Genomic DNA, 72,089 nt, shown 5'->3' with positions numbered 1-72,089 from the left:
AAGTCAACGTGTCCACATTCCCGGCCGGTTCTTAAGGCCAGACAATGGGGACTAAGTAACTAAAACACCGCGGTGAGTTCCCTCCTCGACAAACACCAGGCCTGAAGGTCACTGCTTTGTCTGAACCAACGCTCGCTCAATCCCTCAGCAAGAGTTCAAGTGCTGACGCTCGTCCTCCTCCTCTTCCTCGTTCCTCCCCCGGTCCTCGGAGACCGGCCCCGACGCCGGGTTGTCAGACGAACAACGGAGGAAAGAAGGAGATAAAAACACAAACGATCAAGATTTATTGCTTATTGTGTACCACAGAGAGGAGAAAAAAAAAAAAAACACAGAACGAAATCCATTGCAAATTGAATTGTCTTTGTTTGAGCCCGGCCCGCCTTAGAGCAACAACAACAAAAAAAATTCTATGACACAGGCCATAAATGACAATGGCACAATAATGCACAGCAACCTGTCCAAGAGGTTGATAAGCTGATCGATACTAACTATTCATTTCTGAAAATTATCTCCACATTGATTCGGGAACAAGTGGCATTGAGGCGGGAGCACGCTGGCCATAATGCAATAATTATATAAAGGGTCACATGCACCAATAAAGCCTGTCAGCGGCACCCGGCGAGGTAAATCCCCATAATCCATCAGCACATTGACCCCTGACCTCTGGGCTTGGAGGCTTCTTTGAAGCCTCCGTAAAAGTTGCTTACAAAAGGACACAATTGCTGAATACACCTCAATGGTCAGAGGTGGGAAACTAGACGTGTGGAGCTGATGCAGCGATGGTGGAGTCGCTCGACCTGTTGTTTGGCCCGTTTATTGCATCGGCCTCTGCTCTCAACACCCAGACAACGGAAAATCCCCTTTTCCTCTCCCACGTCTCCTTCGCCCAGCAACGCAGCACTTTGTATCAGCAGTCTTAATACACATTTAAATAATAATTAGCGGCAAAATGCAGCTTTGTGTTCAAGTACCAAATGGCATTGATCACACAAACAATATGAATAAAATGGTGCACACTGAGGAAATCTTGAGGGTCACTCCTCTCAGTTCCTAACCCCTACGTCGTGATTTAGGCTGATAAGAAAGTATTTGTACGTATAAATCTTGCCGGGAGAAGCTCCAAGATTGCTTGGAGTAATCTGTGGAATTATCAAAATGAAATGAATATTTCAGCCACCTGGCGTGGCTCAAGATGAATCACAAAATAACAAGAGCCCCGCCATCTGTCTGTATCACAAAGCATTGACGCACAATGAGATGCGTACAGTACATACCGAGTGAAAAGGTAGAACCAGATCCTTAATCCTGGATAATACCAAATTTCATCTTGATAATACCTCTTTTACAGATGTGCAGTACATGGAGATCTGTATTTAAGACTCATAATTAGAATATTTTCATATATATGCAGATATATCTTACAGGTCAAATATGACAAAACCGGGTGGGGGGGGGGGTTTAAGTACAATACTATGGTCCCTTTTCAAGGAGGAGCCGGGGTACAGGACCTCTGTCCCTGCTTATCTTTAAAGACTAATTGATCTGCTATTGAAGAGGCACGTTCCTCTGAGCATCACCGAGACATCCCGGCTCCAATCAGACAGGCATGTGTTATCAAACGGGGAAGTCAATTAAGAGAGAGGGGAAGAGAGAGAGGGGGGGGAGCTCAATCTCTCCCTCCCTTCTCTAAGAGAGAGAGAGAGAGAGAGAGAGAGGGGGGACAGGGGGACTGGCTCCAAGCTCTCAGCAGACTGCTTCTCACAGAGTTAGTAAAGGGGCTGCAGACATCCAGGAGTCACTCTTTCGGTGCTGTATGAGGGAACATGCGCCGCAATGTCACCTTGCCTCTGTCATGCAGTCTGCTAGCTGGCTCAAAGTCGCAGTCGCCAGGATATCGACGTCTTCTTTTTGCTAACTTCCCTTCCCACCTCTATGTGGGCGGCGGCCACTTTGTGAGAGTTGTTGGAAATATGTTATTGAAACGTGTGTATATACACACACAAAAAATTCTACATGTCTATTTGTTTTAAATACTCGGGTTTTTTTTAGTAGAAGCTAGAAGCCTTCATATAAGTAACGCCTCGGGATAAAACTATTCTCAACAGTTGAGAGAATGAGAATATTCGGTGCTTACATACAAACAAGCTTTCGTTCCTTTACCCTCCGACCACGCTGCCGTGTTGACGTTTCTGTGTAAAAAGACTCACAGGAGCCGCTTCCCTTCGACTCTCTCGTGTTTCCACGTCTTCTGTGTTCTCCAGCTTTATGGAAAAGTTGAACCCGTAAAATCTCATTTTTCATTTTTCCCCTCAATCACAGCGCAAATCTACAGTATGGGTTTTAATGAAGTATTTTGTGGCCACTATAGTTAACAACACATGTTGCGACCCAGCGGCTTGATGTTGACAAGAGCACTTCCCCCCGTTTGAATCACCGCTTCTATTTCGAGCTGCGCTTTCATGGGGCTTACTTAAAGGTTTTAAACCTCTCAAACTCTTTACTATCTCATCACACGAGCTGACTTCCTGACTGACGACCCGCCACGCATTTTACGACTACGTTTTTTTTTTTTTGTTTGGAGATTTCTATGCAACGCAAAAAGGAAAAAGAGCGGGAGAGTCTGACTGGGAAAGATGAGGCCTCACGCAGAGACACACATGGTCCAATGAAACCAACACTGCTCCTGCTGTCTGATGGACAAGTGATGGGCAGAAGTGAGCCGCTTCATGTAAAATGTGTAAAGTAATAGAGGAATCCTCCGTTGTACAGTTTCACACTTACAATAGCCGTGACAGGAAACGGTGGTCTGACCAGGTCTTAACATGCATTTGCCTTAAATGGTGGATGTAGTTGATGTGTTCTTTGTTACTGACGGACACGTAACCGCCTTTATAAACTTCCAGCTGTTACCTCCTCTTGTTCGAGCGTCGGGGGCCGTCTCTGAGGGGTGAAGATGGCCCTTAATGTGCGCTCTAAATGCACTCGTAATTGCGTTACTGAGAATTTTAGATACAGCGACTAAATAGCTCTTTTCTCAAAGAGGATGTAATAAATATTGAAAGGCCGCGCTCAGGCTTTATCCACCATTTTACTTAATTGCCTCAGACTGTGTGACAATGGCGAGTTACTGGACTGTGGCGGACGAGCGTTTCACCACAAGACAAACAGGGGATGTATCTATTATCCGAGCCGCACGGAGGTCGTCGACCTACGACGGGCGCAGCGGCGGAGACATTGGAGATCATGTGCAATTTAATCTTCGAAACAAAATAAAAAGGGAGGCGATTGACAGCGAGTCGGCGCCGACAAAAGGGGCCAGTGAGAATGGACGGCCGCGACTTGGACAAGGCCCGTCCCCAAAGGTTTCCTGGGCATTTTCTTCTCAAGCCACTCAAAGCCGTCGCGCTGCGCCTTGATTCCACTCACTCCTCTGACACTTGTATTAATGGCATTTCGGCTCCGGACTGTAGATGCCGAAAAGCGATTGTGCAGAAGCAGCTGTGTCTCTCTCTCTCTCTCTCTCTCATACTTTACTAGTGTCTCTTTTACTGACTCCTCTATGCTTTCTTAGCCTTTCTCTGTCCGTGCCCCCTTCCCCCCTCCACACACACACACACACACACCTTCTCTATTCTCTATCCATTCGTCCAGTCATTACTGGTCAGTGTCAGCACTTGAAAACTGTGCTTGCCGAGGCGGTGTCATCACAAGTGGAATTAACCGTTTTCCCTCTGCCTGATTGCAAGAAGGCCGACTCATTCCAGCGCTCCTATACACTCCATCAACATCCACTGACAGACAGAAAGCCCACCGGCTTCTGCTAGAAGCATGATATAACAGTAAATGTTTGCCGATCCGCGTGGGAGGGCTCTGCAGCAAAAAACGGAATATAACTATTTACCATTGCGCCCTTCGAGGATCAAAATATGGATATATGTGAGAAAAATACAATTTGGAGCCACTCACGGGCCCACTGAGTATCACTGCAATCGTTCCTTTTTGACAAATTATGCCATGGGAGTAAAGCTTTAATGTTAATCCCAATGGGGATTGGGAACAGCTAAACAACATCAACAATCATTTATCCTCAGGTACCAGCGAGTGCAGGTCAGATACAGAGAGGTGTGAGTCCAACGAGAGCAGCTTGATCTGGAAGGGATCACATGCAAAACTATCCACGGGCCACGTATCATGAACACAGCTTGCTGCGTAAGATGACGAATGTAAATCCCTCTGGTAAAAGGGAAAAATCATAATCACAGGGGGATTATAATCTTAATATGTTGTATCTAGGACTTCCGTGGGAGTAATCTGTTGTCTGATCTGCTTGTTACGTTTCTTGAGACGTTGGTAGTAGATCATGGCGTTGCGCGAGTAATACAATACAAATCTGCTTTATGTTTTTTTTTATTAATTTCCTACCGGAAGATTACAAGATTTCCAGAGATTTGCACGCGTAGATGAACGCTTATACAGTCCGACGCAGGAGAGAGAGAGAGAGAGAGAGACAGGAACACAAGGGTCTCAGTTAATGTATCATCATCTGAGTGGGTTTGGATTGGAGTTATTAGAGTATTTCACTTCATTGCATGACCTCCTGTTCCTCCTCAGATCATGAATCCTATTCATTACCCAGTCCTTCTGGAGTGCCCGCCTTTATAATATTACTCAATTTATATTCTGAAGCGGGCTCCTGGGAGAGCGATCAGCGCTCCGAAACAGCGACCCCCCCTATAACCCAATCACAATATTTAAAGGGCAGCAAAGAGCTTTTTAATGCGCGTCGTAGATAACCATTTAAAGTGGATTGCTTTGGTTTAATATGACCTTAACAGGCTGGCAGTCACATGTGAAGAATGAATAAGCTAATAGGAGAGACGACAGCGAAAAAGAATGAAATCAAAAGGCAGAATATGAGAGATTTGTTTCAATGCGAGCCGGCCTCTTGACGGCTGCTGAGAGGAGCATGATAGAGAATCACAAGCGTGTGAATGAAACAGGACAGGCGATGAATGAAGCTACTGCGCGCGTTTCTCTTTTCCCTTTTCCCAGAGTATGAACTGCTTTATCATGATAAAAGACAAGACAGGTGTAAATGACACATTTACATTCTCCACTCAAAGAGAAACTTGACTCAATCTCGATGAAAGCAGCTGTGGATCCGAGGTTCCCCCCATGTTATCTGCAGGGGAGGGGTTAAAGGATGACGGAGCGGTAACATGCAATGGTTTTTCTGCATATGTCTGGTAACTGCAATTGCATGTTAAGGCCTTAATCGGATGTGACGACATTGAAACGAATGAGTATATCATAAATCACATTCTGTTTGGGTGAAAAGGACAGAAAAGCCCGTAATTTGCTCAATTTTAGTTACGATATTGACTTTTTGACGTGTTTTTACCACATTAAAAATCTTTTTTTTGGGGGTGCACAGAAAAGTCTCAGCAACTGTGTTTGGGTAGTAGAGACAAAACCAGGGAAACAATCAGCGTCTCTGCAGCCTTTCACTCATGAGGAATTTACTCAGCTTGATGTTGTTACTTGATCATTAAGTTCCATATTAAAGTGTATTTTAATTTTATTAAACACTCGCATTAGTAGCATTGATGGTGAAAGCTGTCAAAGAAACACGTTTCTTCTTCCATTTAGTGGTTAAATATGTCCCTAAAAGGAATAATATCAAGGTTTCACAACTTATATAATATGTAAATCTATACAAATTGGCTAAGAGACAAACTGCCCGTTTTCCTCCTCTTCACTGCTCAGTGTTAAACGAGTGGCTCTTATCATTCGCTATCAAGCCACATACTCATAAGTCTGTGTTATTGTTGGCGCTGGGATGATATTTATCTGTGCGTGATCTCTGCATGGTGCGGACTCAGCATCGCTGCAGGCAGATGCAGATCATCTACATTTGGATGAACTCTGATGTCCTTGACATTAATCACGGTCCATAACCAAAGGCATCATTTCATCTTAAATCTGGCTGAACAGAGCATTTTCAACCAAATGAAAGAGTGCTGTGTCCTCCGCCTCTTTCATTAGAATAAAGCACATGGACCCTTCGGAACTGTCAGGCATCAACGTTGACAAGCAAAGGAAAATTAAGCATGCATGTAATTTATTGATATCCACTCAGATGTGAACTTTTTTTATTCGTCTGATGTGCTTCGTCATCAAGGTAAGAAGAGACACAGAGAGCCACCCGCCCAACAAGACCATCTGAATGATTGAATACAGTGCGCTAAGACGGGAATTAAAGGCAAAATAAATAACCTTGGTGATCTGACGGGGAAAAAAAGGCTGGTCCATAAAAGCAGTTTGCATGAGCCTGATTGATATCTCGCCCTAGATTGTGTTGTCAGCTGCTGGTCAAAACTTGTGATTAAGAATTTACGGCTCAGTCAATTTTGTTGTCCTTTTTTGAAGATTTTAATTAGCAAATGAACCTCTCTTATGGACGATTGATTGGTGCCCCGAATAACCATTTCCCTTCAGTGTGAGTGAATGAGTGCGCAAGCACTGTGTGTATGTAAGCATGTGCATGATGCAGATGATGTATAACGATCATCTGAGGGAGACCGGCCAAATGAGAAACAACCATTACATTAGTGTTGCAGAATGTGATCTAGAGGAAAGGGTCACTGTGTCTAACCAGTATTACATTCTATTATGTACTTGTAGCTTGTCAAAACACAGGCATTTGATTTAAGCGGTTGTAGAACTGCCTGTAGACTGTCAAATGTGTTTCTTTAGCACTGACTTGTGCATGATTTACATTTTACAAACAGAAAGATAAATTACAGATTCGAACAAACAATATGTTTAATTCATGTTATATTTATAATATGAAAAGTAGGTTTTAAATAGTTGTGGCAGTATCGTGTTTCTCATGAAAGAGTTTATTTTTCCCCCCGTTTGGGAACCTTGAGTGTGCAACCCAGCTCTCCGAGATGCTGATTGTACGTTGGATGAGTGCTTATAGGGATTGATACCCTCATAGTGCCGTCCCCTCGGTTGCAGAAGAGCCCGCATAAATCATCCACTGATATACAAACTACAAGATAAATGCAAAGTGATCTGATGATAAAAACAATTATTTGGGCATTTAACTTTTTTTTTGTTTATCTCCGTGCAAAATGGAACCATTTTGGAGACAGAAATGGTGACAAATAACAGTCAGAGGCTGTGAAACGCTGCCGTTCACACTTTCCAAGATTAACGTCATTTGTATCAGTTTAGCGCCTCGGGGGCCAAACTGCGTGATGAAGGAGATCTGAACCGGCCTTCGCTAAAGCTGAGGGGGAGAGTAAGTGTGAATAAAGCATGAGGGAAGTGTGTAGTGGATATAAGGATGTGTTTGTCATGTGGGCCGGGGACGGAGGGACAATTCCAGGGTCAAAGGTGGATCCAAAGCAACAGAAACAGGGGAGCGTTACATTTCCTGTGGCCACCCTTAAATAATGTCCGCGGGCCCAAGTTATTAACCTCCTTAAAGCCCACAGAGCGGAGTCGAGCCAGCCTCCAGTCAGGCCTGGTCGCGGTCAGGGGACAGATAGCAGAGATAATAGAAGTGCACACGGAGGAACAATGCCCCGGTGGATCGAGGGATGAGGGGGGGGGGGGGGGAGAAGCACAACTGAGGGAACATGACCAAATAATAATCCCAGGCACAGATAATCAATGAGGAGACAGAAGGGAGCAGAATGAGAAACGCACTTGAATTTTCCGCCTGACTTTTGGGATTTTGTTTGCTGTGGGGTTTATGACGTGTTATTCCTGGCCGGCGTGAGACTGTGTGCTACTCCGAGGGGTGTTGCGGAGGCAAAGGATGCTGGTTCACGGAGGGTTCACCCATTACCCGGGCCCTGCAGCCAGCTGGGGGGCTAACCAGGATGATCAGCGCAAGCCACAGCCTGCACAGGCCCCAATGATTTTCACATCAAGTCGCCTGATGTACAGCTCCACCGTCTACCAATCGCTCTCCTATATCGATCCCCCCTTAAATGAGCCTTCCCAGCTTTGTACCATGAGCAATAATTAAAAAAGCAGCACATTGATTTTAACTAATATTATGAGAGATCAGGATGTGCACATGCTTACAAAACAGCTAAGGCGCTCCAGCTACCATCAGCAGCAGAAAATCAAAGCAGTGCAGAAAGAGAGAAGTGTGTGGGGGGGGGTTGATTAAATCCATGGCAACAAAAGGATGCAAACATACAAAAATCACTGCAAAAGTGTTTAGTTTGTGTTGTAGAATACATATATAGCTGGCAAAGGCAACGTGTATTTTGGAGCTGATAAAGCCGGGTTACTTCGTCCTCGATGCAGCACGTGTCGCATTGTGTCTGTTATTTAAGAGACATCAAACCCCCCCCATGGGTATTTAGGATAATGAGAAATTAAATGCAGACTTTGAAACTGAACGTGGTTAATTAAAATTAGAAAGCAAAACTGAAAAATTTGTCAACGTGAAAAGCATGTTTGTCGGAAATATCAACTTTTATAAAAACTAAGGAAAGCAGCCCTGTGTTCAGTCATAAACTATTCATTTTACACATTCCTTTCTTTTCTTGTACTTTTGTTCTTATTTCTCTTTTGATACCTTTTTCACTGGTGAATCATTCTTGAGACAAACAGGAATAATTAATTGGAATTTTGTACTTCAACATCACATGAATTACAGGCATTCACAAACTGTGTGGCAACTGAAAACTGCGTTGTACGATCTGACATCCTCGACTTTGAAAGAAACTAAACAGACGTGAAATGTCCTCAGCAGAACACTCCGCGCCCTCCGTCTCACCGCGTATACCCCTGAAAACGTAAACGAGCGTCTTATGACATAAAAGCCTCAAGTACGGAGCCGCGACATATGCTGTGACACTTGCAGAATATGACCCCGTAGTGTGGCGCGCGGGAGGGGCGGCGCTCCCTGACTGCTCCCTAGCTGTGGTTGCTGGTAGCCCCCAGTGGACGCTCTGCTGCACGTGGCCATTGTGGCTCTAACATAAGCAGTGAGGGCCATTAAAGGCTCCTATAAAGTGACCGTGGCCAAGGGGGGGCCCTCGGCACTGTGGCACCTTGCACTTTTGCGGCAAGCAGGCATCCCATAATCCTTAGCATATGGCCCGTGAGTGTCGACAGGCATGAAATTACATCAAGGGCATTTTTTGATAACTGTCGATACGCTCACAAAGACGGTCAGCCTTATTGACGCCAAAGTCAAGGGCTGCTTTGTGTGTGTTTGTGTGTGTGTGTGTGTGTGTGTGTGTGTGTGTGTGTGTGTGTGTGTGTGTGTGTGTGTGGGGAGGGGGAGTTGTCTTTGCGTGATGACGGCCTGCAATGTCAGGCAGATGCAAGTGAGAACTGATCCAAAGGGAGCCTGATCTTTATTGATATGAGTAAATTGATATTGATAAAGATTTGGATTGCTATGGATTGTGTTAAGCAGCAGTTTAATAGAGAGGTCCTCAAAGAAGGATTGCGGTCAGAGTCACTTTATTAGACAAGTTTAATGACTCCATTACTTTGAATTTCATTTATACCAAACCAATGCATAATAAGGATTTCTTCCTCTTTTTTATTTATTTTTTGTCCAAAATAAATCAGGACGAACCGCCCACGCATGAAAGAATACATCAGTGCCACTTAAGTTTGCATGGAACAACAATACTGTACACAGTAGTTGTAGAGAATATTATTAAAGACACCCGGGGGAGCAGTGCCAGTGAAATGTTTGTGGCTGCAGGAGTCAATACTTCCAAACTGTCTGATGTGTGAATGTATTTTCCGGCTTAATGACCAACAATGAAATCATTTTGTTTTCAACAAACATCAGGCTACCAGTCCCAGCTGTGGAGACATTGGTACAGCTGTCTCCCTGTAAGGCTCTGTGCAGGGTTTTGTTTTGTTCTGTATGGTGATTTTTCTTTGTATTGTCTTGTCTCATCTGACCCTGTGTCTGAAATGAAGTCTGATTGATTGATTGATTGATTGACATCCACCCTGTGAAAGACATAAATCTACAAAGAAACTTTGTTTTCAGGGTCGATAATTGGTTAACTGATTTGGGAAACTGAACAAATAAAGAAAAAGCTTAATTTTTCAGTCCTAATTAAATATAAACTCAACAATAACTTGGAGATAGATGAATTTAAATGAATGATGACAAAAACTGAACGGTAACATTTCAAAAACATTCAAATTAGTGTTTCTAAATTTCTTTTGAGCAAAAACAATAACTGTCATTACAATCTCATGATTTGCCAATGCTAACACTAAATTTATTATTTGCACCTGTGTAATGATTGTTGTGGGAAAACTATTATTTTAGTCAATGATCATCAACATGTCGGGCTCACATCCCAGCAAAGACTTGTCTGTGACTAAAGGACAAGCGTTTGAGTGGACCTGCACTGAGGAATATGCATATATGCAATTATAGTATACTATACTGCCACCTAGTGATCACTGAATATGGAACTATTACCTTCTGTTTCGTGCATATTATTCTGCAATAGAACCCAAATATGTCTAACTTTTCATCATGCACCCTTTGTGAATTACATGGAAATTAACTTGTTCTTGTAATTGTTACACTGCTCACATTAAAAAGACTACAAACTACTACAACTCATTAGGAATTTAATTTACAAAATACATTTACGAATGATTTGAGAATATCTGGTGTACATTTCTTTGTATTTGTGGCCATGCTATTCATCATAGACAAAATAATCAATACTTATGACGCCACAGACATTATGTAAATGAGGGCCAGCGTAATTGTCCTCAAAGCAGCAGACTCCCACAGGAAAGATGTATTTGAATGGGAGACATTTATAACGATTCCTATAATGGCTAAAGAGAATGGCAACATTTCAGCAAAAAATAATCTCATTATTGGCACTAAAAGTAAGAACAGACTTCAATTCACATTTTGAGAGACATGCAGCTCATGTCGCTTTTACCCTTAATTTCTCTCATAAAATTGTCTGGGCTGAAAAGCAGACTGAATGCTTTGCCAATTGTTTGGCTCAGACAGACACCATCAGTGTGTCTTTGACAAACAAAAGAGTGACTGAATTGTATACTTCTAAATTACAGAAGGTTTTTTTTTCACCATATCTTATGTTTCATATATATATTTACATAGTTTGTAAAAAAGCTAAAAATCAAATGTACATGTAGATCAAAGGAGAGAATACTGTATTTCTTTAAAATATTTCACCCCATTTGTCAACTGTTGCACGTTGTATTTTTACCAGATACTGTATAAAAGCAAAGTAACCCGGCGCTGTCTAATCGCCTTCTCTTGATCTAGAGCATTATTAATTGTAGGTCCATCTAAAAAAATAAAAATGTTTTAGAGAACTTACCTCATTTCAGATGTATGTGTGAAAGTGTCTTTATTAAGCAATAAAGTACTTCTATTCTATGTAACCGTAGGTTTTTCCTTTTGAATTCAAGGAAGTAGAAATGCATGAACAAATTAACTTTTCTTTGTAATTTACAACAACAAATACAAAACAGCAGTCAGGTCACTGGGAAAGGACGGCTCATTATTTGTGACTGAGGCGCTTCCTGTCCTGCCATCCTGAACGACACCAACTAAGGAAACTAAATAAGAAACCTTCCCATAAAGCTGCTTTCTCCTTTAATAAAACTTTCTATAATAAATCTAAAGTGCACCTCAATTCGTTTTTTTTTTTTAAACTTGTTTTCCATCAACACAAGCTGTACTGATGGAAAATGTAAAGCGAACCCTAAATGGGTGTTGATATCCAGATCAACGTACGCACTCAGACAACGTGACGCACTTAGCGGCGCGGCTACCTCCAACTGCTCCCTGGTCCAATTAGCTTCCATTACCGGCTGGTAGCGTCCCGGTGACACGTTGACACACATTTCTACACCCTCACTCTCTGTCCCACACACACACACACACACACACACATGCGCGCGCACGCACAGCCTGTACTTTACAGATATCAGCTGTTATCCCCGTCTAGCATCAGTCCCCAGGCACTATGCTAACAGCCTCCTCTACAAGCCAATTTACAAGGATTCTGGTCATGTTTACATTAGCCCTCTCTCAGTGCATGAAAAGAGCAGCGCCGGGTGCAGAATAGAAATGAGCAAATATGAATAATTCAACCCTCCTCCTGGCCATTAACATGTTTCCCTTGAACAAAGTGATAATAGGTTATCATCTGTGAAATGGAAATTTCATAACAGAGACGGTGAGGAGAGCGTCTCCGGTTACACCAGAGGAAATTAATTTCACAGCACATCTGCTCCACAAAGCCCCTTAAACGCTAAGTATGAGAAAATGTAGTCGTTCGGCTCTGCTAGCTTTCTAATTAGATTAGCGCGCTTATTTGAAGGCGGGAATTTTTAGTCTAGTCAAAGGAATTAGTGTTCCCCATTACAGATACCTAATATTTATAATAATGAAATGACTTAGCCAATTAGGGAGGGTTAAAAATGCATTACTTTACCGTATTATATTAGCCAGATGGTAGACTGAATGGTGCGTGTTGTGCTTTGCTTTTTGGGAGCGTGGTGGCCAATCCTACATAGCAGGAGGTAGTTAGAGCAGTGGAAGGGCAGTTTAGTCTCCACCTTTCTGTCTCGCTGCCTTCCTGAAGGCAAGCAGCTTTAGCTTGAGGAGCAATCAAAGGTTTAATGAAAAAAGCCGCCGCTTTTCTCCCTTCCTTCTTTGTCGAAAAGATAAACGCCCCTGAAACAAATCAATCTGGAAATTGAAAACTTCTGGCGTGAGGATAAGGAAGTGACAGCAGTGTAAGCAGTTATGATTTTGATGGCTATCGTCATAAGGGGGGGACAACAATGGTGTCGGGGGAGTGAAACCTTGGACTTTGTCCCTTTTTTATTTTTCTCCCATCTTTTATCTATTTCTATCATTTTTTTGTTTTGTTTTGTTTTGTTGTTTACTGGTGGACAGCTGTAAACGATAAGAGATTGAGTGCCGTAATCTGAAATGGGGATCAGCAATCCCTCTGGTGCGTAGCTATGACACTGAAAGCAGGAGACTTCACAGCCTTCTGAGAGTGGAAGAAGAGGAAAAGGAGGAGGTAGGACTTGAGGACCACTGCTTTTTGGCTTCCAGCTATCGAGCACCTACTGGCATCCCGCCCCAGATCAAGCAGGCCAGTGTCCCACAAAGTTTCTCCACTTCACAATTTACTTCCAAAGAAGGAAGGAGAGTGGCCTTATGTAACGAGGCTATAAATAAGGGCGATGAGGTCTGTGTGGGTGTACGGAGACTGCAGCTAATACCCCTTAAAAGGAAGGCCACTGTTGAACATTTTTTTAGAGAGGTCAGATATTTATCAATGGAAACTCAAATCTCCAATCAACGTGAAAGGTACTGTTGTCTTCATTTGTAGCACAAATGTTCTCTTCCTCATATTTTGCCAATTTGCTTTTAATGTGCAGCAGCGGTAGCGTGTATGTTTGATCGTCAACAGCACTAACTTCCAACTCTCACCACAGCGGGTAAATGAACAGCAGACTCAATGAGATAGAATTTCTTGTAAATCCCTCGAATGTAGATATGAATCTGAAGTAGTAATTACTCGGAAATGTGATATTAGCAGCGGAATGCAGCAACAAACAACTATTAGCTCTGTAAAGGTAAAGTGGAGCGTTTGCTATATTTAAATATTAGGTACCTGAGGTTAGTTATCCCACCGGCTAGTTCACGGCCACCTCTCTGCACTGCGCACAGGCCACAGGTACAGCTTCTTGTTGCCCCTCAGGCACTCACCTTTAGCTCGGTCGGCACGGTTGCAGATGTTCGCACTGGTGATGCAGTCATTACAGTGAACTCCACCCCCTTGTTGAGGTGGTGGAAATGCTCTGAATCCAGTGGATTATAACCTGGCCTAACCATATAAATAACCATACTATATACATATATTGTACAAAGAAAATATTTTCAATGTTTTGTCATTGGACGTAAAAGAACATGCACAATCGGCAGGATAGTCCAACATTGACGTTCTTTCGATATGGTTGGATCAGGACCCTCGATCTGTCAGTTCTTTAAACACATGCAGATGTGTAGGCATTGTTTTTTTTTTTTTATAATTTATTTGGTCATCTAAACATGGGTTGTGTTTAATACCTGCACTTTTGCCGTTTCCCATGCTTCACTGCCGCTGCACAGACCTTGTGAAGGTTAAACTCCAGCAGTTGACACATCGTTTTTCATTGCAATTCCCAGCTACTCTTCCATCTTGCTCCAGTCTTTTACAGATTAAGGCAGTTGTATTATAAGACAGAATTAAGCCCACAGTGTCCTAAAGATATTGCCCAATTCGCTGCTCTTAATTTTGCAATTCCATCACCCCGGTGTGGCAAAGCCCTGCTTCTCCATCAAAACCATTAAGGGCATTGAAGCCTGGAGTATCATCAACAATGACAGGTAAATATTTAGGCTGTCTCACTGGAGCAAATAAGCCACCCAAGGTCAAATGGGCTGCGTTAGTCCATTCTGGTTTAGCTGCTTTGGTCTTAAGGTCTCAGCAGAAACAATGTACTCAAATCCAAAGCAGAGGAGAGGCGAAGACCGCTTCTGCATCAACTCGCCACGGGAAAATGTCAAATCCTCAAAGACCAGACTGCACGATGAACGTGAGATAATGTAACATTTAGAATATTAAGATAAAGAAACTACCTGGAGTGTACTTCTTTGCGCCATCGCGTGGTATCATTTCCTGCATCGAAAAACAGACACAAGGGACCAAACAATTGCATCTGAGGAAAAAAAAAAAGGTCAAGTTTGCTTATTTGCTGCTCGAGAAATCAACAACAACTGACTTCCAAATGTGTCATTTATCATACAATCTGTCATAGTGAAGCAATGCTTTGCCTGGGAAAAAAAGGGAAAAAAAAATCATAATTGGAGTTTTTATCTTTTTTCATTATGTCCTCCCGCAACCTCTGTCAACAAAATCAAAATGCCTTTTTGAGACAAGCAAGGAAGTGCATCTCTGGGCCGAGGCGCGGTGGCCTCAGAGATTGGCTGCGCCGGATAACAAGTGAGTGAGTCCTTTGCTTTTGTGTCAACAAGAGACTTTATGGCTTTGAAGTAATAAATCATAAGAAAACTACTCTGTTCCTAAACATTTATAGATAAGCCAGTTAGGAATCAAATCAATTTAAGTTTCTGTACACAAGGCCCCAGTGTGGCCCACAAACGGTTAGAGTATCAAAACCATCTCAACGTGAAGCAACTGGAAATGGATTTGTTGGGGAGAGATGAGAGGACATCATCCTGCCGAGCTGACTGAGCTCGTACAAGATCCAAACGTCCCTTGAGACTAAATAATAATTAAAAGGAATGCAGTACCGTCACAGACGTCTTAAATCCCCTTCAGCGTGGCATTTTGTCGGGTTTTTGGATATAATGCCAAGCACTTCAGGATTTCAGGGCACATTTCAAAAAATGATTCAGTGTTTTCACCATCACGTTTTCTTTTATCAAAATCACGAGCGCACCGAGCTGTAAATACACAGCGAAAAAGTGCGAAATGTGCAAAATGAATGGGTTTGGAGCATTACAAAAACACTTATTTATGTATAATGACAACGGGAGAGAAGGGAAACTGAATTTGTTATCCGTTACTCAAACATTATTATGGTAATATCTGGCATTGGCATATGGCAGATATTCCTTCCCAAATCATAAAATGGCATTTTTTACGAGAAAAGAAAGAACACTCCAGCGATTGTTATCTCCAGCCGCCTGTTTTTCTTTTATTATTTTCCCTGAAGGGCGTCGTAAGACTGTAAATTGTCTCTTGAATGCTGTAGTTCAAACTTTTCTTGATCATTTGAATTCCTTTTATGTGATACAGTAATTGAAACTATTCAAAGAAAAACACATTTAAAACCATTAAAAATGATTTATTTTTTTAGAGAAGAAAGTGCTCTTAGCCAAGTAACAGTGAAAACAGGGTTGAAATGTTACTTATAGCTCCTCTATGTTACTGTTTGATATGGATTTCTAGGAATCTAGAAATTTTAGGTTCAAATTTTGCAACATATTTTTCCTCCGACAAGCTGTGCGTGTGAAACCCATTCAGACAGTTTTCAAGGCCGATATTACCGTTGTAGCCCTGCCTGTGGCAACCGGTAAACCTGCACTCACCCATCAGAATTAGGAAACTGGCTATCATTGGATGACAGGATGAACTGTGCACTCGCCAGCTTGTGACGTTGTGTTATTTTGTTACTTACTTGCTAGATACTTCCAGTGAGTACCTCAAAAACGTCCTGAAAAATGTCTATAGCCTAACTTGTCTAGAGCGTTTTTTGAGGCTTTCGTTACTGAAATATCCAAAACCCAAAGAAAACAACTACAGAGTCCGTCTCCACCCCTGATTGGCTCGGCTGATCGTTCCCGACTTTCCCTAATGGCCGTTCCACCACGCGGTCTCCGAATCCGGAATTAAATTAATATTTCAAAAACTTGTGATGGGGCCACTTTACTCGAACCCCGCGTCGGCGACGGTCCATCCATCACGAGGTTGAGTGTCAGCATGGAACTACCCCCCGCTGTTATGACAGCAGCATTACTCATCAGGATCGGGGCCGGCACAAACAGAGCCTCCTCAGCCGCCGCCGCCGCCATCTGCAGCTCACCATCGATCGCCGTTCCCTCCATTACCAACACAGAGGCTATCTGCATGACACCAGCGCAGCGCGCATGTTGATGATGCTCTTGTCTGCTTCCAGGATGCTTGTATCATGAGGTAGAAAGAGGAAGGGGGGGAGGGAGCAAAAGACGGGAGAAAAGAGGAGATAAAGAGAGACTGTACGCAGAGACTCTCCAGAGAGTGAAGGTATAATGAAGTGCTGGATGGGTTTAATGCGAACAACAGAAGGGGCCACTGCCGTAGTCGAGTGCTGTTAATATCTCCACCATTCCTTAAGCAAATCAAGTTATCTGGCGCTGCCCGCGTTTTCGATAAGGAGTGGATGAGGTCTGCGAGGGGAACGGCGTGATTTAGATGTTTGAAGTGAATATCCAGATAGCTCAAACGCGTGCTTTGTACGATCTGAATCTACTTGTAAGGCTGCTTGTTGGGTTTTTTTCGCTCAGTGGAGCGTGCACTCAGACTGAAGAAGAGAGATAAAATTGCAGAGGCTTCTACAAAAATCCCTCATTTCGATGCCCTTGCCGGCGATGCCTCAAACGTGCCACAAGACATTACTTAAATAATGCCTTGAGGTGCAAACGCCACCGACGGTGTCCCCCTCCGTTCAATTTGAAACGCATCAAATCCTCTCTAATTCCACATTTCAGGCTGTTAAATTGCCCTGTGCTCTGAAACGTAACCAAAGGCTTCAACTTTGTTACAAGACTTCTTTTTTTTCTTCCTTTTTTATTTTCTATTAATGTCAACTTTGTGTTAGTCTGAGAGGACGAGATAAGGGAGGGAATAAAGCTATTTTCTTTTTGATGTAAATGTCCTCTGCACGGTCGCACTGGAGCATCCAAGCAGATAGCGGACCTGGGGATTTTAAACGCAGGCCAATTTTAGGAAGTGAAAGCTGACCTCTTGGGGGACTTGGCCATGGCAGATGTCTCTCAGACAGGAGGATCTCCCTGGACATTGTTCTTTAGGAGGGACAACTTTAGACAACATTGACAGTCCAGCAAACTAACTTTAGAAAACCTCACTCAAGCAGACCGCCACCGACTTTCACAACAGGATAACTTAAAAAATGTCACTGGGATATTTTGTTACACATCACATCAAGTGTTTTTTTCTTCTGTTTGGGTTGTTAAAATATGGTGTTTCTACTGCAAGCAAATCAATTCATCACATCTATGAGAATTTTTCAGTAGTGTCCGTAAGTATTGAGGAGCAATGCCGCAATGTTAAAATGTTCTATGACAGGAAAAATAGGTTTGAAGAAACTGCAGATATCTGTTAAAAAATGGGTGGGTAGCTTTTTTTAGTTGTGATTGGTCGAGGTAGAGCTCATTTTACGATTAAAATCTGGTTTATCTTTTTGCAAAGTAATGCTTAATCCAAAGCCGCAAGAATAAAACGCATTGTTCATTTTACAAAGATTTATGGATGGATTTTTCTACAATACAAAGATCGAACATGCAGTCTATTTGAAGCCTTTCTGAACAGATAGCAGCCAACAGTGGGACGTCGTCTAGCCTGAATGGGTCAACGTACAGAACCAGTGGTCACAGGAGATCAGATACGTTTCAATCAGCTCAACGCTCTAAGCTCCTTTGAAAAGATGAAAACAGAAAGTGAAGTTATGACTGGGTGACGAGCCAAATCTTTGAATGTGTCATTACCTCACTGAATTATTAACTAATCATTATTGGTGACTCCGTTGGACATTGATTTTCTTTTACTGGGCCCATTTAAAACGAAATGTAATCCAAAACAGAAGCCCAAAGTAGTTGAAAATACACTCACTTTTCCCAACGAAGACTGTTATCAAGGAAGTCAAGGAACGCATAGAACCCTCATTCTATGTTTCCTTACCTCTTGCTCATCGTACGCTCTAATGCCCCCCCACCCCAAGCACCCTCGCTTGGACCACCGTCATTTTTCTCCCATGTAGCTATCAAATGACCCTGCCCCCCCTGTGTATTGACCACCTTCCTCCTGGAGATCAATGCCGGGCAAAGGAAAACTATAATTACTCACAAAGCTACAAATTCCTTGTTGATAACAGCTTACTTCATTCAGGATTGCCAGCAAGTGAATAATACACATATCTGCACATACGCCACAGAAAGTAGCATGTCATCTTTAACAGGTGCTTATTTTCTTATTTCATGTCATTAGGTTGTTTTTGGTTTGCTTTTCGGGGGGTGGTGGAAGGAATCGTTATTCATGTTCAATATAATGTGTCAGCAACATTTATAAAAGGATAACTTAAGCGGCACGTGCAGTGACGCTTTGTTGAATTTGTGCACCTCGATTCCCGTTATCTTTACCATCCGTAGGACCCCCACCCACCCCCCACAGAAAAAAATCAATTTTGAACCACAACTGGAAAACATGAATTATTTTCCACCATGAGAAATAAGGTGAGTAATAAAAACCCCTCATGATACAGAAGGTTGAGAAAGGATAACAAACAAGTGGGCGAGATTTGCTGCCTTTCAGCAACCCTCTTAGGTGGTAATGGGATAACCCCGGACACGTCAAGAGCCTATCAAACTGCCCCTCACATTCGACCCCTGGGTGAGACAGGAAGGGCCTGCTTTGTTTGTAGCAATTGGGTCCTGTGTGCAGGGCCGTAATGAAGTGACCTGAAATAATGGAAAGCCCTGGGCCCGGCGCAGATGATTTTTGCTGGGATAAGAGCAGGGATCCCGATTCAGAGTCACAGTTCATTTCATTTTTTCGCCTCTGATGAGATCTCCTCCGTTATCTGATAAAATTGAACAGCCATTACCGGCAGGGGCTCGGGCCGGCCAAGCGGTAAAGCGCCGCCGACTGCTCCTAACAGAAATCCTATACACTCCACTTTGTCAGCAGTTTTGAATTCATCGTTTGCTGGAGGTTCAGCCAGATGATAGGAATACTCTCGGCCCGCGCAAGATTGACACTTCATTTCAGAAATCAATATTTACAATTTACTTCTTTCAAAGTTCATTCTGGGAAAAGATCCCGTATTATCCTTTCTAAACAAGCTGATCATATCTCTCTCTGGTGCTGGAATGGCTTTTCACCAAATGTGAATTTTTTTGGTTTAGAAAAAAAAATAAAAATCAATGCCGCCATTGTGCGCTTTAATCTGCCCGTTGATGACAGTAAATCTTTTTCTTTTTATAAGCGAAAGGCTGTGGGCAGCTGACACCATTTCCTCCCAGAACAAAGCCCCTCGCCCCGCGCGGACGCTGGTAGATACATGGAGACCTAATGTGGCTGGACACGCCACCGACGGGTCATTAATCAGACACCGTGACAGCCACTTCTTCCCAATCCGGCCCCCGACTTCAGCCCCTAGACAAGCCCACTCAACTCCTCACCCACAGGAGGCCACGCACGGAGCGAGGAGACAGAGGGAGAAGTGGATTGAATGGGCATTGGGAAGACAGGATGGAAAGGGATAAGGAGGGATGCTACAAAGCCGCAGTATAAAGGGACTCACTTCCTGATAAAAAAAAAAAAAAGACGTGAGAACCAGTTGTCGTTTGAGATGAACTGTAGTGTGATACCTGTGAGGAAGGGGGATTGTTTTTGAGGGAAGATCATTGATTATACACTGATGTGTAACTCATGTATGCCCTGAAGCGTGACCCATATCTTGATTCTGGACCATTCTTTTAGCGGGCAGGCGCTGATCCAACCTTTTCAGTCCCAATGCCTACGGCTTAGTACCAATTTTTCAGGCTTTACTTTACCTTTATTGGGCAAAGTGTAACACATAAATAGATATGAATGTACTTTATTTATATTGATAAAAAGAATGGCATCTTATAGCAGCTGAGCCGGTTGTCACTGATAAATGATCAACCTATTTGAGCTGATACGAGGCCAATATTCAATGTTGGCTGAGGCATATCTCTATTTTTAGCAACGATTCAGACCCATGGCAGCAATTATGCACCAGGAAACTTTATATTTTGGAATAGTGTCTGGAAGCGGAACCAACCCCTCTTAAAATCAGGTGAGTTTAGGCTGTTTTGTAGTGTAGGGAGGAGAATAGTGGAGGGAGGGTACGTGCATCTACTCCACCAGGGGAATTGGGATCAGGTGTGCCATGAGACACACCTGGACCTCATCTCCTCACCAGGGGGCGGGTACAAAAAGGCAAGGAGGAAAGCTGCCGGGGAAGAGACGGGTTGGGAGAGGAGCAGTGTGGGTGCTCCTTTAGAGCGCCAGGGTGGAGAAAGAAATCCCTGTAAGTCAGATAGCGGGCCGGATGGATTTCTTACTAAATTAGTTTGGCGAATGCTGGAAGTGAACTTGGTTATCCGTTTGTTTTATTAAAACTTAAAAACACGATAACATCCACCTCTGTCTCTTGACTACTGTGCTACTACTGTGCTGCCATTTTTTATGAATCCTCAGTGCAATTCTGTTAAAACACTACCTGCTGCAGTAGTGGATCAGCAAATATACCGTAATTGCCATCTGAATTGATTAAAATCTGTGTTTCGAACATATATTTTTTTAGGACACGCTTTGTAATGCTGAACTTCTAAAATCCAATTTCAGAGTTACACAGCAGTAGTCAGCAAAGAGAAGAAAAGTCCCCAAACCAATGAGACATTCAGAAGTTTTATGTGCTTCTTCCCAAAACGTGTCTTTGAAATCTCTCTCTATTTGTCTCTGCCTCTTTCTCTGTCTCTGCATTCTGAATATAGTTCCTCTGTCAGAAACAAGTCAAACTATCAATGTACTAAGTGAAAATGCTTCATTTTGGAGCCCATTTGAAGAAACAAACCAATGATCCAAATCATTTATTTTTAATTTTGTTGCAACTCCTCCGTCTGTGCGTTTGTTTTCAGACCTTGTGTGTCTGTGAGCCATAGAAAAGCGATAAGAACACCCATTAACACAGATCATCACAAGTAAACCCTCAGAGGTACAACTTGATGCAGTTAAAGGAGAAATAACCAATCACAACTTTGGCTGAAAACCATAACATGATTTGCAGCTAAGTTAGAGCCCGGTGAGCATGTGTGTTATCCAATTTTCATTGTTCTTTGGGATTGAAGTGATGTTCCAAATCATCTTATAGGCACAGCTAATGTGGTTTCCATTGATCACAGGTTTGAGGGAGAACCGTTTTCACATTGTCTGCCGGGTGCCCGAGGATACCAAGGTGCAAATGTATACTTCTTCCAGAAAACTGAATATGTTAACAGGAATATATATACATCCGCTTCCAGGTAAAATCCCTGTTGCTCCCATTCACAGCAAGCCCCCTCTTCCCGAGCCAAGTGTGCTCCATTAAAACCCCACTTCACCATAAGCCCCAGTGGAAGACATAAAATACTGCACTTCTCCGTATTGACTGAGTAAAATGAAATAATCTATGATGCATGAACAAGCTCTGAATGAAATAATAATGTCCTTAGCGGTGAAAAACGGATTGATGGTACAGTAATTGAGCAGATTTATTTCCACCCGCTGTAAAATGGTATGAGAGGGAGGCGGCGGTAGTCGGCTGAAAACTGCCCTGCTATTTTATTTAATCTCATATTGGAGGAATTATTGGCTGGTAATCTATTGTTAAACATCATTTAGGGTGATGGATTGAGAGCGTCAAGCTTTTCCCCACGTAATCAATTCATATCTCATTAGCACGTATTATTTATGATTCCCACAATGTCCCCGCGGGGACGGAGCTGGGGAGGGCTGGCCCCACCGGAGGTCTCAGCTGTTGCTCAGATGAAGTGTGACGTACTGTAGCTTATGACCTAATAACTGCATACATATAAAAAGGCTTTTGTTTGCACTATTGATTTGTTTTTGGCATCGCTAGAAACATATCGAAAAGACTAAGGCTCATAGTTCACTTTAGCACAGTCAAGAAAATGGACAAGAAAACACCTCTGGAAGGTGTGCAATATGTGTCACAATACAGAAGCCTTAGATATCTATTTAATTTGGGTAACACACAGGGTGTGAACTCATAACTATAACTTCCAATGTCAATCTATGCATGGAAATATCAGCTACACAGCGGTCATGCTTTCCCAAAAGCACAGTAAATTATTTCTCCCAAAAAAGCAAAGACTGTCATTTTTAGGTATGTTTTACTGGGGTTGTACACTTTTGACCTTACATTGAAAGATTACCATCTAGAAGAAATTGGTTTGGGAGAGTGTACCAAAGAGAGAAAGAGGAGAAGAATTTGGGATATTTTGAGACACAGACAACTCTTTTGGGTTATCGTGGAATTTGAGGACAATTTAAAGCCGTTACTTACTGGTGCAACGTGGTAAGACGAAAAAATCAGCATGCAAATCCTACTACATGCCCATCTGTTCTGGCACAAATATGCTTTATTGATGGTGTCCACACCACACATTTTCCAGATAACCACACGGTACATTTTGTGTATGTTAATGAACGTTACCTTGTGCAGCTAGCCGTGTTTTACATGATCTTTTTAAGCGTCTATCTGCTTCATTACCATCTTTATCGTATTCAAGCTGCTTGGTGATCTCAAGCCATACATTGAACTTAATTTGTTCCAAGACACCAATAGTCTAAAATATGTCCGGTTTTAGTACCAAAAAGGCCCATTTGTCCAGCAGCACGAAAACCAGGCTCATTGCCCCATAAAATACTCATCATTTATGCAAAAGAAGGGAGTTATTACCGAGCAATATCCTTTTATCAAATCAGATGGAACAAAGAATTCCATTGGTAAGACAAACACAAATATTCCATACTGGTGTCCAAGAGGTCACTATAACACACCAAATCAATTTGAGTGACTGACTCTATATCAAAAAGATTTGCCATGCTGTCGGCACACACGCTCCACCACTATACTGATAATATGACAAAGTCCCTGATTAAAAACGTCTTTTAAGCCGGTGATGCATTGTTAAAGTGTACTGAGTGAGAGACACTAGATACAAAACCCTTTCTTCCAAAATCGGTAGAGAGTCAATTATCATTAGTGAAATCTGTGCCTCCCCAAATGAGAATTAGTGTGAAATTCTGACAATGAAAAACACAAAATGATTTTTTTTTCCCCTAACAGGCTTGAGAGGTCTTACGTCTGGGATCTGTGATCAATATCCTGGACAGGGGCATGCTGAGCTGCAGGAGCTTTCCTTCTGTTCACTGAGCCAGCACAGAAAAGGAAAAGTGTCATATTGTGATCTTTATCCAGTAATCGTCCTGACACAGAGTCAAGTGATATATATGTCCGCTCGCTTGCTTCGGGGCTGCAGGACTGTCCGCAGTGTGCGGCGCGGCTTTAACATCCCTGCAGAGCCCCGCTACCACCCGGCGACACACAAGTTATGTTCAATGGGACACAGTGCAACAAAACAGTCCACGGAAGGACGGACAATGGTACTGAGTTTGTGAATCAGACAATGTTTGTTTTCAGCAGCCAGGCAAAACCATCTGTTGGGCTAAGTAGATGCACCACCTGTTCCAACGGGAGTTGGGAGAAGAGTCTCAGCCAGCGGTCAAATGACTGCTCTTGACTGTGCACAAGCCTTCAGTTAGGCGTCATCGGGTAGCCTGGGAGGACTGCAGGTCATAATACTTTGTATTGTATGTCTGGGCTGCATGGTGCACTGGGCAGACGGCTGGGAAACTCCCACGTGGACACGTTTCACATTCTGCCCAGACCACCTTTTGGGTTTTATTAACTAAACTGTGCACCAACGCCACGAGGGTGTGCGTCATTGGCGTTGCATCCAAAGAAGGGCATCGACTAATCTGTATTGTAAGGTGTTGGACTTTTCTCCTCCAGTATAACCTCACTATAGATTATCTATGCTGTGGTAGCTAAGGAAAAATTCGAAAACCACAGCGTATTCATGACATTTGTCTCCACATGGCATTAACGTGCTCGCCGTTATGCTTACTCACCCAAGGACTATAGGTTGAGTCACTTGAGCTAACATGTTTACTTGGCAGAACGGCTACGTGAATAAAGCGGAGAGGCTCGGACATCAACACACGCGGAGGAAGAGTCACTTCGTTCTCTGCTCAGGATGACTTTCCTCCACTAGTTCTGTTTAACAGCAAAAAGGTGTTTGCGCTTCAAATCCAGCCCCTTTTATTAAGAAACTCGCTTCCCTATCAAATGTAGGTTACAATCCTAATTTTCTACTTACGATATAACAACATAGTCTGTTTACGGAGGAATTACCCGTTTTATGAAGATTATCCTTGTTTATTATCATATTCTGGATATGGTAATTACATGAGTACAGAGAAATTGGGTTATCTATACCCCCCCCCCCCCCCCCCATTTGAAAAAGCAGAATAGAGTGAGTGGGGATGTTAAACTGAACACACTCTCTACCACCTGACAACTTAATTTTCACCACGGCGCTTACAATAACATCTCATTGTCATTGTAAGCTCTCTGGATCGCCAACACCTGTCCTCTCTGAGCGCACCGACAGGTCTGAGTGAACTCATCATACGCTCTGTTTAAAAAGATTGGGGGGAAAAAAACAAAAAGACGAGAGTCATCAGGCCGAGCCCTCAAGTCAAGGTGCCGCACTGATGCCTTTTCAAAAAAAGAAAAACGTGAAGGGACATGTGTGCGTGACAGCTGAACGTTCTGAAAATAAAGGGATCCCTGTCAAAAGAACATGTTCGTCAAACGGCTTTTAAGGGGTGTGAAAAAAATTGGTTCCTACTTAAAATGGGTTTATTTTACACGAACAATAGAACGAGGACCAACCCCGTTCACATATCGTAGCCACATTGAAGCCACATGTGCACCTAACATGTTCACACTGTGCACAACAAAGCAGCAAAGTAACAAGTCATTATCAATGGGAGCCGATGAGGTGAAGCTAAGGCTGAAGCCCTGGAGATCAAAGCTCGACTGCAGCGCTCCAACAATGCGGCAGTACGGGTTTTTGTTTCACCATTTGCGTCATTTCTGTAGACAAAATTCTTCTTGTTGTTCCCTATTGATATTCAACGACAGAACCACGTCACCAAAGTCCTTCAAAAGAGACTGGGGCAACGTGCCCGGCCACGACAATGTGTCGCTTTGCCGCTCGCTCTGTCAACACTATAAGTCCTCAGAGTTTAGCATCTGTACAACTAAAAAGATGTAGTTTACTTTTTAGGCAAGGATTTGTCTTTTGACATTTGACATAAACCTGTAAGCTCCTCCGTGCACATCATGTAAAAGTTAGGCAGGAGGTCACTGGGCCAAAGAGCAGCTTGGTGACTCAATGAATCAATGGTGTCCAGTAGGTGTGCTCTGATTCTTATTAGAGTAACTATTCTATATTTACTCTTTCCAACAAAAGGAATCACGACTAATGTCAAAAAGCTGCTCACTGACAGTCAGGCCATTTCTAGTTGCAGTTTCAGGTGTCTGCCGTCATACATTTGTATCCAGCAGTGGGTTGTGCTGGTTTTAGTTGCAGGTAGAGTTAAAATAGGTTTATGTATCATTTTCATAATCTACTTTGATGAAAGATCAGTTTAGTTTGTATATGTGCAGTGAAAACCCAGGTCTGCCGGGCTGGCAGACCTGGTGTGTCTGGTGTGCTGTGTCTGGTGTGCTGTGTGCTTGAAGAGCCAAAGGGAAGATATTGCTCAGTCAGGTACACATATGTGTCACTACGGCCTCCTGTTATACAAACCTGACATCTACTGGGCAACTACAGTACACATGGATTAATAATCGGCAAGCATGAACATTAAGCTGAACAATTAAATAAAAGCAGTACAGCAAATTGACTTCAAACTGAACTATACTTTTATTTATTTTGAATATGATGGAACGTTTTGTAAACCATTCCATGCTGCATACATTAAGACTGTATTACAATTATAATCTGTTTTGTTTTGTTTGGGAGGAACTTTTTTAATGTTGCATTGCTTGTGTCCTATTGAAGCCTCCACATTTAGAACTTTGTCTGCACTTTTCCATGTTACATGTTGAGTAGAAAAAAACTGTCATATTGTTTAAGTCTGCTTTTCCGATTGCTCCAGCACTTGAGAGCCATCCACTAAGTTATTCATAAACCCCCATTACTCCTTATGCATTTTTAATTGGCCAGACATAGCCTTTATTTCATGATATGGAGGCTTGTAATGAATATTTACTGTCCAATTATTAATGGCCGGGACCATTAATAACAACCTGAAAGGCTGGCACATTAAATTCGGCCACACTATTCATTCTCCGGATAAAGGTTGCATTATAAATTGATAGATACATTTAATTATCATAATGTTGAGTAGCATTTTAATCATTGAGCTTGATCTTTATTCCCCGACCTTTGATTAAGTCATGTAATATTCTCTTGCTGTTACCAGTCAAACCAGTCTGGTCTTCTTCTGCGCAAAAAAGTGACTCTGCAGAAGGTCCATTTGTCCCTCAACGGTTGCGGAGGAGAATATCATGGATTTATTTTTTCTTTTCCTGACCGTATGTCCTTACCTTGAATGTCAGAGATGATCATCGGCCTTTTTCCAATATTTGGTCACCATGGTGCCGTCCCATCATTCACACAGACTTCAACTGTATTTATAAAATGCAGCTTTTAGCAACCTTTTGCACCTTTTGAGCTTCCAGGGCTGCAAGCTTTTACTTTGGAGAAAGAAGGGGGGGGGGACTGGTATGCATTTGGAAAGTTAGAATTTAAAGTACCAAAACCCATGCTCGTCTATTTTGTAATTCACGTAATTCTGCAATATTGAGCAATGTTAAAAACAAAAAATAAAGTCAGTTGTCTCTGCCAGATCACTTGCAATAACATAAATACACACAAAGTTACAGCTCACAAGAGCTGTCCTGTCTGCATCTAGCATTTCTTTAATCACATTTACGGCTGTAATACCCGTCTGCAGCCGCGTCGTGTTGCACAGCACAACACCCGCACACACACTCCCGCTTCCAACATCTCGTATTAACTGTGTTTGGAAAATCTATGAAATGTTAAACAGAGTTGGTGTCAACTTGAGTAAAAACTGGTAACAAAAAGAGATAAATCTTTTAGTGGAGATGTGTCAGCACCTAAGTTTGCAATTCTGATCTCCTTAATTGTAGTAAGGTATTGATATCAATCCCTTCATTTGATGGAAACCATTTTTGACTGAGCTTTGGCGATTGAATTCCTAGATGGATGTCCTCTGTTGTACAAGACACCTGTCTCTTATCTCCCGCTTATCTGAGGATCGAAGCATGCAGACTCTTGAATTACCGTTCCATACAATGTCATCTGTTTGTCCCCCAAGTTGGTGTAACCCGACCTTGAAATCAGAGCCACCTAAAATGAATAAATGAAACCCTAATCAAAAATGCTACTCTCCTTTGGACGGCTGTCAGAGAGGAAGGATGATCCGTCCTGATTTGAATTTGTTTCCAAACCACATGATGCATTCGGACAATTAAAATTTCAGCAAGCCCTTCGCTGATAGCCCTGCGAGTGAGTGCCGCTGCGCCCGTTCTGGGGTTTTGGATTTCTTTGCGGTTCTGACGACACTCTGAGGCCAGGTTATTTATTTTGGCCCGCTGCCATGTCTGAGAAAACCGTGTTTCCCTGAGTGTGTGTCTGGAGTCACAGAGCAAGGTCAAAAGTGCTCAAAAAGACAAGTGAGGAGACCCAGTTGACTTCAGCAGAACCGGCTGCTGTTCAGCTCTACACTGTGGACTGGTGGACACGTACCGGGTACTGAATTTCTCATCTGATCGTTCATTACCATTGCAGGTAAAGTGCAAAAAAATAAATACACTTTACACTATTGTGGGTGGAACTGAGAACTCATCATTTGCTGAAAGGCGCTATATAGGACATTATTATGTTTTCTGTTTGTTTGTTTGGGATTGTTGTTTGTTTTGGATTGTGATTGCTTAAGTCATTAGTTATTGTAAGTCAAAAGTTGTGCCAACCATGTGGCATTAGGGAATGAAAGTTTTCATTCAAATCGCACAAACGCAGACTCATGCGCTGCGTGTATCCCGTGTGTGAACGCACATGCTCTAAGAGGCTTGTGTGCAGCCACTTGTAGAATGTTTAGAACGCAGCATGGCGCTGAGGAGATAAAAGAAAATTAAAGTGAATGTGATTAAGATGAAGCCATCAAGTACAATCTGCGGGGACTTGTGAACGGGGATACTTCCGCTTTGGGCAACGGACGAGCGGATATGGGTGCGCAGCAGCCCGTGACACCCTTTTTACCCAGGGGGGGGGTCCGTCCACAATGAGATTGAAAGCGGTGATGATGTCATCAAAATGGGCTCTGGTGCGGTGTGCTTGAGAACGGTGCCCTGCTATGGGGGAGTTGTCAATTCAGTGAGCAGCGAAGCGTGGCAACTGCACTACAGGCAGTGCATAATTCCCAGCAACGTGGGGAAAAGACACGGAGGAAAAAAGTGTGCGGGTTCACCATAAATAATGAAACACAAATGGCGTTTCATACCTCCTGGCTGGCGAAGCGGGGCTATTTGTGTTTTTCTTATTACACGCCATTGGTTTTTTTCCTCATTGCATTTTAATCTCAGCGAGACAAAGACCTCTCTTCAAAAACAAGTCAAAGGGAAAAGACTAAACGAGCACTCCTGCAGGATTAAAAGTCCAGGTCCAGGATCTTTATTTATTGGTTTTGCATTGTTGTCTGATTACTAAAGCAGGGCAGTGTTTCACTGGGGGAACTCTCTCATGTGAAAAGTTAATCGAAATTACACAATTCATTAACAGACTTCTTCCCCAAAAAACAAATCCATGCACAAAACATATTCAGGAAGAAGATCAAACAAGAACTAAAAGACCAGTGGACAAATCAAGCAGATATACAGGAAGACAATTTAACCAACAGAGAACCATAAAGAAGATAAATCACTGCATGACCAGAAAAATGTTAAAGAAGATAATAATTATGGTTGTAAACAACTATACAATATATTTTCAGCATCACCCAAACAACACAGAATAATGTCCTGGTTGCATCAGTGTTGCAGTTTATGCTCTCGTCTGCACACACGCGTTCCATCGAGTCACAATGCTGACATCAAGTGGGGAACTCTGAGTGGTACAGTCGCTCCTTGACTTAATTAGCAGGTCTGAAGGCTCAATTACTGTATTTTGTATGTACAAAATAATAATATATGTATAAAAACATTAGACAAATCTACTTTTGTTATTTGTTTAATTCAATCTTGTTTTTTTGTCAAAGGTTAGTTCTATAGTGCTAATTAACGCTTAGATTGAAGAGTAAGATGAAGTGAACTGTAAACATGAAGATTAATAAGATAAACCTTTCACAGCATGAAACCAATTTTTTAATGAAAGGAATCCCCTTTTTGACTCAGCAGCTAAAACAACGATTACATCAGATATGAATGTAAGTCCTGTTTGAATTCACTGCAATTTAAAAAGTCCGATCTTTCAACGGGAACCTGCGTGTCCTGATTTACTCCTTTGACTTAAAAGTGGTGCGTTTAGCTTGTTTATTGTGCTTGTCAGATGTAGCTCATCCAGTACATTTAACGTGGGGAAAGAAATGTGTTTTAACCTGCAGAGGTCACCGTAGCACTGTGTCTAAGAAGTCCAGCGCTTCGTCCTTCCAGCTTCCTAAAGTGAAAGAAAGCCAACGCATAGTCACCATGGAAACGAAAACACGGTTACTGCTCCATATGATGAGATACCGTTTAAATTACCAGTGATCTCAAGAGGAAGCACTTCAGTCATGACAGTTTGTCTAACTAGGTATTAGACATTATAGATATTTCAGTCTCATATTTTGAAATACCACATCACGACTTTTTCAAATTGTGGTCAAATATATGGATTTCTTTCTCAATGAATACTTTATTTTTTGCAATCGATTTTAAAAGGGCTAAAATTGATCAGCAGAGAATGAAATCTCTACACGATCCAAGCTTCTGTGAGCTATTGGAGCAATAGGTCAGCGGTCGCCACATGTGTACCGTGTCGATATCGCCAATAGAAGGCGACAGACCATAGAATTGATCGCAATCTTGTATTTAGCACTTTCAAAACCAAATATATCCCCAATAGGCCGGTTGAAGCACCTATAGAGCTAATCTGCGGTACCCATTAGATCACTGTTGTGTCTGACTGGAGAGTCAGAGAAATGCACTGCAGACCGTCCACCTGATTAGACCTAATCAACTCTGAACCATGCCTACCAGGTAGTGTAAAGCTGCCCTGTTTCCATGACAACAAGTGTCCCTAAGAAAGAAGACAGGATTTCAATTAGGATTGGCCTAATTCTACTTAATGGTTCTAATAGAGCGGCGGTGTGGGGAACAGCATCAGAAATGGAGTCAAGGTGTTTCATAAAGGGTTATGGTTATTCTGTTGACTTAACATGCAGATCGTTTACAGCCAAGGAAGTTTGATATTACAGACTGTGAATATAATGACCAGATTAATGTTGGAGATGATTTATTCGTGACGTACTTGTACTTGAGCATTTACTTTGTGTCTCGATCCCCCGAACAAGATTGAAGGACAAATCAATTCATCTAATTTTGTACAGCTCAAAATCACAAATTATAAATTTGCCTCATAGGGCTTTATAGTCTGTACACATGTGACGTCCCCCGTCCTGAAATCATCACATCGCTACAGGAAAAACTCCCCAAAGCACACACGGATGCATATGTACGCATACAACTGAGCAGCATGCATATTCATATTTGAAAGAAAACGTCAGGGAAGAAAAAGCTTCTCACTAATGTAACCATCAATTATTTAAATAACTGCTGTGAGAATAACTAAATGACTAACTAAATATTTAGATTGCTGCTGATTGCTACAAACTCCACAGGGTATTGTGATTAATTCATCATCATGCAGTTGCTGTATCAGTTGATTCTAATTGTCATGAGCAAGACAACAATCTATGAAATATTATAGAGCTATTCAAATCCAATCCGGATTAAGTAGAGAGCCCAAGATTTTGAGATTTTTACATACAAGGAACAACAGCAAGAGAGTTTAAACCAAAGAGAACACAGATTATGTGCGTCAAGTTAAATGCTAACGCCAATCATGCCAATATGTTGACCATGACAATAGCAGCAAACTCATTTTAGTAGGTTTATGATTTATATTGTCAAAGTAATGGCCTGTAGTGTGGCAAATCACTCAGAGGTGAAAATGTATCTCTCACAGCAAATGGGTGCACTATTTATTTTTGAAATCTGTAAGTACATCCAAAGGCCAGATGACATGTTGCCAAAATCCTATTTTGCAAAAGGTTTGCACAGCTGCCTCTCTCCTCCCAGTGTTGGCTGTGCTCACTCAGTCACAATAGCTAAAGTTTGCTTGTAAAGTAGGCCACATTTTCTTCATTCTCTTCAAAACTGACTAGCTGACACTATTTCAACATTGAAACGCAGGATTACTTTAACACACGAATCAATAACGCGTTGATTTAAAAATAACATTCACAGGGAAAATGGGGGCCTGCTTTGAAGTTTTCATACCCAAATGTTATATATTGATTTTGGATACTGACACATTAGGATGAAGTTGTTGAATGTCACTGGTTTTATTAATTTATGGAAGTCACTATACAACAAGTCTTAATATATAAATTATCCTTCCATCACATAACAATGTTTATATGAATGCTTTATCATATTTTGACATGCTATCACAGGTATTGTGTTCTATTTCTATTAGCTGATTTCACATCACTTTATAATTACAGCATACAGGTTTACAGGAGATGTGCTGTAATTTCACGCAAGCATCAATCCACTCATCTTATCCAGGGACCTTTTTGAGTTTAGTGTGATCAGAAAAGACGGTTACCCCTCACCTTGCTTCCTAATAAGAAATGTTACGCTGCTCTGTAGAAATGGATTCTTTTCATGTGTTTTCTGAAAATGGACAACCAAAGCTTGCTCTGCTGTAGCACGATGAATATGAGCCCTCCTCGATCCTTCAATCATGCTGAGGACATGACAGAAACAATCGCACTTCCAAAGGCTGAAGGGAACCAAAAGCTCCGGTATGAATGGTATTACAAGACCTTCATGGAGATTAGTTGTGGCTCATTCACAGGTGCTCCACCCCACGCCCAGATTTTGTAACCTACACCTACAGGACAGCCGGATGAAATTACCGCAACCTCTTTCTTGGTAATGTCAGTGTAGTTTATTGGACGGTAGCACTTGCCATCCAAGACCGTGCATCTAATGTTAGTCAAGTACAAGCTTGTTTAAGGATATTCACAGTGTTTGTCCCATTAGTCATCATCACTACGGTTTCAGGGGAATTTGTCTCCTTCATGTTGCATGTGGCCAGGAAGAAACAAAGATGATGACATTGCCATCCTGTTCCAATTGGATATTTCCCCACTCATTACAAAATCCCGTTTTGGTAGACCGACACACATCACCGCCGTCATTAGAGTTGTTAATTTGACCATCAATTTTCTCTAATCAACATTTTGAGCTGAATGAGGCTCTGCAGTGACAGGAAGGCCAAACTGAAACTGAACCACTCGATTTTTCTTCTTACTTCTTACAAATTACTTCATGACCACCGGTAATTACATCACTCCTTCATTTCTTGTTGCATCCCAGACTTTCATAGATTAACAGAACGATACCGTTGAGCTTCAGAGGTAATTATTTTCTCCTCCCACACTGGGGACTGAATGTCAAGAGAAGTTCTGATGGCAAAAATCGGAAGTGAACATTGTTCCCCTATTTTGCTGACAATTTGGTTGATGACATTTTGATAGGTGGATGAAAGTACCCGTTATCATTACCTCTGGCCCTCTCCACAAAAATCAAAGCCCCTTTTTCCAGGCACGAGTATTGAGCTAATGTTAAAGTGGTGAAAGCCTGGGCTATCACTGGAATTGGGGCTAGAGCGAAGGGTTCTCCCCCACTCCCTCTCCACTCATGCTGTCAAAGTCCATTTTGTTCCATTTTCTGAACTGTTGGAGTGTCCTGAGAGGAAATGAACTATGCCTTTTAACAGACCTTTAACCACATCTCCAGCTGATGGCCTAGTCACATCTTCAAATTGCTGGGACAATTGCCATCAGTACGCTGCGAGTTCATGGCACCGCTCACCAAAGTCTTGTCCAACTTTATAAAGAGTTTGTGATTATGCTTCTTTATTCAACATGTAATCATTTGGATCATCCACAAATCCCAGTTGGGGAGCCTTCATTGGCTGGATGACATGACAGTTAGAAAACCGGTGAAAAGAAAATAGGATGTCGTGAAATTTGTGGCAATGAGCGAGTCATGTTTCCACCGTCTTATGAAAATCCAGTTCATTTACTATTTGGTATGAAGACTCTGGTCCTCTCCCACCTGCAGAGTGATAAGTGACATGAGTAGGAAGCTTCCTTTGCTGGTGACTGATGGGTGTGTTCTCCGCATGGCTCACTGTAGCTGCTTGTTAGGATGTTATTTCTGCCGCCTTCACGGTTTGTCGAAAAACCCTTTAAGTGATGGTTCATGATTTTGCCCGGTTCCGTATTGATTGAAATACTTGTATCCTTTCCAGGTCATTACTTATCCCCACAATAGTCACAATACGAGTTGTTTGATATTTTTCAATATTTATTTACTGTATGAAATCTTTCACAAAATCGTCCCAATAAGTCAGGCAAAAGACTTCATTATTTGATGTATTTCTAGCTTACACTTTTTGCTTGATGCACGCACCATAAATCAGCGGGCAATGCACCCTCGGGGTGCAACGTTTTTAGAGGTACAGCCCCAGGTATCCTCAATAAAACCAAACACAATGATCCATGACGAGGCTGTTGGATTGTTTCTACTCCACTGCACCAAAAGAAAAAAGTGTATAGTTGCTTTAAAAAGGAGATGAAATCGATGGTTCCACTGATTTGCACTGTATGTCAATTTAAGGCTCTGTCAATCAAACCTATTTTTCTGTTAAAATGTTGAATTTTAATCTTAAATGCAAACATTCATTTCCTTTTATACTCTATGATTATGATGTATGGAGCAGTGACCTTTGAGCGTGTGCAGATGTGTATTTTTGCGGTATTTACTTTGATGTAATAATGCACAATGCTGGAGTCAATAGGAACAATTGTTTGAAAAATAAGAGCTAATTTGTATACAAAGTCATTTAGTCTCTGCTGAATAGGTCAATGAGGACATTTGTTTTCCTTACGAGACATAGGGGAGATGTGTTGGCACCACAGTTAATGAAATAGGAGAAAGCTCCTATTTATGTCACTGGGCAAATGTTGGCTAAGCTGTAAACGTGTCTCGGATCTCAACAAAGTTCCTTTTGAAAAGGTGGCGGGTCGAGGAGTCCTCCCACAGACAAGTGAAGGCTTGAGAAGAGAAACAACAACATGCAGATAGAAACACTGAGCCGACCATGGATTTCACACCAACACATGGCTGTCTTCAATTTCACACCTTTTGAAATCTTCTCACAGTCTGCAGTAGCTTATGTTTTTGCTACTAGGCGACGGTGGAAGCAAGTTGCGAATACAACATTCATATGCTTTATGGGGATCTTTTTACTCTCCATTTAATATTGCGAACTCCTTTGCAAATAGATTGGGGTTTTTTCAGTGCCAGTATGATTAGTTTGAGGTTTTATCCCTGGCAAACTATTGATTTTTAGTCCATTATTCACTGTATTTCACCTCGACCAACTCTTGAGTGAAATAACTGTATCTCTGGCTGCTATACTCTATTATGCTCACCGGCTAGGCACTAACAGCTGCTGGGAATAGAAAATAAGTAAAATTTTGCAAAGCTGGCCGTCCCACCCCTACAGCTGTCCACAATCTAGGTATTCTACAGATTTTCTCCTTATTAAGTAGTATTGCACAAACCACCATCCACCTCACCTTCAAACCTTCCTTATTTTAATTTATTTTAGATTTGTCCTCACTCTGACTTTTGTCTTTTGTTTGTCCAAGGGGAATGAAGTTATTCTATATCAAGAATTTGATGTTGTTGTTATTATTATTATTGTATAAAAAGATCCGTAAACTCATCTAGCAGTTGATGATGTCTGATTAGCATCACGCGTTGTAATTCTGTCCTGTCTGGCAAAAATGACGATGTGATGCCGGATGAGTCATTGTTCATGAATATTGTCAATGTCCTTCTCTTTCCACTTCTCCCCATCCACTGCTGCTTTGATTCCCCACATTGTTGGCGAAGCCTACAGTATCTGTACTTTTGTCCTCTCCTTGTTATCGCTGTGCCCTTTTACTGAAATGTCAAGGACGAGATGCGAGGCAAAGGGAGTAGACATTCTTCAGCAAATGGTTTGCAACCAGGTTTCTATGGGAGACGGTGGCTGTCAGTGGGTTTATCAAAGTGGGTACCCTTTATTGGAGAAGGTTAATTTATTTATCTTTATGACACCTCCAGAAGGCTCATCTGAAGACGAGCATCCAAAGAACGCATGGACCCTGGTTCTCAGCCATATGCAACTCCAAATTTAGTCCCGATGGCTGAACCGGCAATGGAAACACAGTTTTTGTCTCTCTCTTGACACTGTTTCTTGACCTTTCGCTGTCAAGTGTAACCAACGTTCTGTGTGAACTTCACTAATGTGTTTTTCCGCCTTGACTCGGGCTGCAATCAAGCAACACTCACGCTTGTGTAGCGGTTGTACTCTCTTGCGTTGTGTTGCCTTTAAAACCATTTAAATTACATGACATGTTATTCTACAGCAGCTACAATATGTGAGTAGTCAGACATCACAGTTGGGTCGTTTCTCAATCTGTGCTGTTGCTGTCAGAGGTTATTTCAAGGTGGCATGTAGCTCTTTTGCCAATCTGAGGTGTGAGTGTTAAAGCAGGTGTCGGTCTCTGCACTATTGCTGCAGAAGAATGGTAGAAAAAGGGAACGCCTGTGTTTGCCACTTAAATAATAGCTGTGTCACTTTTCTCCCTTTAGGCAATCCCACAGAGAAAAGCTTGATATGCTCTGGTTATCACAGCAAATGTTTAGGGGGACATCAAATACCTTCTGGCGTATCTGCAGCTCTGATGGATTGGTTATTGTCATCATTCTGGAGCATTAAACGGAAATAGTTTGATTTGGATGTTATTCCTTTTTAACTGAGTCAGACTGTTTCTTTGTGAGGGTCATAATTAAATAGGTTTACTGACTTTTGGAAAGCATTGTTAAAGCAATTTTAAAGGGGATGCTCAATCATCCTGTGCAGCTCTAAAAAAATGTTTCAATTATAAACCCCACCATTCATCCACTGAAGTCATCTCTGCCGTTTTTATATTGCTTGGTGTAATAAAATGATCGTTAGACCTTCTGTCATACATGTAGTCCATAAAAAAAACTGTGCAATGACTATATTTTTTTATTGCTTCATTTCCATGATTCTGAACTACAACTCTCAATTCAAAACGAAGAAGGGTTGATTGTGAAAATACTGGCACACTGATTGGCAGCAAATTGAGCAAAACCTTGACATTATGACCAACTTATAAATGTTTGAATTTGCAACATTTGGAATTTAAAATAGTGTGTGTTTATATGATGCTTGTATCACAATTTCATTTTTTTGCAGAAGTAAAAGTTTATTATTAGTGTCACTAGTACCAACCTCAGTTGAACGTTGATGTGTGTTTTGCGGTAAATTGTCTGTCTCTTAAATCTCCATCCGGACGTTCCGCATTCCTCGCGGTCACGTGACCAGCTCGCTGTCTAATCACGTCGTTCAAATGATGTGACGTAATGACGCAGGAGATTCAAACTCAGTTGCCAGCAACGTTTCTGTTGAGTTAAGCTGCTCTCGTAGCACAACTTTTCATCCACAGCTGAAGCGTGTGAAACGCTTCTAAAAGTAATACGTATATATGTGTATATATATCTAAACATGTGTTCATACGAGTGAAGTGGGATTTCGTCATCGGAATGGACGGTAAAGTCATCGGAACGGGTCCCTACAGAGCGACCAAGCTGGTGAGTCTGTCGGTAACGTTAGCAACGTCGAAAAGCTTATTGCTGCAATTTAACTTTAGCTAAAGGAAATGTGTAAAGTTTGTTTCATGTTTAGTATAAGTTCATTGCCCTAGCTACCTAATGTAACGCTACATTCACACCGTAAGCAGACGAAAACGACAACATAACGTTCCTTGAACGTTTACCGTAAAACGCATAAAAGTATAAAAGTATAAAAGTAAAAAAGTCAAGTCGCATAAAAGTCAATTAATGGTAACGTCAGTTAGCTAACCGTTGTTTCACTTGCTCCAGCGGGGAATTCTAGCGTTTTGTTCTCACTAATAACTAGTAAAGCGGTATTAAAGGCGTGTTAGAAGAGTCAACAAATGAAAGATTGTGCCCTGAAGTGGCTGAACTACGGTAACGTTACCGCAAACACGTTTTTTAGATTGAGTTAACGTTAGTTGTGAGTCTTTGCAGCGGTTTATTATGATCCCAATGACAACACTACACAACAAGCTGTTAACATGTAGCAAGTGCACAGCCAACGGTGATCCCGGGTTAATGCATCATGCGCATGTTCTTTCGTTCCATGCAAAAGCGTCATACACACCGTGCTCATATGCGAGGTGTTACACAAGCGTGTGTGTGTGTGTGTGTGTGTGCGCGTTTATGGGGTTGTTATAACATGCAAAATCAAAGCACACCACATGTACATGATGTTGTCTGCTTTTTCCATGTTAAAGGCCAATTTTAAAGAACGCTGCTGTGTTGCCTCACATGTGTGTTGTTTAAAGCTCTCATGTAAGCCTCGGTTCACAGCAGACATTTTGACATGTCACACTAAGAATGGGACACGTTAACACGAGCTGCTTCACACTGAAGAGTCCATCGGCACAAAAGCAGGACCTCAAAACCAAAGCGGCCAAATGGAATTCAGCCATCAGTCGTTTTATTTATTTTTTCTCGATGTGACATGTCAAAAAGAGAATCTACTGAAAATAATCCGGAAAGATGAGATACAGAGTTTCAGTGCATTTGATTTTTTTTTTTTTTTTAATGTTATGATTTTTCTGTTTATTCTGCTACACTATGTGTCTTTTATAGGCTTCTGTCTCTCCCTTTTGGCTGTTGTATAATGCATGTCTGCTGTCTGGAATAACAATGCTCTTTATTAAGGTGTATTCTTGGACAAGCAAAGGCTACAAGTACATTGTAGATGTGTTGTATCAAAACTGCCAAAGCCATTTTTTCTCAAAGAAGCAGCGATATGCAGAGAACCTTTTTATGCATCTTGTTAGGCCAGTTTCTTGGCCACTTGTCTTTCTCTACCACACATTTAGCTCCATTCAAATTGCATACCAGCCAGATTGGGCATAATTTTCTTTAGTTTGTTGTCTGATTTTTAATGGCTTTCCGTCGCCGAATTATGTCTGTCCTGTCTGCTTCAAGCAGCCTTCATAACACTGCAAATAGGAAGTTGTTGAATGCCTTAACTGCTATTATCTGGGCTCAACCACCAGTTGTAGCTTCAGTGAATTCTTTGCCCCCCTTATCTTCATAGTTTAAATTAGACTGCCATGGATCACTCCCTTAATGTGTTTCCCTACTCCGCAGTGGAATGAAACCATTAAACTCTTCCGTGGAGGCATGCAGCTGAAGAGGCACTGGGCGCATTTCCGCTACTATGATTGCAGTTTCACGGGATCCGAGGCTGTGGAATACCTGCATCAACTGCTTCAGCGCAACTACAACTTCGGGCCGGAGGTGACGCGCCACCAGACCCTGCAACTGCTCAGGAAGTTCCTCAAGGCCCACGTCATTGAAGACATCAAGGGACGCCATGGGACGGAGGACTTTGAAGACAACGGCCGGCTGTACAGGTACCGCTGGGCCGCCGTTTGCTGTAACTCTCATTCGCTGACGCATCGTTGCTTCATCCACACAGTGTGTTCCCTTTCGGCTGAGCGCAGCGCCGTTGACTTTCTCTCCAGGTTCCCCACCTCGTCCCCCTTGAAGTCTTTCCCAACGAGGCCCGTGTTGAGAGACTGCAGTGACCTTCCTAGACTCATTCGCTGGGATGACTACGAGGAATTGCCTCAGCGGGAAAACGTGGCGCCCCTGAAGTCTTCCGTCATGGTGAGAAAGAGACGGATTACTTTACGGCTCCTTGCATGGACTGACGCTGTGCTCTGAGAGTGGCAGCATATGCGGACTTAATGAGGAGCAAATGGCAAGATGAGAGATTTTAAGAAGCTACCGTGTTCCAATTCCCATCATTCTGCACAGCACAAGAGCCCAGCAGAAAATACTCCTTCACTTTTAGTTGTTCTTCAGACTGCTGCTGTGGTTGTTTCTTTGTTTGACTGGTAGGTCTTTGCAGCTGTGTTGTGTCAGGCCGCATTATATTGGAGGGTGTTTTTAATATTCCTTTTAACACTGTTGCGTCTATGGAGGAACTGTAGAAACACCAGAAACTAGAGTGTAACCCGTTACCGCCAAAGGTACATTCTGAACCGCTGGGTTAATGTCAACATTTCAAGGACACAACTACAATTTCAAATATTCACACCTGGTAGGATTTCTTAAATGAATATTCATTGACTTATTTTATGTCTGTGCCTGATTTGGAACTGAAACATTTTCATTCCTGTCTCTTTTTCCTTTTTAATCAGACCTCAGATTTGTGGAACAAGAGGCACAGTGTAGCTATCGGGGATGTGAATGAGTGCAAGCTCCTACGAAGGAAGGAGATCACTCCGAAGCAAGTGGACCACATCTGGAAATCCATGACGGTTGCACAGTATGTAACCCTTCTACATAACTTACTAAACACTTTGACTGATCATGTGGTTTGTTTAGTGATTCCAAAAGTGTTTTAGGCTGCCGCATCTGTTTTTTTTAGTTAAGCGTATGTACAACCTGATTATGAAGTAAGTACAAAGATGATTATTATGGGATGATGTTGTGTGAAGTTGTGTTACTATGACAACTAGCAAGGGTTGAGTTGTCATTGGCTACGAAACAACTACTACTAAGCGATTTATTTTGCTAACATTTAGCTTTGCTCTTTGTAACATGAAGCGTAATCATGTCTTTCACACGTTATTGAAAGGCTCAATGCACCCCAGGGTGATTCTGCACCCAGTTGGGGGACAACTGCTCCAGATACTTGATGCCAACTGCGTCTTAGTTTACAGAGAGTGCTGGGTCTGCAGTCATTGGACGGAGTTTTGAACCCTACGCATGTCAACGGCAAGCACATAGTTCACAATGTGTTCAGCGTGAATAAGACGGGAATAGTGGTGCTGGAGAACAAAGCCGGTAAGATGCATTTTACAATTTACAATTAAAAAAAAAACTGGTGTTCTGTTGCAAAGATATATAACATGACTCGCCTCACTCTCATCTCCAGAGGACATGCCGTATTGGGTGGTATCAGCAATGAAATGCCTCGCCAATTGTAAGTATACATTTTAAGCTCACTAGAAAAACAAACGTCACCGTCCGGAACCAGGACTGCAAGCAGTTCCAAATGGCTGAAGAGAAAAGTAAAATCTCTGCAACGGCTCATGAAGCTTTCAGTCTGTAAGCTAAAGATACACCTAGGCTGTTTTCTCCTTTGGCGTTGTGTGTGTGTGTGTGTATGTGTGTGTGCATATACACATCAAACCTAAAGCACCAGTGAGCGTCTGTATGTCTCTATATTCCCCGTTAACTGGGATTAACAGTATACTTCTGATTGTTTGTTGTCTTCTCTCTCAGGGCCCAATGGAAGTGACAGCAAGCAGCCAGTGTACCCGGGTTTTGAGAGGGATGTTCTGAGAACAGTTGCAGATTACTTTCAGAGGCTCAAAGAACCCCTGCTGACTTTCCATCTATACGAAGTCTTTGTCAATATTCTCAGTAGGTGTTACGCCGCGTGCACCGAAAGCTGATAACCCTGCGCTGCCCCAGATAAACGCTGCTGGTGGTTCATTTCGTAACCAGCCAGCGGGTTTGGCCCCAGGTTAAGGACTCTCGTCTGCTCGTATCTCTGCAGGTCTGCTGCACGAGCAGCAAGTCGCCACTGAGGCCCTTCAGCTCAGCTGTCTGCTGCTGCCGCCGGCCAGCCGGAGACGCCTCCAGCTATTGATGCGTCTAATGGCTCGTGTCTGCCAGAATCCCCACCTGCCTCCACTCAATGACGCCATCGCTACCCGCACTCTGGTATACATACCTAACAGGTTTTTTGCTCGGATGTATTACTACCTCTATAGCACGTATAATATTGTGTAGGATAAGATGATCATTTATTTTTCCTGCAATGAGGAAATTCTCTGGATTTGCAGCAGCAAAGATTAAAGTGCAAACAAGAGACAGTAAAAACAAGATAAAATAACCAATATTCTAAATATGCTGTAGTAAAAAAGGAACAATAAACACTTATCTTTTATTCCACAGTTTATAAAATATATTGCACAGGTTTGAGTCTTTCCCGTGTTCAAATGTTTTTGTGGTCACCTAATGTTTTCGAGGTTTTATCTGCCATACGTTCTTGTATGTTTGTATTGGATTTTGCAATGTGGACACAGTCCCCAACGGAGATTAAAGAAACAGGCCAATGGGCAGAGAGGAGCCATGGGAAATATGTGTCCAGAATCCCTCTTACCTAATGGAAGTCAAAACGAGGTGGACAATCTTCTCCTAGAAATGTGGATTGGAGCCCGGAGTGGTGTGACTGTGCCCATGTGGAGCGGAATGAAACAGAAACGTGTCCATGGTCTTTGTGCAGATGGTGCAGACGTTCTCACACTGCGTCCTGGGCTCCGTGGATGAGATGGACTTGGATGAGCTGCTCGCCACCAAACTGGTGGTCTTCATGATGGAGCACCACAACACCATCTTCCAAGCTCCTCCCAAGCTGCGTTGCCAGGTGGAGGAGCACCTGTCCCACCTCAAAAGAGTCCAAGTCAGTACCATTCCTCTCCAGTTCCTTCAGGACCAAGAATCCGTGGATCATTTGTAGAGATGTGTCCTCTGACCTGCTAATTCCAACTCTTAATTGACAATCTTTAATGGAAATTAGAAATTCAAAATAAATTAATGATATAGCATTGACCTAGACAGGTTACTTTTTCTTTAAGTTACTCAACCATCTGCGGCAAAAATGTATTAGGAAAATGTCCCAGAACTGCCCTGTATGACCATATGAGAGTCTCAAGTCACGAAGGCAATTACATAAATCTAGTTCAAGCATTGATTGTGTTAATCAAATCGGATATTTAGTACCTCTGCTGCACTGAAACCTGGTCTTCCTATCTGGTTGCTATCCGTTGCTATGGGAAACACCAAAGAATGTCCAAGCTGAGGCCTTAGTCCTCACTGCTTCAAGGTAAACCCTTGGTTTTCTTTGGCTGCTGATCGCCTTCATGCAGTGAGAGAGGCTCTTCTCATTTCATCCCTCAATGAAAGGTTGTTGTGTTGACATGTGCTTCTCTTTTGTGTGGCGTATCAGAATATCGAGGATACAGACTATTCACACCGTGTCCTTCACATATGTATGATTTTTATATTTCAGCCGGACAGTGGTGGCTTTCATTTTAAACGTCCCAATCTGTGTAGAGGACTGAAAATATGTTGCCGTGCTAATTCCTAAAAACACCATGCCCACCTAATATCTTATGTCTTTTTCATGTTAATTATCCACCTGAGACAGTTCTGAAGAGGGTGTTTGCATAACCAGCTGCCTGTATTACAACACTACAGTAGTTACTGAGAGGCGGGATCCTCAACAATCAAAATCCGTAATAAATGTACAAAAATACTAAGATATGCTGCTTGTAATAGCTTGGCTCGTCCGGTTATTGGCATTAGTTTATATATTTGTATATATTTACCATCAGACATTGTTATAAGTGCCCATGACTAGTTCTGATGTCCATGAATAGTTCTGATGATATTTATTTGTTTTAAAAAAATGCAGATGTTCTGAATATCATATATCAGCTTGTATCACGCCTGTATTCCTAATTCTGTCCATTACTGCCTTCAGATCAAATATGCAGGTTCTGATACAGACTTCAGCACATCTCCAGCCTTCTGCAAGCAGATCAGCCGGGTGGAGTCTGACGGGCAGACGGTGGTGGGAATCCAGACCCCTCTGCAGGCGCTGCTGGAGGGCCTGATTGCAGACAGAGAACTCCCCGCCAAGGACAAGAGGAAAAGGCTTAAACAGGTACGCCTTGTTAATGTGAAATATTAAGTTGTAGTTGAGTGTTGGACGACTCTGTGATCTTTGGCAACATTGCGGAAAATGCAGTTTTGGGCCATTTGGGTTTTTAAGGACGTGGCTGGATGTTGACAGACTTGAGTTTGAGTATGTTGAGCAGAGTAAAGAAGCTGCGGTGGACGGGGGGTATGTGTTGAGTGTGCATGTACTGTAATACCCTCCCCGCATCAGTTCCAGAGGTCGTACCCAGAAGTCTACCGCAGCCGATTTCCCACCGAAGAAAGCAAGGCGGCTGTGGTACCTGAGAAAACCCCACGGCTCAAACCGCATCTCATGTTCTTCAACCTCAAGAAGCCCTTCCAGCCCTTCCAGAGGAGCTGGAGTTTTAGGGCGTGATGTTCACATCACACGACTCACTGAGAACAAGAACAATGTGGCTCAGGTCACGAGAAAAACACTAAGGAAATACATGTAAAGGCCAGTTCACGCAAATGCACACACTTAATACCAGCAGTAATATTAATAATTCTAATGTCTAAAAGGGCATTCGCTTGAATGTGGAGGACAGCGCTGAGCTTTTGAACAAATACATTTGACTGAGGTTGCTGGAGAACTTGAACAAAGTATCTAATGATACACCAACACTGAGAACCACGGATGTTTCTTAAAATCAGCACTGATAGTTGTTCAAACATTATGTATTGGTACGTTGTTTCTTATTAATACTAAGATACTGTATGTTACAAAGATCCAATAAGGGATCGCAGCGACTAACATTGTCACATTTCAAATGAATGAATATGTTGTTAGCTGTTAACATTATGGATGTTGAAAGGTAATGATCAAGTGCATCCTACTCTGAAACCATTTCTATAGATTTTTAGTTTTGCACTGTAACAAAAATATTCAGATGCATCTCTTAGTGCAAATGGCTCTTAAAATATTATGTAATATCCTGAGGATTTTGTAATTACTTTTTATGTTCTGTGTTCTGGAACAAAGAAGCTCTACTTGAGCTTCAGCTGGTCATTTCATCCGTGACAAAAGATGAAGTCCTCCAAGACGTGCTTGAATATTGTAGATAAAGTGGCTGTACAACGTGCACTACTGAATTTGAAATGTTGATCTGCTGAAATACTAATGTCAGAACGGGGAAAAGTAGGCGAATGCAACCGTTGACTACAAAATGTCCTCCCAGCTGGACGAGTCCTGCTGTATGTGCACTCTTACAAGTCATTTCATGTGTTTTAATGTTATTCTGTGTATTAGAACTCGTCTCAACTGGTACTTTCGTATTTTGTCATGTTCTAATACCTGCTGTTCTGTCAATCAGGTAGTTTTTCACTTAAGTTGAGACTTAATTTTTTTGAATAAGTGAGGATGCTAATGTTGTTTTTAATGAATGCTTTTAAAACAAATGTAATCGTGCTGGAATAACTGTTACACTTGAATTGCTGCTCTACGCTGGAAAGAAAACAACTGGATAAAAGTGAATTCATTTTAATCTGTTGTTCTTGTTAATTGGTAAATTAACTATATTGTTGTCTTTTTCTGGGGTTATAAGTACTTTTACATGAGGGGTGATTTGATATTTTGCACACAGGAATCTTGTCTGGATGAACCTTCAGCATTGCAAGAAAAGTAGCAGTAGATCACGGCCCCAAAATCTGCATTAATACAACCTTCATGGATTGTTTTGTTTTTTTTTAATCTGAAAATAGCGCACCGTTATTACTTGTCATTATTTATCTATATTAATATGCTTTCTCCCCCGACAACTATTAGAGGGAGAGTGGTTTGCCCTTTTCTCTCTTTCGTAAAAGAAGCTTTTGTGACAAAGGGGGGGGGCTCATTATTTAGTGATGACAGAGGCGCTGTGCGTCAGTGGCTGACCGCCGCGTGAATTCACAAGTAAACATCCCACATGGTAAACACTCGATGGGGGGATAGAAGCTGCTGTGTAGTTATTATTGACGCAGCCATGGCCTCTTCCAAATGATTTCTTGTGGCACCAGTTAATGCGCCTCCATTGTACTCTCAGGGTCAAGCGGCCCACACACTCATGTGTCTTAAACTGGGACGTATGCAGCTGACAGGAAATGACGTAATCGTCACAGCTTTCCTTTTAAGGTGTTAAAAGTCTATTCGTGCTCGCAACGACAGTCATATGTGAATATTGAAATATTAGCAGTCATGGTGCTTATAAATTGGCTTTATTTAGTGTGAACCCACGTTAAAGCAAACCCGTCAATATCCTCAAGCACTGCGTGTGTGTGTGTGTGTGTGTGTGTGTGACCAACTGAGCAAAGGCCAGAAAGTCACTACTGAAGCTTACTGCTAAATTGTACATTGTGCATGTTGATGAGGATGCGGTACCTGTTGAAAGGTAATTTGCATGCGCCTCGTGTTGCTCGGCCTCATGAAAGGCGTCTCATGTCTGCTGTAGATTATAACTAAACCATATTCTAAACTATTGAGCTACATGGTGTTTTCCTCAAACCGACTGGTCAGATGAGGCTGGAATCAGAGATCCGTTTATCAGAATTCTTTATTGAACATGAATCGTGGGAAGAAAAGCACAGACTTACTGAAGGTTGGATGCTAACTATAATAACTATGTTCTCAATCCCAACATGCATGTCCAGATGATTAATGATTAATTAAGACCGATCTCACACAATACATACAGTATATATATTTTATAAAATGACATAATGGTGGCCAGTTTTTCTAGTGTTGCCAACGCTCATTTGTTGCAGTAACCTCACTGCTGCTTCTTGATTGTGTTTGCCAGCAGCAGACATATTATGTTTTGGTGAAATTCACTTAACGGAAATTAGGAAAGCAAAAATTCTTAACTAATTCCAATTTGCCCACACTGTGCACTAATCACGCATCCGTGGTAATTACAAGATTACAAACATTCACAGCGTGATGTTCACCTTCTCTTCAGAGGCAGTAAAAAAGTGGTTCCACAACAGAACACACAATATTTGAGTGTTACTATTGGCACAGAATTATGTAAATTATAAGAGCAAACACATTTCCTAGAAATGTTGGAAGCAAATAAATCAGTTCTGCATGTTTTGCTTGTGTTTGCTTTGTACCAGACAGCCCACGTGTGCACACAGGAGAAGCTAATAGCCAGAGTTGAAAATGACCTCAATTAAGGATGTGGAAGTTTCAGGGAATGTTTGCTTTGCATAAATTATGATTCATCATTTCAAATACTAAAATGCTGCACACGCACATTGGCAACCTTTTTCTATTTCTTCGGGGGCACATCAGAAAAAAAAAAAGGCCGAGAACCGCTGCTCTATTGCATGTATCGTTTGAGGAGACCTTTTAATCTTCAGTCGGCACCCCTGCTCAGTGGAGCTGAACTCAAACTCATTCTCGCTCCATCAAAGTCAATTAGGTATCAGCAAATGTAGAGGAAATGAGGCTGAGCCGCCCGCGTGTGTCACCGAGTCTGTGAGGGACTGAATGCTATTTTCAGCTCCACGTGTTGATCACTGCTTCGGCCAACTCTGGCTTTTTGTCTCTCGTCCTTTTGTGATGTCAAAAACACACAAAACCCGAATGGTGCCGAGCTTTTGTTGCCGATCCTGAAGTGTAAGATTATTCATTTCTTTGAAGCAAAGGAGAGCAAAAGAAGGCGAAAATGCAACGAGTACTCGTCACATTTGAATGAAAGCAGAATCCGTTTATAAGCTTTTACTGAAAGGACAATTATGAAATCCAGACCACTTTTACCTCGACGAGATCCATAATGATTCTGTTGCTGTAGCAACCAGATTCAAGGCAAACTTGAGTGGCAAAGAAGAAGTTGTGTGAAAAAACTGAGTAACTTCACTGTTTGTTGTGTGGCAGTGGATCTCATGAAGTTTACTGAGGATTTAAAAGTAACTGATGAACATTTAAAAAGAACAAACCCTTGTGTTAAGTGTTAACTTGTGTGAGTCAAAGCAAACTAATGTAGGAAGGAGTTTCTGTGCCGCTGAAGCTACGGTGTAACAAAATAAGGCATTATCATCAATTTAACAGACATCAAAAACAAGGGATGGCACAAATGCAAAGTGGCTCATCTATAGGATCGCTACGCGTGGCCTGCAGAGCTCTAGTGAATTCAACCGCTGCCAACAGAAGAAAACACTCGTTCCCACAATGCACCTGTCACAGTGTGCTTGATGCTTCACGGGTCCATGTATGAAGGAGAGACTGTGAATGTTTTACAGGTTGACTATTTGGATTGATTCATTTTCATTGACCTTATTTTTTTGGAACGACAGAAGTGTGTTTGTGTTCGACCGCAGAGATTCTGCTGTGTTTCACCAGCAGCTTTAATTAGAAATAACACAAAGTACAGCCAATACTCACGTGGATGTTATTAATTTTGCAGGTTGTTTTAAAAATACCCTTACGGGGAATGTGAAGTTTGCAAAAGTCTTTATTTTACATTATCGTAAAGAGCATAACACGGATCACACTAACAACCCGTAAAAAAAATTGTAATTCTTGTATCCATCGTCTGCGTTTCTGGTCAAATCTTAATGGGCAAAAACAGTAAATTTCCAAGCCAAGAGCCTGACCTTTTTATTTCAGTGAAAATAACTGCTGCTTCTATTCCCATCAGCCAGTCTGACAAGCTTTACTTGCAATTATTTCCGGAATTTTTCTGCCAACAGAATTACCCGAAAAAAGCCCCCTTATTGGTGGATATTTACAGCCCAAGGCATCATGGGAAGAAAAGCTGTTTCTTCAGACCCCTTAGGGGTTGTCAGGCTGACTTGTTGCCAGGAAAAGTTCTCCTCTGGTGTGTAATCAGTAAAACCAAAAACTCAGAGGGGAACCCCACTGGTGGGAACCTACGGTGTTATTCTTCCCGTTATGGCCGTAAGTGTCACTTGGTTTGTGTCAGTAAGGCTGCAGAAAAGCCACAAGATGTGAGAACAGGTGTTGGAATAGAAAGAATTCTTCAAGGAAATGCCACAAAGTTTAATGTATAGTATAAGTAGCACTGCATAAAGACAAGGTCAAAAGCGTGGATGTAATTCAAAATACATTCCAGATACAGAATATTTCACAGAGGCTAAAATGATTCTTACAAGTTGCATTTTCAAGCACAGAAAGACGGGCAAGAAAATTGTCTGTTTTTTCCCTCCTCGTTTGATTTAAACAACACAGCTAAATCTATACAGCTAACACGTTTAAAAAGACACAGCGCGATCACCTCAGCAGAACACGAAGAGCACTGATAGGCTGTACAAACAGTATCATCTAAGTCTATGAATAAACACCAAAATAAACCTCCACTAAAAAACAGTATTTTTATTTCATCTCCTCAGTGACGAGCCATGTTTTCACTTACTCTACTTGATGTCCAGTGATTTTCCCCGCTGCGGGACCATTACAGGCTCGTCTCGTCTCTCTTTTCTTAGCGCTAGAAACTGAGATGATCTCTAGAAAGTAACTCAACTTAAAGGTAACACTGTAATTAGTGTGAATATTTTATCTTAAGGACTAGCAGAGATCAACTAATACATTTTTCTTGCTTTCTGGCATAGATTTTAAGACGTAGTGGTTACATATCTACTTGTAGTCATTCTGTACCTTCTAGTTGTTTTGTGTTACTTTAGAGTCATTTTAGAGGCAGAATCGGAATCGGTTTATTGCACGCAAGGATTTTGGTTTGTTATTGGTGCTTAACAAAAAACAATACATGCAATATTATAAAAATGACATCCTTTTGTAGTTACGTTATGTCACTTTGTGGTTGCTTTGTATCTCTATGTAGTAATTGTGTGTATCCTAATGTTTTTTTAGTTATACTTTTGTTAGTTTTTTTGCCTTGTTTCATATTCACTGTGTATTTTTGAAGTCTCTTTGTGTCTGTTTGCAGCTGTATTAAATCTCTTTGGAGTTGTTGTGGTCATTTTCTGTTTCTTTGTGGTCCTTTTGAGTCTGTTCTTGGTTCGGATGTATTACTTTGAGCAATATTTTTTGTGGATGAAGGCCAGGGCGGCTCTTTCAGTTATCCATCCTTAGAAATTGTACTCTAGTAATACCTTTCCATATAGTAAATCATTATACTGCCATTTTTTTGTGATTTACTGAAAAGACATGCTTTTGTTCATGTGCTCCTTCTGTGGGTCTTCGTATCTTGAAGAAAACAACCCTCTTCTCTTCTCTCACCGTGTTCCACTTGCGTAGCATCTGCTACAGTCATTTCTTTTATTCCCATTACCTGTGTAATCCAAACAAAGAATAGAACATGTCCCTGCTACTACTTGGATTCCATTTCCATGCCCGTGTCCCCTTTCAGAAATGTCCCCAGTTCCGTGTGGGCACGGATGAGCATCACCATCTGTGCCGACAGCGCCACAGTAAGCAAAGTCATCAACAGCACTTGGCTTTTCATATCCGAGATCCTCGCCGACGGGGTGGAGGCGTCTGCAGATGGCGGGGATGAGTCCTCCTTTTTTGGTTGAAGTTGGTGTTAATCAGGCGTCTGAGCCGCAGCAGACCCCGCCACCCCCCCCACCCCGATCCCACCAAGTCTATTGTCTATTGTCTCGTGTTCTTTAGTTTTAATGGTCAGGTTGTAATTGAGGTAAAGCTGCTGTGTGGAGGCTCGCCGAAGCACTTACATACATACATACATACATACATACATACAGGATGATTACTTCAGTATGCTTATTTTTTCAACAGGATTCCTATTAGTTTTTTTTTGTAGTGAGAATAACGGCGACTAGAAAATGTGCAAAACAAGCATCAATCTCGCACGACGCAATATCAAAGCCGTTCACATGACATAACAGCCAAAAATAGACTGAAGCATACGTGTATATCAGCTCGAGTGTTCATTATATTCAAAAGCAAATAAAAAAAAACTGGCTTTAATTGCCCTGCGTGTGATGGCAATGATTTTTGGCAATTTCTTATCTAGAGTGGTGACCTTTTGTCTGCAGTGCTGAGCAAGACGACAACAAAAAATGTTATCAATTACTCTTCACATTAGTTTTGATACTTGAAACCGCTCCGACGTACCTTCAACATCTCAAAAAGTACAAATACGCGTGTCGCATCCTCTGAAATGAATGTTTGGAAATGGGAAAGTGATTTTTTGTTGTCGTTGTTTAACACTGGGTCAGCTTACAGAACTGTGTCCAGGGCTCAGAATCTCAAAAATAAAAGACCTAAAAAGGGCCCCACCTTACCAGAACTAAATGCTAGTATATATAATATATACATGTGTACAACCTGGGCTCTATAATGCACATTTCTGCAAATCTGGAAATTAACTGTAATCGAGGAGGCTCTTGCAAAAGTGTTTTTTTCATGATAATGTTAAAGCGCCTCGAGAGTCCCGTTTCCCTGGTGGAGAATAGGTTTCCATGGTAACAATCAGTGAGACCTGCTGACCAGTGGCACCCGCTGACATGGAAAAGTTGGCTCCTGTTTTGTGGTCTCTGACATCATAGAGACCACAGTAACACTGAGGACATGGTCAATCCTTTTTGTGTCCCCAAGGAAACTGTCCGGAGCCCGATGAGTAAGCAGACGGTCTGAGTCCGCTCCTTGCCTCCCACATTGGAATGGAAGTTTTTATCATGTTAAATTCATCCGAATGTCCTTCTAACTGTTGAATTTCTCCACAAGGACAAACTTTGCAGCGAATACAATTAGACAGCTACCTGAGGTCAGATTTTTAGCAAGATAAAAGTCTATCTTTTGTGAAGGGAAGCTTACACAAATTCGGGCCACACTTCCACAATTTCTAATAAGACAAAGTACCTCCTTGCGTTAGGACTCAAAGCTAACGTGTTCGAGAGCATTTTCTCCACTGAATGCGCATCAAACCATCGAGTTCCCCCTCAAAAAAGCAAGCAAGTAGACCTTTTGAAGCGTTGAGTTTCAGAGCCCTACTGGGATTAGTTGGTGTCATAATTGCTGAATTCAACAACAAAATAATCACAGTACTGTCACATGTTACAAAACGATTTGAAACACAGTTTTTCAGACGGAGAAGATGCATTCAAACAACATTCTAAGACGTTGTTACGCAATCAATCAAAATGATGCAATAATATTCTTGAAAAATGTCCACAGATTAAAATTGTACTTGAAAGAACAACGACCTTGTATTATTTTTGCTGTATTAGCTAGTAACTACATGGTGATCTGACGTTTACTATGTTCTACAATCAAAATGATTTTTTTTTTAATCCTAACTGAAGGGAGTAGAGACCGATCGAAGAGTTGAACAGTCATGCCCTGCAGCCACGGCGGCTGTATCTCCTCCCCTCTGGTCCAGGTTGAACGAGCGGCGCAGCAGCAACGTCAACTCTGGCGTCGCGGCCCACACCTCGCTGCTCACACGTTGGTGCAGTTGGTCGAGGGCGGCGTGTCCGCTTTGCTGCGGATCTCCCTGATGTCGTCGAGCGGCGACTCACTTCCGCCGATCTGGCATTTGAACACCTGCTTGTAGGCCTTCCTGAAGTTCTCCGACAGGAAGGCGTAGATGACGGGGTTGACGGAGGAGTTGCTGTACGCCAGGCAGTGGGCGGCCACCCGAAACACGAAGGAGGCCTGGTTCAGAGGGAACGTTCCAAACTCCACCCACAGGTGCACGACGTGATGAGGGAGCCAAGAGAGGCAGAACACCACCACCACCACCAAGACCGTTTGAGCAGTCTGGGAGCCGCAGATTGGGGACAGAGAGGAGTAGGAGAGAGATTTAGTCATTGAGAACATTGATGCAGTATTTAGGGTCAAGCCATGTTCAGGATAAAGGAATAAAGTCAGGTATGTCTTCTGCTGCTGCTTTAGTCCGAAAGCAGCATGAATATCGCTGCATGTCGTTCCCATTCTACTCATTTCCTTGATAACAAATCTTTCACTGAATGAACTTGCCGGCCAAGTGCAAGTGAGACTACTCTGAGTTATTGGGATGGATGTTTTATCATGACCCTCGGTGAATGCAGATGTGTTTGCAAGGTATCATTAAAAACGTTGGGCCACATGCCAGTCTCAAAATATATTTCTATAAGCTGCAGTCGTGTTGTTGTTTTGTATTAGCAAGGTTATCATAGCAAGAGTGTGAAACAAAGTTAAAATAAATAAATTGCGGCCTGGAAACCCTGAATAATTGATGCGAAAATTCATTATTTAGATGATGTTCCCCACGGCAACATGTTTCCATAAGGTTTGTTTGGCCTTGGTCTTTACAGGATTATAGGACTTTCTTGTAATAACATTTTTTTTTTTTTTACTCCATTTGGAGAAAACGCTATGGAAGTCATTAGTGACTGTAGATCTCACGGACGGAGATCTCTATCGGCGGGACGTGTTCTGTCGTGCAGTTACCACACGCCGAGGACCCATCCTCACATAAGACACCAACACAAGATGCTACTAAACATGGTGTACTGACAATGATGACAAGGTGGATAGAATACAAATTATAACCAATTTAACGGAATGTCTCAGTGAAAACTGGTGGATTTTTTCATGCAAGAAAAATGCCTACAGCTGGGAAGTTTCACCATGAAAAAAAAAACTAATTACATGCTGTCTGGTCTGCTGAATCCCTCTACTGGATTTGAATGTACCAAGTGGATTTCTTCAAGGATGCTGAGGAGCAACAAATTAATTAGAAAAAGTGCTTCCTCTGCAGTTCTGTTTCAGAAAAGTAATATATGACAAGAAAAAAATGTTAAAACATCCAATACAGCCATTCGAGCATGGTTTGATTTTAGTGTGACGTAACACTCGAGGTCGCACAAAAATTATTTTTTATTATTTCTTTAGATGACGGATGCTGAATCGTTGCTGCCGTCTTTCAAGCTGCGATAGAAAGCAACGATGAGCGATTGAATCTTTTTTTATTTTCCTTCGGTTGCATTAGGAATACGGGGTCATCGACACTTTGTCTTTTTTTTTCAGTAAGGGCACCAGAGGGCGCTGCTGTACAGAATAAGTTACTGGGCTTTCTATAATACAGACACATTCATTGCAAACTAAACTTGCCTATTTCATACATTTTTCTAAATTTACATCATAGTCTGAATCAAATCTCTTCTCTACAAAACTACCGATTCATTACTGTGTGTCTTTGTGCCTGATGCTTCTTGCTCAAATGCGCTTGTGGAACTAGCCGCACTTGTGGCCCCGAACCGTCAAACCACGTGCACATGTGCGCCTATTCACCCCCTGGTGTGAGGCCCAATGGCCACGGACCCTATACGCTCCCCACTGGCTGAGTTTAAAGGCACATGGTTGTACTGGTAGCGTTAGCCAAAGGGGAACTGATGTTGTACTCATGTTAACGTTACAAACACGTTTGGGATGTTTTACTTCAGTTTGATTTAGCATTTTGAATAAAACATTTGGGGCCACGTAGACTGGATGATCTAGTCATATTTCAAGAAGGGAAATATTAAAAAAAGGATTATTTACCCGCGAGGCGTTCAAAAGGAAAAGACATTAAATGTAGGTCTGTCCTACTTTCCATGTCTGGAATGTCTGGAGTGGATTCAAAAACGCAAAACATCTTTCAGAAAGGCTGCAAAGCAAAAAGTTATGATCTCCGTAGAATAATAACATTATGAAAAGGCCTCGCGTGGGTGAGGGTTATGTTGCCGGCTCATTAAACCCCGGCATTTCTGGATGCATTTTTGAGACTATGCGTGAGACAGACTTCAGGCTAAGAAACGATTAACATCACGATGCTCGTCAGTATTTTAAGGACACTTCCGGCACTGTGCAAAACAAACTTTTGGACTGCAGGGAGAATGTTTATGAGGATGAGATGCTCGACAGCCAGCAGATGCCCTTTCGTTGCTGTGCTGGCAGATGAGACCACCGCTGTGTTCTGCAGGTGATAAACGGTCGCAGTAATGTGCCGTATGGTAAACGGTAGGTTTGGGGGAAGTCAGTGATGTGAAGGACAAATGGGCCGCTGGCATGGCGGGGGCCCTGTTGGGGGCCCTGTCGGCCTCTCTTTAGCCCCTGAACCTGAATAACAAGCTCATAGCGCGAACATAGGACGGCGCTGTGGGAATAAGTGGGAGTACAGTGTACATGGAGTCTCCCGAGGAAACGACTGCTCTTGCGGTGACATCCCATTTTTAAACAACAACATTCACACCCAAGATAAGGTGACCATCAATGAGTCCTGGTGTCTTTTCATCCACCAGCTGGAACCAAATCATGTTTGTAAAATCATTTCTAAAAGCTGAACTCCCTCCGCTAGCAAAGCGAACTTAGTGCCTTCATGAAATGAAATCTGAGCTCTAGTTTGAAACCATGACACTTTTTCGAATCATTATCACAACAACAATGAGCAGCGCTGAACCCGGGAGGAACCTTTCTGCTCCGAAGAGAATCAAATAATTTACGTGGAATAAAATGGGATTGCTGAGGCTGAATCGGGGCCTCAGGCTGTCCTGTCTATTCAAAAAAAAAACTCATCCGTGGCCCGTTGGATTTGGGAAGCTTGCACACATGAGGCACCAGCACCATCATTCCTCTTCAAGAAATGAACTCCAGCGCTGAGTCATATTGTTTAATTGGTCTTCAAGTACCAGCTGCTGCATTGACGGAAATGGATGCAATGTTGTCCTCATGTTGGTTTTGTTTCAAATGTTTATCATCCCTTCTTTTGGTGACACGTACGGTCACAGTGTCTCTCCTCCCGCACTCGGACTCAGCTCATTGGGTGTTTGACTTTTCTCTTGCGGGCCCAACAATATTTTCAATATTCAAAACATAGCGTTATCAAATGCAACATACCACATGTCTATCCCGTGGTCGTAATATTATATCACATCGACGTTTCAAACGTCTTTGTGTGTCAGAATCCCCCACTGCATTCAGATTATTACTTGTGGATTTTCTAACAAAACCTGTTGACACAACTCGGTTTTGTAACGGAGGGTTGGAGAGCTTTTGAGGCGGAGGTTCTTACCAAAAAAGCACAAGACCTGTTTGGACGCTCTGAAGCTTTTCTGTTTTGGTGAATGTGGGAACACTCCATGCTTGAAAATATAGAGTTATGTTCATTTTGAAAACCTTCAGTCTGTGTCGCCGTCTCACTTCTCGCCGTAGCAGCAGTCGGCAAATCTTTTCAGAGATTTATTAGAACGCTAATAAACCAACCGCACACTGCCTGCTTATCACCAAATATCAAAGTCAAAGGTCCAGCTAGACGGTGGAGCATCTGGGGAGCTGGAAACTTCCTTCGGGAGTTGATGCAGATTTAAAATGAAGCAGTACTGCAAATGAATGCTGATGTATCTGAAGGTCGGCTGCATGGTCACATAGATAACTTCATTTAGTTATTTAGTTATGCTCTAAATCAATGTTGAGTTCACTGCTTGTTGTGAGATTGCGCATCTAATCAAACAAGAAAACAAATGCAGCAGAATGAACAATCTCCGAAAAACAATCTGTCCAAGCCGTCCAAATAAAATCCAATAACTGTGGGTACAGTTTGAAACTCGAACATATGTGGAAAAGTGTGTGCAGTCTGATGAAACGCTTCATGATCACCATTCACATTCTCACAGTCAATAAGGTCAACGGTAAATATTGTCCAGAGATATCAGCCCCACCATGGTTCAATACACACACACACACACACACACACACACACACACACACACACACACACACACACACACACACACACACAGGCACAGAGGCAAGGAGAGGTTCCCACAGGGTAGCAACTTAATAACCATGCTTTGTTTGGATATCCTCAATAACACGTTCATATCGTCACCTCAACCCCCTGACAGCCGCCAGTTGGTTTAAAACAAACAGCAGCATCAACACAAGAAGACAAAACTAACCAAGTGCATTTTGTCCCCTCCACACACACCTTTCTCTGCTTGTATTGTGTCAAATAAAGGTTCCTGCAACTCATTAAATATTTGACAAAACGCTGTCAAGAATGACTTTTGAGATATTTGTATAAAGTTAACCTGATCAAAAGTATTACATGTTACTGTTTAGAAATGTATACAAAGTAAAAGACACAAGAGACACAAAGACACAAGACAGGGTGTTGTCCTTAAAAGCGCTTCATGTCTTGCATGTGATTCACATTAGTGGGCGGCATTTCCCCTCTGCGGCTCCGTCCATCAAATCTAGATTCTACATGTCATTTAGTCACTTATAAAGAACAACAAATAACAGCAGGGCAAGAATAAGAAAAATTCAACCAAAATGTGTAAACTCCGGTCGAAACAACACTGCTGTCATTTGTTCAAAACCAAAGTACACCTGAACGAAAACACCTGACACCCCCTTAGATTTCTTTATCTGCTGCCATGTACTGTATGTACATCTTTAGCGTATTCATCCCCCAGAGATGAATCACTCTATTACCTATTAATAAGTACGGTTGTACTACAGATCACTACTTTGTTACCACAACAAGCAGCACTGTGTTGCCGTGACGTCCCGTCTCATAACTGTGAACTGTGCATTGGGTGTGAAGTTGGGCTCCGTGTGGCTATTGTCAAAGTGAAAATATTGCTGAATGAATCGCAACTTTTGAAATGGCCCTTTAACGTTATTTTGAATCACCATTGACTCGCATTGAATCGCATGTGTTTGAGTGAAAATGCATCCAATCAGCATATTCAAACTCGATGAGCATCTCTGTCAGAGACGAGCAGTTGGGTCTCTGAAGTAGTTTGGTCCTTTGCCCTCCATGTCTCAGATTACAGATGCTATTAAACAATTTCATGAAGATTTGGCCAAATATTGATTTTCCTCATTATCTCTAACCATCTGTGTGCTCCGTCTGGATACCTGACTGACTCATCATTTAGAAGAAACTCCTAATCACGCAGTGCAAATTTGGTTTTTTAACCCCTTGCTCTACAACGGGAATACATTAGAAACGTCCTTGTTGCCAAGTAAGACGAACTCCAACCCCGTCCAAAAACATTGAACGCGGAGCCATTAACAAAAAATACAACATTTCAGATTTCTCTTCATCCGACCAGAGCATTAAATCATTAACGCCACATTTATTCTATCCATGCAAAAAGGATTCAGGAAGATTTATTGCTGTTTTTGTTCAAATCTTTCTCCAAACAATCACCAGAAACCCGCCTGAATTTAGCATCATTCTAAGTGAAGAAGCGACATACCTGTGTTACCTGAGTGGAGCAAAGCAAGTTTAAAAAGCTGATTTAGCCTTCAATGTCAAGCGATATTAAGAAGACATGTCGCGGGCGTAGATGTAGAGCAGGTCTAAAGATCAACGGTTCCTCCCGCACGTTGAAGTACCCACGAGCACCTGAAGCCCGAGAGGCCAGCGAAGGGTGTTGGGCTGAACGGGTGAACGGTGATGTGCAGCCTGAATCGCTTCATTCGCTGGCAGGAACGACCTCCGCGCTCATTGATCAATTACTTGTCAATCAAGTAAACTGTGGTGTCATATCGCCACGGCACGCAAATCAGTAGACTCACATTCAGTGAAGGGGGGGGGGGCGGATTCAGAGGTCAGGACCAAGGCCAGCTGTCCCGTTCCTACGGAGGGTGTAAACAAGTTTGTCTAGAGGTGTTTCACCGCGGCAGTGGGCGTAACTTTGCTCTTCCCAGCTGTCAATGACATTTGCATTTCACAGGCTTAGTCCCGCCTCTCTACCGTGGACACAGAGTGGCCCCCTGTAACCTGTTTATTTGTCTCATTTATTCCTTTTTTGAAAAAACCCACTGCTTTACAATATGGGTTTGAAGTCATGACACTAACCGTATACTTCCAACAATATTAGGAACAGCCACAACGTGGCTTTGAGACAACCTAGTTTAGGCTAAGAGATGATTTCGCCAGCAATTTTTGCGGCGTTAAACGTAGCATTGATTTCACAGCAATTAAATATGTCTTTACATAACCGTCCGTAAACCTGTTGCGCCAAAACTACTCCTCCAAAGTGTGCTGCAGCCAATCAGTGGACACGGGGAAAGAGGCGCGGCACACCAGAGACAGTTCCCACATTCGTGAGAATAAGACATCAAATTCATTATTTGGACAGCTGTTGGGGGGAAAAAAAATATTTTAACGGATATGATGAATGATGTCCTCTTGTCTGTTATAAAGTGCAGGATTTCTTGTGTTTGCATTTACAATTTTGATATCTTCATGACTTGGAATTATATATATATAAATAAGGTGGACCAGCTCTTCTCATTGAAGTTACAAGCCGCTCAGTCCTCCCAAACACACACACACACACACACACACACACACACACACACACACACACACACACACACACACACAAACACAGTTTGCGTCTGAAACCCTTTCGATTGAAATGATTAATGGCGTATTCATATTTTATATATGTATCAACAGTCCGTTCTTACATTAGTTATGGTTTCACACAAGGTATCAGCCTTGGTTCATTTGCCCTGTTTGATTTCTGTTTGTCGGTGAAACATTTCCTTTGTCTCAATCAGCACTCTGCACAACGGACACAGTATGCGAAAGTCATGGTTTAAACAACAGCCAACAAAGCATGAATGTTGGGATGGCGCATGAGCACATTTACATGCTCAACAATCCCTGCAGCCAGGCAGTCTGACTGAAAGACACAATGACAGACAATTGAGAAGGCGACAGCAGATAAGTGTCTCTCAGGGAAAGCTCAATGGCCGTGAATCCACCTGGAATAATAAAGGCTAGATGGTGGTTTGATTGCGTATCACCTTTTAGTGACACTTGGCTGGAGTGTGCCAGTTAACCACATGTATTATTATTTATTTAGAACATTATAATGTTATAAACATTACATTATAATGTTATAAACACCTTCTTTTGACTGCTTTTCTAATGTGAGGAAATGGTACGGCATGTTTTTGTTTTATTTTTGTAAATGATGACATCTTTTCATCATTCGTCATTATCATTGGAAACATTATCATGATGATGGCAGATAATTGTTCATTTTTGAACATTTATTCAGGTTTTCAGGTGGTCACCTAAAATATATATATATTTTAAATAGAATTGTTTTTACTGCTAAACATTAGATTTTCACATTTCAGATCATATTTTATCAACATATTATTTTGTTATTGTAAATCTCACAAATTCACTGTGAGTCATAAATCCTCCCGTCGTTTTATCTGCAGTGTTTATTCAGTGTGTCTTCGTTTGGCCATACGTACCTTTTTCTTTGATGCCTCTGACTTTTTGGACATATTTCTTAGCTTTTTATGCAAGTGATTTAAGACCTGTAAGCAAAGAAATAGAGGCATGGTATATTTCCGAACGTCTATGAATGTCCACAATCATGCGATGACCCGTGCGGACATCGCTCCTTACCTTTGCGTAACAGAAGGAAATCAGCAGCAGAGGCAGAACGTAACCAAAGACAAACGTGCCAACGACATAGACTTTCTTCTGGTTTTGGGGCCACACTTCCCAACAGAATGTGTGATTGTCTCTTGAGTGGAAAATGTTCTGGTAATACATGACTGGCGCGGCCATGGCCAGGGAGAGTATCCAAATCACCACCACCCCGATCAGAGCATGCCTGGCCACCCGGATGGAGGAGGACCTTCTGGAGTGCACGATGGCAATGTAACGGTCCACCGACATGGCCGACAGGGTGAAGATGCTCACCAGCATGGACACGGTGAAGAAATAGTGGATGAATTTGCAAATGAAGGCTCCCAGCACCCACGTGGGCAGCATGTAGACGGTGGACTGGAACGGGATGCAGAAGAGCAGGTAGGACAGGTCCGCTATGCTCAGGTTGAGGATGAATATGTTGGTGGTGCTCCGTGGTTTCCCCGGTTTGCTCCTGGCCAGCACGGTGATCACCATGGAGTTGCCCAGCACACCGAGCGAGAAGATCAGCCCGAAAACCAGCAGCGTGATGAAGTTATCCGTGCCGATCCCGAATAAAAGTTTTTGGTCCTCTTCCTCCGCTCCGCTGAGGTTCCTCAGCTCCTCCGAGAGCCACGCGGACTCCGAAAAGTTCATGATGGATTTTCAACCCCCTCTTCAGACGAACTTAAACCTCTGCGGAAAGGAGCTAGGAGAGGTCTGCGCCCCGCTGCCGCCTCATCGCCGTTTTTAAGAGCACGAGTCGATGGTCCGGTGCGTCTCCATGCGCCTTCTTGTTCATTTATCTCAAGGTTTTGCCTCCCACCCCCACCTGTATTATTTCACCTCACTTTCTTAATAGGTGTAAACCAAACTACCTTCTTCTCCGTGCGGTGTTGGTGGATGTTGCCGCTGCGCGTCTTGGAGCTCGTCCTGGTTGCGCACCGGATGCGTCTGATCCACAGCCCGTTTGTTACAGTGAGGGACTATCGCCCCCCCATGTTATAGAAGAGGCTGGACTGTGTCATTCACGTCAGCACCCTGCGTAGCCTACCACCTCCCGAGGAACACTGGTGAAAAAAAGAAAGGAATATTTATCTGGATGCGTTTTAGTTTATTAACCATCTCTCGTATCATTTTGGGTGCCAGAGGCCAAAAGTAATGTTCCAAGTCAGACTTAATTGGTTTTGACACAGTGTCAGTGAAAATGTTACTAAAATTGCTACATAGCACAACATCTGGCAGTCTTGCCGGTTGCCTTGTCGTTACTCATGGATAAATTAGCTTTCTGAAAACATAATACGACTATACTTTTAATGGGTTATACTAGAATCTATCAGAACACATAAAAATAATTTAGCAGCTAAATGTTTCCATCGAGTAAGAGACAATATGAGATAAGATCTTGAGTGGTTCTTTTAAGAAAAGGAAAAAAGACCATCTTTTTGATCAAAAGTACGTGATCTCCCTCAGGTTGAGCACATTCCCAAGATAAGTGTTATTTTCACAACGTAATGGTAAAATATGTTGCCGTTTTTGATAATGTCTCTATTGTACAAATGTTTCTATTGTACAAATTGTCTTATTGTAAACAGAGACTCTCTATTCCACTGATAACACAACTATAGCAGTAATATTTATCTCCAGAATATCAAAGAGATGTCAGATGTGTCTGAGGGGGCTCTACCTTGTGCTTAATCAAAAAACAAGCTGGTCATGAGCAGTTATCTGATCGGATCAAGTACTGGCGTTTAAATATTTTTTTCATCAAACCTTTTAGTCATTAAGTCCGTAAACTGTTTGAAGAAAATGAAAAATCAGTTTTCAGATTTTAATTTGACGGCTTTGTGAGTGTTCTGTTCAGAGAACATCCCAAAATCCAGAGATACGCTCTAAACAAAGGAAATCCTCTCATTTGAGAAGCTGGAAGCAGCTCCCGTCCAACATGCCTTCAAAAGGTTTGAAATGATGAATACATTGTTAAAATGTTTACCAAAGTAAACATCTGCCCTCAGTGGTGGAAGAAGTACTCACAATGTTTAATTCAGCAAAACAATGTTAAATAATGTACGTAAAGTACGACAGTCAAATTATTAATGCGCAATGTATCATTTCAGAATAATGTACGTGTATAGATTATTATAACGCATTAATGCGGGCATTATTTAAATAATCCAGCTGTTAAAGAGGAAGCTGATTTTAATGACTTCATGTGCCTTGATAGCTTGTCGTAATTCGTTTGTTGATTGATATTTTATATAATCATGTCATAACAGCTAATAGGAAACTAAAGGAAGTCAAATAAATGGAGCAGAGTAAAGAGAACAACATTATCCTCAGTTGTGTGCTGTGGGATCATAAAGCAGCGTGGATGAAAATACTCCAGTACTTTCATCTAGAGTCTCTTCAGCGTGGTCCCTCAAAATTGTACTCGACAGTCCGGTAGCAGTGCAATAATGGTGGGAAATTCACTGGAATTTTCTGCAACCTTGAAGCTTGTTTTCTTCTGTCGGTACACTCTATTGCTGAACATGGCAAATAGTCAAATGATGTACCATGGCCCATTCATTAAAATAATAAGCATTGGAAAAGCACCCATCAGATTAAAATTGTTTTAACTCTGGCTCCATCTTGGGGCCCATTGCTGTGGTGTTTGATTGCCAACTACTAATTCAAATTCAAAGCAAGATGTTATTGTGACGCATCCCATCTGCAACCTGTACCGACTGAGTCTGCGCATGGAAGTTGTGAACCCTCACCTTCAAGTTATTATGGGGAACCAGTTATAGTTGCAGATGGATAAATCCAGACATATTTAGTGTCTCTTTCCTGCCATCTGAGGAGGTGAGCTCCAAAGTCTTTAAGCTCTGTTTTTGGTCCCCACCAGCCCTTGAGGAAAAACATGGGTTAAATACTCCACTATGTTGACCGCCTCGTCACTGACTGACGCGCTGTTACGACTGGATTTTAGCACTACCTTCTTCGTGAAACAACGCTATTTATTCTTATCTGTTCCTGTTGTACGTAAGGGGTCCATGGACGATAGCAAACTGAAAGCCAACGTGTCATCCCCTGGCAGGTCACAAGTAAAACACCCTTGCAGTGATAGAACAGCAATGAACAAAATAGACAGTGTGAGACTGGTATAAAATTACAGACAAGTACGTCACAGAAAAGTTGTTGCTTTGACAGAAAGAGGTAACTTCATTGAGGCAGTGCAACGAAAGATCACGACAGCGGTGCTAGTAAGTCAAAACAACAAGTTGTGGGCCAGGCGGGTCAACCCTTCGCAGACTAGGCCTCTTTTTTGGCCTCTGCTCCGAAAATGACACATCCATGGTAAAAAGTGTAATAACTCCGGAATGACTTTGGTCTATTTGTACAATATCTTTTTGTGGGGGGGGTAAATTGCTATGATGTGTGACAATCAGTGTGTATGTTACTTGTGAAAAAATATATCAATATTATGGTAGTGGTGCTGACCTGGTTCTGGCTTGTTTGGGCCCCAACTGGGATCTGCTGGTCTCCAACCACCAGCTGCAAATAAAGCTCCATAAACCAAGCAGCACTGCAGATTCATTGTGTGTAGGTTCATCACTCACACAGACCCGTCACATCGTCATTGAAAACATCGTGGTTTGAAAAAATGTCCATTGTAGCCGCTTTTACCGGTGACGGTCATGTTTTTTGGCAGATTTTCTTTGTCTGTTCTGTGTCTCTCTCTGTTTGTTCTACCTCAACCTCCCACTCTTCTTTTCCCTGAAATCTAGATGTAAATGCTCACTAGAAGTAAAGAACCCTTCATGTGTGCTGGAGAGCTTTTTCCCTTTTGTTTCACTTCCATCTTGTAACATAGTGCGGACTCATTTTTCTTGCAGCAGCGCTGGTTCAAGGAGCACGCTTGTTTTCACTTCCCTAAACCTCCGCTGACCTCTTTTGTGTTGGTTCGAATCTCCTTAGATACTTAGAAGGAAGAGGTGAAAGTTCACCGAGCTCTGGCAGCAGAGATTGCAGAGGGGTGGAAACGGGGGCAGGACGGAATGATTCGGCGGTTTGGGGCTCTGGTCACGTGTTCAGAGCCCACAGGCGCCGCTTGACGCTGTGCCTCCAAACGAACCGAAATGGTGCTGGCAAAAGGCAAAGCAGAGCAGCGAGCGCACACAAGCGTCATCCATCCATTTGGCCTTTGCACATGATTTGATCTAAATGGTCAGTATAATTGTTATTCAAAGGTCAGACCCACAATAACAACCAATGCAAAACAATAAATGACTATTTTATAGGACAGAAACGTTTTTCATTTACAAAATTGTATTTCTAATTGCTATACTTCTTAGGTAAATAAATACTTTAGTTTGAAAGTATACATAACATGTGTTGATGTTTACTTCTATCTTCTTCTATTATCAGTGATGTGCGTCATTGCTATTTGTTGGTGCAAAAATCCCAATTAACTTTTGCTTTCAGGGAACACTTTGAGATTCTGGGACGAATCCTTAAATGCAGAGAGTCAAAGGAGAAGATTGATTTTACTTTCATATTTCTTTCTTAAATATTGTGTCGCAGCAAAAAAGCAAACAATAATTTCCCCAAATGTCAAATTCCCTTTAAAAAGTTTCTTATGGAATTTTTTATCTGACTTCTACAAAGTTGACTTGCTTACAAGAGACTCAAGACAAAGGACAGTCAAATTATATGCAAGTGAGGTCAAGATCTCATTTGATGTGTCATAAACCATAAATCCTACATTTCCCACAACGCAGCGCTACAGCCTTTTCTAATTAAGTTGTTTGAAAATGAGATAAAACAGCCTATTAATAACCACCAACTGCCAGCAACTTACACGTTTCTCAGGACATTTCTTCCACCAGATGGGGCTGTTCAATGTCAACATGCGTTCTTGACTTTTTCTTTAACCTAGCTGTGATGGCAATCATTCGGTAGCTTAATGCGTGTTCGAGTGTTTAGGCTCATCTGGATGAAAGTTTGCTGCTCTCCGGCACTTATTCCCCAGTGTGTGTGTGTGTGTGTGTGTGTGTGTGTGTGTGTGTTTGGTGTAGACATCAGGAGAAACAATGAGAAAACCAGCTGATTTGATTGAACAAAATCACGCACGCTCTGGTTTCTTGGCTTGTTTTGCTGCACATTAGAAATTATTTATCTGTGTTCCGAGTATTGCGCAGATGATTTGGTCAGGCTTTATTGCTCATTATATTACAGTAAGAAAAAAAAAAAGCATTACTGTACCGCTTTTTAAAATAAAGAATAAAAAAAAAGGTTGTCATCAATTAATGAGGTTTTGTAAGAGTTGCGACCTAGAAAATTCAAAGATTATTACCACCATAAGTCAGCACGATCATTAGAGACAACTGCAACTTGGACAGGTTTGTAAACCTTCTATTTTGTATCTCCAGAGGAGCTAAGTGCTTATATTTTGGGATGAGATTGGATGGTATTCTGGGCGTCAGCACCAAACATGCTTCATGTCCAAACCGTTGGAGCGTAGCTATCAGCCTCACCTGTGAAATCCTGTGTGAAATGAGTCTTTGTCTGAAGGATTTGTATTTATTTCCATGCCTGGCAGCAGCAGCAGCTTTGCTCTGCGTAGGATGTTATCAGCTTTTCCCCCTTTATGTGATTAAACCCCAGAAGGTGAAACAAGGCAACGTTTAATATCCAACAGGTTCCTTGGAGGTCATTAGACAAATGTGTAGAGATAAAGTGCATCTGCTCATACAACATCCCAAAGCTCTCTTTGTAAGGAAGAACTTTTAAAAAAATACTGTTCTTGGTAAACCTTGAACATAAAGAATGAACGTTAGCAGTTATAAAATATGGATTAACATGTGCTAAAATGTCTTGCATGGATCCTGAGGCTCGGGTTATAATTACTTTGCAGATTTTACGCTACGAGTCAGCGCTGCCTGTGGGCATTGCCTACTGTCTCTTTTCTACAAAAACATCTGTGCAATTTCTCAGTCAGGGGAATTTCCCAGACACATTGTTTTGCTTTCAATAACTTTCATCAATGCATTTACATACAAATTGCTGATATTATCCGGGACACATCGGTATTGAAATGCCAAAAAGCCACCGTTAACTGCAGCAGAGACCGACGGTGCTTCATGGGTTTGATCGAGTGGCACCGGGTGCATCCGCTGCCACTGATCGATAAACTCCAACGTGGTGAACATGATTGATTATTTTTTTGCTTCATCAACAAAGTAAATAATGTATCGATGTTTTACCTGCCACAAGTCTCCTGAGACTTGGGATTTTTTTCAGACAAATCAGCCTTGGTAACACACTCTCACAAGCTCTGGCAACTAACGTTCACAAACACTGCAGCTAACTGTGTAGCTGTCTAATATCGTTAGCAAATAAGAGTATCAAGACATTATTTCAATATAACCCAACATGCATCAATGCACCCAAATGTTCACAACACAACTAACAGTAGCTTGCTAATACATCATGAAAATGTCCTGTTACTTCATCAAAATCTACTTATTATCTCCAGTGACGAAATGCTAACAGCGTTAGCACAATGTGCTTTTGATTGGACAGTGCTACCGATGCGATCAACTAAAGACATATCTCAAGTTTTAACAGTTCATGAAGTAAATAGATTAACCAGCTTTTCCTTAGTAAAAGCATTATCAGGACCTTATTCTTGCTAGTAATAAAAACTTTTTTTGTTGTGTCTCAATGCATCACAGGCCGTGTTTTCTACAATCTTACCCAGCTTATTCTGACCCAACTCCAGCGTTTGCTGCTAAAACATCTTTCTCTCATTGGCGAGTTGTGAATGCAATTATAGGCAACCGTTTTAGAAATGGGGAGAGAACAACATGTTCATTGGGAAGGCCTTTGATCGTTTCAGAGTAATTATATTTATATCATTTATTTATTATGTATCTGTTTCTGGAATATATTACTCAACGGTATAGCTATTAAACAACACTGGCTTATTCATGAAAGTGATGGAGTAATGTACGTTAATCAAGACATTCGAAGCAGGTTTTGTTTAATGAAGAGCAAGAGACTCCGTCATTCATTAAATGCTTATTATATATAAATGTCCCTCTTTGCGGTGCAAATTCTTGAATATTAAATATCGTTTTTTGCTCACAAGAGTTAACAAAGCTGGGTTTAGTTGTGGTTGACCACAATCGCCCAGCAGGGCTTTTCTTACACAGGGCCGTCTCCACCAGCTACATATAGTTGAAAGATGTTGCATCCTCATCTAAATGAACCTTTTGTGAAGTATAAGTGGAAATCTCTCTTGCTGCTGTATGCATAAGGACTTTCAATCGGGCTAATTGCATTCAGGACCGATAAAGACGAGAGCAAGACACCTGGACTTATTTCCAGAAGGTAATTAAGCAAAACCTCCGGTGATACATAAAACATGAAATCTAGAGGATGTATCTGTTTAAGGCTCTTTGTTTCACCATCTGTCCTGGTTTGCAATGGAAACCCCGGGATTATTGCGGAATTAGATTCTCGAACAGTAACAAACGATATAATTATTTTCTAGTTTTGATAAGATATACATGACCGTGTTAATCTTGCCGAGCAATAAGCACACATTTGCTTCTCAACAAACAAAACAACCTCCCCCTTACCCCCGAGGTACTGTGATGGATAATCAATGCTTTTTTAGGCCCATTACCTCGACCGAGGCCTGGGTATTTCCATGACAACGAGCTACTGTATCTCTACCCAAATCAGTCACTCAAAGCTAATGGGTTATTATTGTATGACTGACGTCAGTGAGTCATTTTCTCTGCCTTGGGCTGATCTCCCTTGTTTCTGCCAGCAAGCCCCCCCCCTAGAACCAGCAGCCCACCGCTGCCCCTCACCCCATCACCGACCAACTCCAACAAAGCCTCGGCAGTCACAGATGCTAGAGAGCTCCGATGGATTTTACCCAGCCGTCCCGGATACATTATCACAGGCAATTTGATGTCTCTGGTCATTGCTGCATCATCGTGTTACAGCAACAAATCTGATCACCTATAAACAGGATTGCTCTGGCTCAAAAAATTGTCATCTGACAAACTATGACTCCAAACTTGGTAAACATGATACGGGCTAAATGTTTGCATTTGGCTAGAAGTGATGTTTCCACAGACGGCAGACTCTTGCACATTAACTAAATGTAAGATGAACAATGAACAACAGGATGAAGAATAAAGCACTGCATCCAACACGATCAATATGGAAATGACAGGAACATACATGACCTGAATCAGCTCGTATCACATCAGGTTTTACAAAGGGAGTACTTGTTGTTCAGATGAAATATTACATTAAATTGTGCAGCTTTACATTTACACTATTCATTTAGCTGACGCTGTCATCCAACGTAACTTTTCAATTCAATTCATTTTATTTTGTATAGCCCAAAATCGCAAATTTCAAATTTGCCTCAGAGGGCTTTACAGTCTGTACACATGCGACATCCTCTGCCCCGAAACCCTCACATCGGCACAGGAAAAACTCCCCAAAAAATGAAAAAAACCCTCCAAGAGAGAAAAAAGGGAAGAAACCTTAGGGAGCACGTCAGAGGAGGGATCCCACAGACTACAAAGGATGTCATGTGTGCAGAATGAACAATGTGCAACACATTCAATCCCTATGACAGAAATGATTCAAATAATTGTGAGTAGCGAGCCAGGCGCACGGCAGGACCACTGCAGGGACAACTTGCAATAAGTGTTGAGAAAGCTTGTGTTGCTACATGTGACGGATACATTGGTTGATTACATATCAAGACTTATGGCGGTATTTTTATTAATTTCACCCTGTGGGATTGGATTTTTTGTCGTCACCTATCTCCCTTAAAGCACAGTATTTTCAAAGTCATCAGACAACGTGATCTCCAAAATGTGTTCGTAAAAATGTATACAAAAACCTTAAACATAGAAATTCGTAACAATACATAGGAACTGGCGGTGGTTAACCACGCCCCTTGAGTGAACAACATGGCGGACCATGTTGGATTCTTGAGTGAACGTCTCTCCGCCATATTGGATTTTTTGAGGGGGTTAGTGTTAGTATTGTATTCTTACAATTTAACATTGATTTCTCGTTAAAAATGCAATCATAACACATTTATTTTACATCGTTAGACTTCACGAAGTGTGTTTCCGGGGTGCAGGTCCCCGTTCACTTTGAATAGGGTGACGTCATCAGTTGCAGTCCGTATTTATTTCGTATGTATCACTACGAATTTGTATGTTCAAGATTTTCGTATACATTTTTACGAACAGGTTTTGGAGATCAGGCTGCATCAGATCGCTACACTGTGCACACAACACGCGTTAATAATCTGTCTTCTTTACATTACCTGCTGGAACTCTAACTCCGGGTCAAACACTTCAAGATCCCTCGTCAGGAATCCCCGGCGAGCTTCTCACAACTACATTTTAGTGCACATAAAAGTGACACAGGCGCAGAAATGCTTATTGATGCGCTCTCATTGGTCCTCCCCGGCAGATCCAGATTTCATTATGCTCGACATCTGTGATTCATCTCCAATCCCGGCGTGCTGGCTTTGAGCAGTTCACATGGATCAATGTACGCCGGTCTGCGGGGTTTTGAGCTTCAATAACTGGTTTCATCTGCTTTGGTGCTCACAGAGGATACAGTAACGACCTTGGTGGCTTGAGGTGATAAATGTATCAACAGAATTATTTCGTCTGTAAACAGAACAAGAAAATGGGATTCCATTGCTCACACGGACAGTTCCATTAGGGGATGAAGGTGTGAAAACTTTTTGTGTGGGACAGAAAATCAATACAAGATACTGTATATTTATATGTATAAGTGTGAAAAAAAGAACCTTTTGTTTTGTACATTCCTTCCAAGAACACTTTTGTGCAAACTTCGCTGACATTATCAGAAGCCAGAGTAGATCTAGATTCCATTCCAACTGAATCAATAATATTGTAGCGATCGGAGCGGCGGATCGAGTTGGGCGGCGCTGGTGGGCGCATTGCATGATGGGACAATCCTTAGATGCATTTCTGTTATGTTGATGTTCTGGTGTTTAAGATTATGTGTGTTTTCTAGGGTCTGTTATGTTGTGCTCAAATGTTACTGTTAAATGTTTGATGTTTTGTTACAGTTTAATGTGTAGGAGTGTGGGCACCATGACCCAACTTGGTATGGCTGTGGGTGAAGTTCTTAGTTCAACGCCTTAATAAAGTGTCTATTTCCTGGGGTCGTGCGGTGTATGAAACACAGGAAGGGCAGCAAAATTAATACCAGTCTCCTGTCTCGTTCATCTAGCCAAGCTTGCCACATTGGTGTCAGAAGTGGGATATAGCTACTAGAATGCAGATGGAGATGGAGATTGAAGAGCTGGAGAGGGCCCTAGGGCAGACCCAGGGCCACTTGCGAAGCCTGATGCGGCAAAAGATGGAGTCTAATGAGGATGGACAACGCCTAGCCCTCCCTGATGGCTGCAGCACCAGACGGCTACGCCAGCAGGGGAACGTCTCAAGGCCTCACCCACCACCCATGGCTACGGAAGACCCTCGACTGCCCAGGACGGCTACTACCAGCGAGGGCCTGCTACCTACCAACACCCCCGACCAGCCACGGGTCTTCACCCCTGGCCTACAAGGCTCCTCAATCAAGCCAAGGACATCAGTCAAACTACCCAAATACGATGGGACGACACAGCTGGAGCCATATTTGTCACAAGTCCATCTAGCAGCCCAACACAGCGGCTGGGACAGCGAAGAGGCTGCCACCCATCTAGCCCTAGCATTAGAAGGCAAGGCAGTGCAGGTGCTTCGTGACCTAGCTCCAGCGGAACAAGGGGACCTACAGGCCCTAAAAATGGCGTTAAAGAGGAGATTTGGACAGCGGCTCCTTGTTGACCAGAGCCGGGAGGAACTAGCCAGCCGCCGCCGCCAAGGAGAAGAAAGTTTGGGTACCTTCGCAGCAGATGTGCAGCTACACGCTCGACTGGGTTACCCGCACTTCCAAGCAGCGGCACAAGAAGAACTAGCCCTCCACGCCTTCCTGAGAGGACTTGCACCTGAGCAGTTGCGTCAGCATGTCGCTCTCATCAGACCCCAGACCCTCGGTGATGCACTCCACGAGGCTGAACGAGCAGAGGGAGTACTCACCGCATGGCCCAGCCAGAAAAGAACTCTCCACCAACAGCCATGCGTCAGGCTTACCGATTATGACGAGGAAGAAGAAGCAGAAGAGGTCCGTCAGGTGAGGCCTCCACCACAACGAATGCAGCCCTGGCCTCCAGCACCCAGGCGGCGTCCCCCCCAGCCTACTGACCGCTGCTATCGTTGTGACGAACCGGGTCACATAGCCAGAAATTGCCCAGCCCCAACTCCGAAACCCAGAGTCACTTCACCAGCGGGAAACGACAGAGGAATGGTGTAGCGAGGGGTGCACCATTCCGGCCTCCAGCCCCCCTCCATGGCCGATGCACTTTAGTCGGCCGCCTCGGACACACTGAAGGGCTGTACCTGAACTGCAAACTGGATGGCCAACCGTGTCGGGCGCTGGTCGACACTGGGTCCACCATCTCCTTGGTACGACCTGGCATCCTCCCTGGTACTAGCGGAGACCTCCCAAAGACTTGGTCAACAACCACCACTCAGATGCTCACGGTAACGGGGGAACGAGCTGGCATGAGAGGGACCAAGAGACTGAAAGTCCAGGCTGGGGCCCAGGAGCTGGTGCACAAGTTCTGGCTTGCTGATATTCGGGACCCATGTATCATCGGCTTGGACCTGTTGACCCGCTGGGGTGCCTGTGTCAACGTGTTAGGAGAAACCATCACCCTTGGCACAGAGGTTGTGGCACTCCAGTCCGGTAGGGCCGCACCACCACCTATGCCGTCCATCGCCAGTGGCCCTGCACATCCAC

The 72,089-nt window shown here is 42.3% G+C and overlaps 2 protein-coding genes across 2 annotated transcripts; one reads left to right on the top strand and one right to left on the bottom strand.

Annotated features, from left to right (window-relative positions):
• Positions 1 to 37,367: 37,367 nt before the first annotated feature.
• Positions 37,368 to 45,323, top strand: LOC120810667 (DEP domain-containing protein 1B). Its single transcript, XM_040165425.2, has 11 exons — positions 37,368 to 37,629; positions 39,226 to 39,491; positions 39,603 to 39,747; positions 40,284 to 40,411; positions 40,802 to 40,932; positions 41,024 to 41,071; positions 41,374 to 41,514; positions 41,651 to 41,817; positions 42,383 to 42,559; positions 43,643 to 43,825; positions 44,051 to 45,323. Exons 1-11 carry the CDS (start codon positions 37,582 to 37,584, stop codon positions 44,213 to 44,215), a joined length of 1,599 nt encoding a protein of 532 aa, XP_040021359.2. The 5' UTR covers positions 37,368 to 37,581; the 3' UTR covers positions 44,216 to 45,323.
• Positions 45,324 to 48,802: 3,479 nt separating this feature from the next.
• Positions 48,803 to 61,249, bottom strand: LOC120810668 (galanin receptor type 1). The gene is made up of 3 exons (XM_040165426.2): positions 60,174 to 61,249; positions 60,017 to 60,082; positions 48,803 to 52,519 (listed from the first exon to the last, which is right to left on the bottom strand). Exons 1-3 carry the CDS (start codon positions 60,834 to 60,836, stop codon positions 52,199 to 52,201), a joined length of 1,050 nt encoding a protein of 349 aa, XP_040021360.1. The 5' UTR covers positions 60,837 to 61,249; the 3' UTR covers positions 48,803 to 52,198.
• Between the last annotated feature and the right edge of the window lie 10,840 nt (positions 61,250 to 72,089).

Source organism: Gasterosteus aculeatus, chromosome 20 (assembly GCF_964276395.1).
Source record: "Gasterosteus aculeatus chromosome 20, fGasAcu3.hap1.1, whole genome shotgun sequence".
In the NCBI taxonomy this organism is placed as follows: Eukaryota; Metazoa; Chordata; class Actinopteri; order Perciformes; family Gasterosteidae; genus Gasterosteus; species Gasterosteus aculeatus.
This window is presented reverse-complemented; position numbering and strand designations above follow the sequence as displayed.

What these genes read in the sequence shown, in the direction of transcription:
- LOC120810667 (XM_040165425.2), top strand. Translation starts at nt 37,582, where the DNA reads ATGGACGGTAAAGTCATCGGAACGGGTCCCTACAGAGCGACCAAGCTG. An exon ending in CCTACAGAGCGACCAAGCTG is followed by an intron (nt 37,630 to 39,225) that starts GTGAGTCTGTCG and finishes CCTACTCCGCAG; the next exon opens with TGGAATGAAACCATTAAACT. An exon ending in AAATCCATGACGGTTGCACA is followed by an intron (nt 40,412 to 40,801) that starts GTATGTAACCCT and finishes ACTGCGTCTTAG; the next exon opens with TTTACAGAGAGTGCTGGGTC.
- LOC120810668 (XM_040165426.2), bottom strand. Translation starts at nt 60,836, where the DNA reads ATGAACTTTTCGGAGTCCGCGTGGCTCTCGGAGGAGCTGAGGAACCTC. An exon ending in TTTCCTTCTGTTACGCAAAG is followed by an intron (nt 60,083 to 60,173) that starts GTAAGGAGCGAT and finishes CTTTGCTTACAG; the next exon opens with GTCTTAAATCACTTGCATAA. An exon ending in CAGAGGCATCAAAGAAAAAG is followed by an intron (nt 52,520 to 60,016) that starts GTACGTATGGCC and finishes TGCGGCTCCCAG; the next exon opens with ACTGCTCAAACGGTCTTGGT.